The sequence below is a fragment of the Benincasa hispida genome, chromosome 10 (assembly GCF_027475165.1).
Source record: "Benincasa hispida cultivar pf3 chromosome 10, pf3_genome.v1.1, whole genome shotgun sequence".
In the NCBI taxonomy this organism is placed as follows: Eukaryota; Viridiplantae; Streptophyta; class Magnoliopsida; order Cucurbitales; family Cucurbitaceae; genus Benincasa; species Benincasa hispida.
Genome location: NC_143487.1, coordinates 13,310,930 through 13,383,018, shown reverse-complemented (window position 1 = coordinate 13,383,018; position 72,089 = coordinate 13,310,930). Strand labels below are relative to the sequence as shown.

The 72,089-nt window shown below is 33.0% G+C and overlaps 3 protein-coding genes and 1 non-coding gene across 14 annotated transcripts; 3 read left to right on the top strand and 1 right to left on the bottom strand.

Moving 5' to 3' along the window:
* Positions 1-7,016: 7,016 nt before the first annotated feature.
* Positions 7,017-10,277, top strand: LOC120088731 (Ankyrin repeat family protein). Of its 3 annotated transcripts, none has more exons than XM_039046163.2 (4): positions 7,045-7,483; positions 7,626-8,188; positions 8,264-8,673; positions 9,165-10,277. In XM_039046163.2, the coding sequence occupies exons 2-4, from the start codon at positions 7,837-7,839 to the stop codon at positions 10,044-10,046; spliced, it is 1,644 nt and encodes a 547-aa protein (XP_038902091.1). In that variant the 5' UTR covers positions 7,045-7,483; positions 7,626-7,836; the 3' UTR covers positions 10,047-10,277. The 3 variants fall into 3 exon arrangements, with proteins under 3 accessions (XP_038902092.1, XP_038902091.1, XP_090162353.1); XM_090306227.1 differs by having other exon boundaries at positions 8,251-8,673; XM_039046164.2 differs by having other exon boundaries at positions 7,017-8,188; positions 8,251-8,673.
* Positions 10,278-41,105: 30,828 nt separating this feature from the next.
* On the top strand, positions 41,106-41,558 carry LOC150033115 (uncharacterized). The gene has a single exon (XM_090306286.1). It carries the CDS (start codon positions 41,106-41,108, stop codon positions 41,556-41,558), a length of 453 nt encoding a protein of 150 aa, XP_090162412.1.
* Positions 41,559-62,706: 21,148 nt separating this feature from the next.
* Positions 62,707-69,916, bottom strand: LOC120088452 (NOT2 / NOT3 / NOT5 family). 9 transcript variants are annotated; one of them, XM_039045763.2, is made up of 15 exons: positions 69,562-69,914; positions 67,747-67,892; positions 67,078-67,186; positions 66,834-67,006; positions 66,473-66,521; positions 66,140-66,358; positions 65,301-65,510; positions 65,103-65,198; positions 64,644-64,729; positions 64,370-64,555; positions 63,659-64,078; positions 63,513-63,565; positions 63,384-63,425; positions 63,134-63,278; positions 62,707-63,044 (listed from the first exon to the last, which is right to left on the bottom strand). In XM_039045763.2, exons 2-15 carry the CDS (start codon positions 67,762-67,764, stop codon positions 62,985-62,987), a joined length of 1,866 nt encoding a protein of 621 aa, XP_038901691.1. In that variant the 5' UTR covers positions 67,765-67,892; positions 69,562-69,914; the 3' UTR covers positions 62,707-62,984. The 9 variants fall into 9 exon arrangements, with proteins under 9 accessions (XP_038901691.1, XP_090162050.1, XP_090162049.1 ...); XM_090305924.1 differs by having other exon boundaries at positions 67,117-67,186; positions 69,562-69,897; XM_090305923.1 differs by lacking the exon at positions 69,562-69,914 and adding an exon at positions 68,145-68,452.
* Positions 67,078-67,158, top strand: LOC120089579 (small nucleolar RNA snoR35). Its single transcript, XR_005485254.1, has one exon. It is a non-coding gene; the product is annotated as a small nucleolar RNA snoR35 (small nucleolar RNA).
* Positions 69,917-72,089: the final 2,173 nt, after the last annotated feature.

Sequence of the window (72,089 nt, the reverse complement as noted above, 5' to 3'; positions counted from 1 at the left end):
AAATATAATAACTGCATAAGGAAGACAGATATAAGATATTAAAAACGATTATATATATAAAATTAATGCCACTACCATATTCCCTCAAGAGAGCTTTGGTTGAATGGCAATTCTGTTCGTTTTGGTCGTTTATTTGGTTAAATCTGATAATACATATAAATATATTTTATATATTGTTGGTCGTTGGAACTTGGAATTTGTTAGTTTATGTTTCTCTCTCTTATTCTATTGGATTGGATAAAACCACATGCATTTATCAGTTTATGTCGGATTCTACATGCGGTTGCGAAACGAATTAACATAACTACACTCTGTTTTGTGAAAAATGTGGGCTCATACCAACCCGTTTAAATTATACAAAATACTCCGAAATTTTGACGTTTGTTTCAATTATTTCTCTAAATTTTACTAAGTTTCATTTTTATTATTATACTTTAAAAATTTGTTTTTAAAAAATTTATTGTAAGATAGCTAACGCGTAAAGTGTGAAACACGTAACATCATTTACAATACTAATGTCAATTGATGTAATAGTCGATGTGTAAAAAATTATTTTAACAACATTTTAAAGATTAAATAAATGGTAATAATTATTTTATTCTTCTATATCCATGGAACTATCTTGCATCTTTCCCAAGTAGTTAGTCAAGTTGTGTGATTTGAGGTTTTTCTTTATTGTTCTCAGTGACTCGAGACTTGTTTTGAGAGGACTCAAGCAGGTTCATCTCCTTGGGAGTTTTTTTCTTGAGTTGTTTGTATTTATTTATCTGTTTATTTTTTTGTTTGGTTTGTTGTTTGTTCTTATTCTTCTCATAATTTCTTTGGTTGTGTCTGTGTTTTAATTGTGGTCTGGACCTCAAGATGTGATGTCATCTTCGTTTTATTACAATTTTATGTCTTTGCAACCTTTCATCTTTTAGTATAATGAACCTTTCATCTTTCCCAAGTAGTTAGTCAAGTTGTGTGATTTGAGGTTTTTCTTTATAACAAATTTTAAAGCTTTCAAGGTAAATATCAATTTAAAACCCTAAATGATGAGGTTATATCAATTTGAAATCTAAATTAATAATTGTATCAATTTAAACCCTAAAATTTCTTAAATATTTAAATTTACACTATTTCCAAATTTTGCTTGACTAATATCGTGCCAAACTTATTATTTGAGTAAATTAAATTACAAAATTTTCACAAGCCAATTAATTTAGACATTTCATCATGATTAGCTTTGCAAATCATCTATGCATTGATTCTCAAACATGTGTAGATTTATTCAAATGTTGGTTTTACAATAAGGATGATATTATAGTAAATGCATGAACGATTTTCATTGAAAATTTTGACTAAGAATCTAAATTAATTCATTTACGGAAGTTTAGGGCTTTAATTGATACAATTAGGATTTAGAGAACAAACTTGAAATTTAACCTAATTTTAAAAAAAGTTGATTTGGGTTTATAACATGACATGCTACATTTCTAAATATTTTTATCTTAATATAATTCTGCATTTTAAATTTTAAAATTCAAATTTTAGATACAAAGAAAATATAAAAATATTGTTTTCAGAATTTTTTACTGTTTGAATCAGAATCTGAAAACAGCTTTCAAAAACATAATTTGAATTGTTTGTGAAACATATATTCATTGAATCTAAAAACATAAAATAGAATCTAAATTACGAACCAAACAAGCTCTAAAGATATAAATTGATATTTTCCCAGTTTTTATAATCTAAATTTTCTTTTTATTGTTATAATTATAACCTTTAAATATTGGATGCACCAAAAGAAAAAAGAAAAAACAAATAATTGGGGATTATTGCTAGTGATAGTGGGTGAGTTTTTGTTATGGTTGATTTATTTATTGTAATTACGCACAAAGGTAATTTGTTTGTTAGTGAAGCCCAATCACGGTCAAGCGCGTGGCCCCACATGCTGGACCCATCCATTCCTTCTGGTCACCAATTCACAACGCGGGCCCCACCCCACAATCGACTTGATTTGTTCAAAAGTTTTGTTACCTATCTCGTTGACTTACGCGCCATCTTATTCTCGTTTTTCTCACGCGCCAATATACCTCAGTTCTTCCGCAAATTGCCCTCTCTTTTTTCAAAACGAAGATTAGACTTTAATTGCCATTCATGATTCATATTTCATGTAATGAACAATTTTTAAAAATATTTAAAAAAATTTGTTGTTTTTTTCAAGAATGACCTGAATTTCAAATGATAAATATCATTTAGTTTAATTTTTAAAAATAATGAAAGATGACGCTCTATCACTATAAAAGTACACTTATAACGTATTAATTATCTATACTACTTTTTGTGCATCATTAATAAGAGTCTCATAGTAGCAAATTATACAAACATGAAAAGAGCAATAGCAAAAATATGTACATAAATAACGAGCTTACATTTAATTTTAGCCATCAAATAGATTTATTAGAGGCATATTTAAAATGATAAAATTTTGAATATTTAATAAATATGAGAAAATGCGATTATTCTTCACGAGTGACAGTAGATATTTTATTTTTTCTTAAACAAGATATATTTATTTTTATTATAAGTATTTTTTTTAATAATAAAATCTATCTTTGACTTCTTCAAAAGCATGGAGAAATTAAACTAAAACAATATATATGTATATTTTTTTTATTGATAAAAATTTACCGGAAGAATATAACTATAACATGCATTCATATAAAATCATTGATGATTGAGAGTGACCACTAATAGTTTTTTAAAAAAAATTAGTAAAAAATCATCTCTAAAACTATAAAAGTTGTCAGAATCATATTTTCAAAAGTTCACTTCGATTGAACATCACTTCTACTTGTGAATTTGTTATAATTAAACCGTCTAATATTACAAATTACACGAACTATCGATAAACTGCAAGTGTTGTTCATTTAATTAAAATATAAAGAGATTTGAGGAAAAGTGTATTGAAAAGAAAAGTAATAACAAAAGTCCATTATTTTGACATGTAAAAAACAAATTAATAACACTATACAAGTTTAAATTACTATTAACATGTTCATCATATTAAAAGGAATAACAACTTTCAAATAAAGATGTTCTAAACATGTTTACTAAATTTATACCTAAGAAACACAATTATTTTTTTAAATAATTAATTTATAAATTTTTTTTTTGATTGTTTCATTGTCGTCAACTTAAGCATATTTCGATGCTATTTTCTCAATTAAATTATCAGAGTCTTCAATCTTGAATTTTAGGTTTTTAAAAAGGAAATTATTTCAAATGGTAAAACCGTTGAAAACATTTACAAGATATAGCAAAATTTTCGAATTATCAATGATAGATACTGATAGATTTCTATTAGTGTCTATCAATATCACTGATAGACACTGATAGCGTCTATCATTGATAGTTCTAAAATTTTGTCATATTTTGTAAATATTTTTTTTGTTTATTTTTATATATTTAAAAGCAATCATTCTTAAAAACTAAATTAAAAAAATCACATTGATATTTGAAAAAAAAAATCCCCCATAAATATAATAAATTGGATTATCAAATTGGAAGACAAATTTAAAAAATAAAAAAATAATAATACATTTATTTATGAAACAACATATTATTAAATTGACTATTGGGGGGTTGTTGATAACCTTGTTTTGTCAAAAGCTGACGTGCAAACTCTATCATTATCCTCGTTTACTTCCTTTTTCAAGCCCTTCAACTTCAAAGAATGCTTTAATTTTATAAACTTTATCTAATGGTCCTGAATTTTTTAATATTTCTCAATTGGTCCATTTCACACTTTATTTTTGCAGATTTACATTAAGTTACAAGGTTTAATAGCTATAATTAAACATATTAAAAAGGATATAAACTATAGAATATTGATTCACTAAAATTACTTCTATTTAAATGTTTGTAACTATTATGATCGATAGAAAGAAATATGTAAAATATCGTAGTATATTAGTCTCAATTAGTAAATATAAAAAATGAAAATGTATGTGAATATAGAAAAAATATGCTAATACATGAATTACTTTAATTCTATTTTTAACACATTTGAATAGATAGAATTGACTTAACTTACTTATTATGTTAAAGTCAAAATTTATAGACATAATATTTAATTTATCTTCAATATAAATTAATACACATATGTCAATTATTAATTTGGTATTTTATTACATGATATTGAGATCTACCTACCATTTTGTTTTGTATTTTACTTGATTTATTATTATTATTTTTACCATGAGATAATTAATGAATATGACAACTAGTTCACATCCTCAATTCATATTCATTCGTAATATTATTTTTAGTGAAAGAGACAAACAAAATTATGTCAAATCAAAAGGATCAATACAAGAAATTAGAAAAGTGGTAAAATAAAAAAGGTGACTTCATTTCACTAAAGGTAAATTTTGTTACGTCAAGATAAACATGCTTTAAACTCATCTAAAAGATCATCTTTTATTATTATTATATTTCTTTTCTCTATAAATTAAAATATATTAAAAAGATAATAATATTTTAAATCCATAAGATTATAACATTTGTCAATTACCACTAAACTAAGACCTGTCATAATTTTTTACGGTTTAAATATGAATATAAAAAGAAAGTGTAATTTTATGTTAGAAACAATCCATAATTATCTTTTCTGAATAGTCATATACCTTTTAATAATATTGGTGATTTTGAGATGAAAGGATCAACAATGATATTGCAATCTATCATAAAATAAATAAATAATGATATTGCAACCAATTGGATATATAAGTATAATTCTAAAGCCAATTACCTTGAATATCTAATTTTCTATTAATTTTTTAATCTTAAGAATATTGATTTTTAAGATATGATTAATTGCCTCTTCTTTGGCGACATGAACTTGTTTTAATTAATTGAATAGAATTGTAGATATAATGTAAGGATAACTTTATAATTAATCATTTAAAACTTTATGGGAGATTAGATAATTGTTTGGTAATCATTTGATTTTTTGTTTTTGAAAATCAGGTTTATAAACATTATTTTCACTTTCAAATTTTTTTCTTTATTATCTATTTTTTACCCATGATTTAAGAATCAAGTCAAATTCTGAATAAAAAAATAGCTTTTAAAAACTTGTTTTTATTTTTGGAATTTAACTAAGAATTTAACTATTATACTTAAAAAATATGTAAATCATTATAAAAAATGAAATAAAGTTAATTTTAGAAAACCAAAATCAAAAAATAAAATAGTTACCCCACAAGATTTTAATAAATATTTGTTAATTCACTTTCTTTTTACCTATCCTTTTTTAGGCAATTTTTTTTTACATATCTTAAACAAGTTTTTTCCCTGCTTCACATATCAAATCAAATCAATTTTCAAATAAATCTATTTTGGTAGTCAAGTTTGTTGTATAAAACATCCTCCTTTTCACACTCTCTAAAGCCAACGTTCCACAATTTTTTTTTAATAATATTGACAAATTAATTTTTTTTTGTAATGTACATAAATACAATATCTAGTTTTTGGTATTACTGCTAACTTTCTTTTATTAAACTTACATATTTAAAAAGTTTATAATCCTAAACTAATGACATAAAACTATGTACGCTCGATCAATAGTTCAGAGGTTTGATCTCAGTCTACATATTTTTTAATTCAAAAGAACAATAATAATAAATCGATAAAATAGAAAAATCAATATAGAATTCAAATTTAATAATAATATTTTGACTTATTACTAGTAATTTTTTTATTTTGATTAATTTCATACCACCATAATCATTTAAATCGAGTATAATTACATATGCAATGTCATATTTAACAATGATAGAAGAGAGGATAGCTTTTGCATGTTGACGATATCTCATAACAAAAAAATAAAAGAGTATTTTTTACGATAAAAAAAAAATTAATTTATATAATTTTTATAAGATACATGTATCTTTTATATCATGTTTTAATTTTCACACATATTTTTAGCTCTATGGAGAGTGTTTCACTCCTACAAGCTATTTCCATTTGTTCATGGCCAAATTGGTTTGTTTGAAGGGAAATGATCCTTTTTTCTCCCATAAGCACTCTTTCACCATAAAAATTTTGTCAGCCAAAGCTAAGTAAACAATGATTGAATTACTCTTTATTTTCCTAACTAATTCATATCTATGTTGGTCAATCTTAACAATATGAGAATCGGTATAAAAAATCTTGTTTATGAGAACTCCTAATTCTCAACTCGATTTAACCCTAAGAATTGGGTTAGACATGAATTGTCTTGAGATCAAATATCTTGAGACAAAAATAGGTTCTTTGTCTCAAGATTTGAACATTCCACAAAAAAAGACGATTAATCCTACTTGAATGTTCTTTCAACACATGAACTACAATATTCAAGAAGCTCTCTAGCTAAACTTGAAGGAAAAAGATCAAAGACTTAGTTCAATTCATCGCTAAAACTCTACTAAAGCAACCTAAAGCAAGATTTTAATTAGTCTCCCAATAAAAACTGTAATACAATTTAGTAAAATGACAAAATTATCCCTACTTAAGTGACATAAAAAAGGATAAACTTGAAAAATTACTAAAATTATATTAAAATTATTAGATAAAATTTAAATAATAATTTGATGCTTAGACGATTCATATCATAATTAATAGTTTGATATCTGGATGGTTCATATCACCATATTAAATGAAATTATCGAGCTATGATCACATGTCATGATGATTTAGCATATTGGTTGCAAAAAAAAAGTTTGAAAAATAAGGAGTCAATTTCTTTTCTATTTTTCTTCAAAATAGAATAGGTACATGACACAAAGATTAAATACTATGACACATGAGAAATGTCTTGATTATTTGAAAATGGCAAGGTTGGTTATCATCACAAATGTTAAGGTTTATTAACTATTTTTCTCCAAAATAAATAAATATAGCATTGCGCGTGGAAAAAAGCGCGTTTAGTGGCGCGTGGTTCTGTTAATTCTGTTAATTTTTTTTTTTTTTTTATTTTAATTTATTTTTAAGATGCCATTAACGCAACCTCAAGTTTTTGCACTCTTCTTCTGATGTTTCGTTTCCTCCATTTCAGTTTCATCCTTTAATTTCTTCCCTCATTTTTACATTTTCTTTTTCGTTATATCAATTTTTAATCTCATAGCCTTTTCTCTTCTTCTTCTTCATTATCACCACCTTTTCAAAATGCCTTTTCTTTTCGATTTTGTTCTTAAAAGTTATCTCTGATTCACATTTTTATTTTAAAAAAAGAAAAAGAAAAGTTGTTTCTGATTTGTTGCTTACATGTGCGCTGTCTTCCTCTTCTTCTCCATCGGCTCATAATATATACGAACTTCCCCTTTTGATTTCTTCGTCTTCTTCTTTTTGCCATTAATGGGGAAATAAAGCTTTGGCCTTTTTTTCTGTATAAATAAACATGTGAGTTCATCATCCTAGAGTTTTTTTTGGGGATTCCTCTGTTTTTCATCACTCATAGGTACTGGGATTTCCTATCTTTTTGTCTTTTTGGTTATTTTGATTCCAAGAATTTGGTTTCTTGGTTTTTCTATTCTTTATTTTTTGAGGGGTAAAAGGGAGAATGGGATTTGGTTTAATTTGATTGGGCATTTTTGTGTTAGGATTCATAAGTGAGAATTGGAATGGGATTCAAGGAACCAAAGAACAGAGTTTTTCTTCTTCTTCTTCTTCTTTGGCCCGTTTGTTTCAATAAAAAAGTGACAATTGTGGACGAAAAATGAGATTTTTCGATCTGGGTTCTTCAGAAAGCGAAGAAAAAAGTCTAATTTGGTGATTGGAATTGGAAAGAAGGGAGAAAAATCGCCGATTTTAATGTCGGAATCAAACAGCGCGCCGTCGCAGGCGGCGGAGACAAGTTTGCCGAGGAAGAAGATGACGAAGCAATTGACTGGAAAAAGGGATGACACTCCATTGCATTCCGCCGCGAGGGCCGGAAATCTAACGGCGGCGATGGAAATTCTGACGAACACCAAAGAGATGGAATTAAAAGAATTATTGGCAAAGCAGAATCATTCCGGCGAAACGGCTTTATACGTGGCGGCGGAGTACGGATACGTGGATTTGGTAAGAGAAATGTTGAAATACTACGATCTGGCTGATGCTGAAATCAAAGCAAGAAACGGATTTGATGCTTTTCACATTGCAACAAAACAAGGCGATTTGGGTATGTTTAATTTCATCTCAAATTTCTTCGTCTTCCATTGAAATTAAACTTAATCAAAGCAGTTCCTTATTGCAGAGATATTGAAAGTTCTAATGGAGGCTCATCCGGAATTATCCATGACTGTTGACATATCGAACACGACAGCATTGCACACGGCGGCAACGCAAGGCCATATCGAGATCGTAAACTTTCTATTGGAAGCAGGTAGCGGATTAGCCACCATTGCTAGAAGCAATGGCAAGACTGCTCTGCATTCTGCAGCTAGAAATGGGCATTTGCAAGTGGTTAGAGCGCTCATCACGAAGGAGCCGATCGTGGCGACAAGAACGGACAAGAAAGGGCAGACGGCATTGCAAATGGCGGCGAAAGGGCAGAACCTTGAGGTTGTGGAAGAGCTGATCAAGGCGGATCCATCCTCTATGAATATGGTTGACAATAAAGGCAACACTACCCTGCATATAGCTGCAAGAAAGGGCAGAGCTGAGGTATTTCAATGAATTTCCAATCTTATTTTGCCATCATTTTTTAGGTTTATCAGAGAAATTTCGGGTCGAATTCGGATTGAAGTTTCATGTTTGTGAACATTGTGAAGTGATAATTGAGATTCATAACTCATCCTGCAAGAGAAATGTTAAGAAATTGTCAACAAGAAAAACATAGAAAATGTAAATAGTAGAGAAGTGTTACTACTAGTCTATGGATAAAGAGAGAGATCGGTTTTATAATTAGAGAGAAATACAGATAATACAGATTTAGAGACACCAATAGAATTAGAGAATTTATATAGTGCAAAACACCAATAACATAAATACGCTAGATGACAGAGTTCGAAAACTAATGCATCTAACAAAATTTTTAGTAGCAATGGTTCAATGCTATTGCTCGGTTCTTCAAAGAAACATAAAGCATATGACCTTTTTCATTGCCTTGTATAAGATGAGTTTGAGAACATTAATTTTGGTTATACTTTGTGCAGATTGTTAAAATGCTTCTAAGGCACAATGAAACGAACATGAAGGCGGTGAATCGGTCAGGGGAGACAGCTCTCGACACGGCGGAGAAAACGGGGAACCCGGATATAGCTCTGATTCTAAAAGAACATGGTGTGCCAAGTGCAAAAACAATCAAACCAGAAGTGAAAAATCCAGCACGGGAATTGAAGCAAACAGTAAGCGACATAAAACACGAAGTACATTACCAATTAGAACACACTCGACAAACCCGAAGACGAGTCCAAGGCATAGCGAAACGCCTAAACAAAATGCATGCCGAGGGCCTAAACAATGCCATAAATTCAACAACTGTGGTTGCTGTTCTAATAGCCACTGTGGCATTTGCAGCCATTTTCACAGTCCCTGGTCAGTATGTTGATGATCCAGAAGACATACCGCAAGGTTTCTCGCTTGGCGAAGCGAATATCGCCCCGAGAGCTCCATTTATAATCTTTTTCATCTTTGATTCAATAGCCCTTTTCATATCTCTAGCTGTCGTGGTAGTTCAAACTTCAGTTGTGGTTATAGAAAGCCAAGCCAAGAAGCAAATGATGGCCATTATAAACAAGCTAATGTGGCTTGCTTGTGTGCTTGTTTCGGTCGCGTTCTTGGCGCTTTCGTTCGTTGTTGTCGGAGAGCGAGAGAAGTGGCTCGCCATCGGCGTAACGCTCATAGGAACGACCATAATGGCCACGACGTTGGGGACAATGTGCTACTGGGTAATCAAACATAGAATTGAAGCATCAAATCTCAGGAGTATAAGGAAATCTTCAATGGGGAGAAGCAGATCAAAATCTTGTTCCCTTTCAGTCATGTCTGATTCTGAGATTCTTAACAATGAGTTCAAGAAAATGTATGCAATTTGAAACTAATCTTTTTTCCTTTTTTTTTTCCCTTTTAATAACCCTCGAGAGAGTTTTTGGCTATTGGCAGACAAATTTTCCTTACACTTTTTCATGGAGATGATGATGATTGTACCATCTTCATCTTCTGCAACTACTCACTAAAATTTCTCACCGACTTATATAAAAGACTTGATTTGTACATATATTATTTTCTTCATTCTCTCTAATGACACATTTGCTCCTTAATTATTACATTACCATCTCTATTTTTATTTATGAATGGCTTCAAACAATTATGGTTCTCTATTTTATTGATCATTATACAAAGTGAATTATCCAAATACAAAATTTAGGGAGAAATAGCTCTTCCTAAGCTCGAGGCATTACAATAAATATAGTATCAAAAAAAATTTAAAAAAATGTTTAGATTGGAATTTAAATTCTGAATCTGCTACCAAATACATATAAGAAAACATAAAGTTGAAGATCAAATTTGCTGGGAATAAACTTTATCCTTTGGACTTCTAGTTGCTCTGTTTTTTCTTCACTCTATTGTATTATTTTGCTTAATATCAAATGAATGCTACAACCCTTCCTTTATACAAGTTTGCCCTAATTCTTACAATAGTAACGATACAAAAAGGAATAAGAATATAACAAGTGGCACACTATAATTGATGAGTGGTAAACAAATTTTAACTACCTTGGTGAGTCATCCCTTCTTCCTCCATCTTGGTTTTTCCTTTTCTATTTTTCATTTCTTCTCTAACATCCCCCTTCAAACTAGAGAGTACTTCAAGTACTCCTAGTTTGGCTCGTAATGTATAGAAGTGTGTGTTGTTGAGTAGCTTGGTGAGACAATCAGCAAGTTGATCGGTCGACGGTACATAGCGAATATTGATGTGTCCTTTGAGAACATGGTCTCGGATGAAGTGAAGATCAATTTCGATATTTTAGTTCGAGAATGAAATACTGGATTTGCAGCTAAGGCTCCTGCTCCTAGGTTGTCACACCATATAGTAGGTCTAGTATTGGACTTTAATCCCATCTCACCTAGTAGTTGTTGAAGCCAGAGGACTTCGGAGGTGGCATGAGCAAGTGCTCTATACTCGGATTCAGTGCTCGACTTTGCTACCATGGCTTGCTTCCTCAAGGACTAGGACACGATGTTATTTCCCACAAAAGTACAGTAGGCTGCTACTGACTTTCTGTCATCTAGGTTGGATGCTCAGTCGGCATTCGAGTAGGCAGAGATGTGGAGGTTCGGGCTCAGTTGGAAGTATATTCCATAGTGTTTTGTGCCACTGATATACCGAAGCACCCTTTGTGCCGCTTGCCAATGAACATCTGTTGGGGATTGAAGGAACTGACTGAGTTGATTGACAACATACGTGATGTCTGGCCTTGTGTGCATTAAATATTGAAGGGCTCCTATGGTGCTTCGATATATAAACGGTTCAGACAGAGGTTGGCCAGCAACTTTATATAGTTTGCAACCTTGAACTGCTGACGAGAGTACTGGTTTCACATCAGACATATTAAGCTTTTGTAGTAAATCATCAACATACTTTGACTGATTTATCAGAAGGCCAGATTCAAGATAGTGTACTTGAATTCCCAGAAAATATCGAAGTTGGTCGAGGTCTGTAAGTGCAAAATTTATGTCCAGTGTTTGTACGAGACATTCAGTAAGTTTAGTATTATTACCTGTGACTATGACATCATCCACATAGACAAGAAGATATATTAACGAGCCTTCCTTGTGGTAGATAAATATAGAAGTGTCGGATCTTGACTGATAGAATCCCCACTGTTTGAGAACAAAGCTGAGGGCTGTATTCCAGGCTCGTGGTGCTTGTTTCAAACCATATATTGCCTTGTTCAGCTTGCAGACATGCTGTGGATACTGAGTGCTTACATAGCCCGGTGGTTGGCTCATATACACTTCCTCAGTTAGTCGTCCATTTAAGAATGCATTATTGAAATCAAATTGCCTCAACATCCACCCGTGTGTTATAGCAGCATTGATGACTACCCGGATCATTGATGACTTCACCACAGGGCTGAATGTTTCAAAGAAATCGACTTTATGATGTTGATGAAAGCCCTTTGCTACAAGTCGGGCCTTATACCTTTGTATTGTTCCATCCATGTTCCTCTTGAGGCAAAATATCCATTTGTTCCCAACAACATTCTGAGATGGAGATGGAGGAATGAACGTCCATGTTTTATTTCTCATCAGTTCCATGTATTCTTCATCCATCGCCTTTTTCCATTGAGGGGTTGCAAGTTCTATGTTGACTTTGGTGGGCTCTATTTGAGACCAATCAGTTGCTTTGCTTGTGAACCAGGCCTTTGGTTTAAAGATGCCAGCTTTTGCTCGAGTGATCATAGGATGAGTCGGAGCAGGTGGGGGGCAGGTGGTGATGGTTGGTTGGGATGAGTCTGCAGAGGGTGAGGTAGAGTGAGAATGTAATGTCTGAGGCAGAGCTGGGCTGATATGGTCTTCAGAGAATGTTTGAGGCAGGGTCTCAGATGGGTGTTGGTGTGATGCATACTATTGTGAGGGTGTCTATTTTGTGAAGGGTTATGTTTGGTCTAGTTGGTAGGCTGGTTGTGCTTGAGGGAGAGTTGGTGATTGAGGTAGGGTATTGAGGATTGGTTGAAGGCTCGAGACTATTGATTCATTGAGGTGTGTAGGTATAGGTGGGGTTGTCGCCTAGACGATTGTGTTGGACCATAGATGGTCGTGTTGGACCATAGATGGTCTATGATCAATGGACTCACTACGAACGTCTTGTCTTTGGTCCGCACAATCGGTCTACACAATGAGGATTGGGCGATCGTCTTATTTTTTGCCTGTGCGATTGTTCTATGCGATGAGTTCTGAATGATCGTATTGTCTTTTGGCTGGGCGATCGTTCTAAATGATGGAGACTGAAAAATCATATTGCCTGGCATCTGGGCGATCGTTCTACACGATGGGACCTGAACAATCGTATTGTCTTGCATCTGGGCGATTGTTCTACACGATGGGACCTGGACGATCACATTGTCTATCATTTGGGCGATCGTTCTCTGCGATCATGTTGTCTCAGCAATCGTTCTCTGCGATCATGTTGTCTCAGCGATCTTTGTATCTCTTGTAGGGTCTGTTGTCTGGACAATCGGACTAAACGATGGTTGTTTAGCGATCGTTGGCCCGGTCATCTGGACGATCGTGGTGCACGATTGATTTGCAAACGGAAACTCTTTTTCATCAAACTTCACATGTCTGCTTGTATAGATCCTGCTTGATAGACTGAGGCATCTGCATCCTTTGTGGAGTGAGTTGGGACCAATATACACGCATTTCTTCGAGTGTAATTGGAATTTTTTACTGTGATAAGGCCATAGATATGGGTAGCAGGCACACCCGAAGGTCATGAGATTAAGAAAATCAAGGTTAGAACCAAATAAGACGGCAACATGTGATTTACCTTGCAAGACTGACATGCCATTAATGAGTTAGGCAGCAGTGGAGAATGCCTCCCACCAAAAGTTTAAGGGCATGGATGCCTGTGCAAGCAGCGTGAGCCTTGTTTCTATGATGTGTTGATGCTTGTGCTCAACCTTGCCATTTTGTGCTGAGGTATACAGATAGGACTTTCGAATTGAAATTCCTTTGGATTGGCAGAGATGGTGTATTTTTTCATATTCTTTCCCATTATTTGACTGTAATTTCTTTATTCCGGTGTTGAATTGAGTTCGTATTAGTTGTAGGAAGTGTTGAAATGTTACCAGTGTTTCACTTTTCTGTTTAAGAGGATATAGCCATACATATCTGCTGTGATCGTCTAAGAAGGAAATATAATATCGCTATCTATTAGTAGATTCAATAGAAGTAGGCCCCTATACATCAGTATGTATTAATTCAAGTATGTTAGAAGCTCGAGACTGAGAATGAGGAAACGGTAAGGCAGATAACTTTCCCAATTGACAAGATTGACAAAACTCATTTCCTTCATTTGATTTAACATGCAGTTTACATTCTCTAATCACATATCCTAAGGTTTTTAAGGATGGTTGTCCTAGTCTCCTATGCCAAACAACTCTTGATTCAACTACATTAATCCTCACCACTGATAGAATTAAGGCAGTTGACTTGTTATTTTTGTACTGAGCTGATCCTCAACCTTTTGTAGTCTCATGTATCACTCCATCCCCTTGAAGTCTATATAGCCCTCGGTTAAGCTCCCCTTTCAGCAATGTTTTGCCCGTACCCTTGTCCTTAATGACACAAAAATCAGTGTGAAATTCAACAACCATAGCATTATCATGGGCTAACTTTGATATACTAATGAGATTCTTGGCTATGTTAGGCACACACAAGACATCATGCAAGATAAATTCATTCCTTCCATCAGACAAACAAGATTGACCAGTGTGAGATATATGTAGTCGTTCACCATTACCTACAGTTACCAATTCATTACCTCCATATTCGGTTGGATTATTGATATTGTTGTAGTCTAGAGTGACATGGTTGGTAGCCCCACTGTCTATGTACCAATTTGGATCAGTTGCTGTTTCTGGTGTGGCCATGAAGAGGTTGGAGGGCTGAGCTGCCGTGAACAAGGCAGTAGTGTTACTGTTGGGGCTGACTGACCCTTGGTTTCCTCTACCTTGTCCAGTCGTGTGTGAATATTCTTTGTCATATCAATGATAACCCACTAGGGCTGAGTGACCGTACTGCCCACACACTTGACATGTTGGTCTGTTTGAGTTATCGTTGCAGCCTCTTCCTCGACCACGATCATCTCCTTGTCCATTAAATGAATTGTGACTGTTGTTACTGCCTTTGGAGCTATTTCTCTGCTGTCGACTTCCATTATATGAGGGATTGAAGTGTGGTTTACCACCATTTGGATTCCTGCTGAATGCTACATTGACATAGGGTTGTTGTGCAAAAGAACTATGTGTTTTGTTAGAGTTTTGATGCTCCAATCGTTTTTCATAAGACAGTAACTCAGATTGCATATCTAGCCATGATATACCTGGTTTACCTTGGATGCCTATTACCACACGGTTGTATTCTTCATCTAGACTGAGAAGGACTAATGAGATGAGGGCTCTTGTCGACACAGGGCTGCCGGCTTGTGCTAGATTGTCGGAGTGAAGCTTCATCAGTTTGAGGTACTCACTCATCTTTTGGCCTCCTTTTCTTGTCTGTTGAAAAAGTTGTCTTAAATAATCTTCTTCTGCTCTTGATTGAACTCCGAAAAGCTCCTAAATAGCCTGCCACAATTCCTTGGTAGTTTCATATCCCATGAGTTGAACAACCACATTCGATGCCATCGAGTTGTACAGCTATCCCAACAAGAGTTGGTCGACTGCAAGCCATGCTTCATACTGTGGGTTGAGTGATCGTTACTATGATGAACTCACTCTGTCATTGCTGGCCACTTGAGAACTTGAAGTCGCTTCAAAGGTGGTCGAAATAAACAGTGGTGGGCAGGGTATCTGACCGAAGAGATGAACTTCGAGCTTGTAGCTCATGAGGATCGGCAACGTAAGGGTCTTCCACAGCATGAAGTTCCCTCGTTCAAGCTTTGTGGTGGTGAGTCGATTCAGCAGTTGATTAAGGGGCGGTGTGGTGAATTTGACAGGTCCTGTGGAGGTGTTGTTTTCGGTAAAGATGGCGTTGGCCATTTTTGGCTTTGATACCAAGTCGAAGATTGAATTTGCTAGGAATAAACTTTGTCCTTTGGACTTCCAGTTGCTCTGTTTTTTCTTCACTCTATTGTATTATTTTGCTTAATATCAAATGAATGCTACAACCCTTCCTTTATACAAATTTGCCCTAATTCTTACAATAGTAATGATACAAAAAGGAATAAGAATATTACAAGTGGCACACTATAATTGGTGAGTGGTAAACAAATTTTAACTACCTTGGTGAGTCATCCCTTCTTCCTCCACCTTGGTTTTTCCTTTTCCATTTCTCATTTCTTCTCTAACACATAAAATATTTTCATTGAATGCCTTTTCAGATTGCCTACCGATTATGCCCTAATTTTCTCTAAAACTTGTAAAATTTATATCAAACCATTTTTTCTTTTTCCAATTATAAAAAAATAAGGTATAGAGATATAAAACTTCGATCTCAAGAGAAGGACGAATAAGTATATTAGTTACTCAGCTCTCGATCAATCATAAATAAATATGTAAATCTGACACCATAAGGCAGGATTTGTATGCCTTTATTTTATACACCTAGAAATGTGTATTACTGCTCTTATAATTAAAATGAAATGAATTTGAATTCATTGTTTTGTGTTTGATCTTATTTGCAGAATTCTGTATCAAGATATTATGGATTCCAAGGTTGATTTTCTTTTATTTAATTTCTTGCAGCAATTGAAATCATATGAGGTTTTCAAGGTAAATTTAATTTCTTAAATTCTTAATCATGTTTTTCATATTTGGTTATCATTGTTTTGTTTCTTTTGCTAATTGTGTTCTTTTTTCGTGCAATAGGTTTTTTATAAAATTATAATAATTTGAAGAAATTCGAAAAAAATTAATTAATTTTCAATTGTCTATTTCCAGAAATCAATTTTTAATTTGTTGAAAAAGTTCTAAAAAGGGAAATTTGAAATAATGTTCAAATCACACTGCTATGACTTTGTCTATGACATTTTTATTCAGATTACTTTTTTTTTTTTTTTTTTTTTTTTTTTTTTTAAATATCAATTTATACTCAAAATAAATATGCGTGAAACATATAATTTTACCAATTCAATTTTAAATTTTTTATAAGTAAATCAATTTGGACTATGATCTCAATTAGTATTTCCTTTGAAAATCGTTAATACATCAATCTTAACGGTCCATTTTGTTAATCTAACAATTGAAAATTCTACACATGTGTAAGAATCAAGGTTTAAAATACTATATTGACGAAAATATCGAGATCTTGATTTTAAGAAAATTTTGATGAAAATAATCAATAAAATATGAGTTTCAATAGATATTTTGAAAAAATTATAAAAAAAAATTTTTAATTAGTAAATAAACATTTTATGATTTTCAAATAAGTTAATATAATAATATGTTTATTATTTATATTAGTGTCATTTTTATGATTATTTTATGTGTTTTGTGAGTTTTTTACGATATAATGAAAATAACGATTCATCCCTCATGTCCATGTCGAACACGTGAAAACGTATAAATTATCCATGGAAATATTGCCATTTCGACGGAAATTTAATACTATGGCAAGAATAAACAGTTTTCAAAGATAATTTTAATAAGTTGTCTAAATTGATTCACTTATGACAATTTAAAAGTTTAATTGAAATAATTATAAGTCTCACATGATAAATTTCAAACAAAGTTTGAATGATAATATAAATGGACATACTAAAATTTAGGGTTTAATTTGACACAATTATTAATTTATAATTTCAATTGACACATTCCAACAAAAGTTCTAATTGATTATAATAATAGAAAAAAAAATCTAATGGACAAGGAACACTACAAGAAATTGCACTTCTCTCGACATCCAAAATTACCGAAAAATGGTGGAAAACGCATCGGGAGATCCTTTTCCGACGACGAATGGATCGTCAGGAGTTTGGTCGGGAAGAATCTGTCAGAAGTGGAACTCCTGATGCAAGAAAGGGTCCATCGGGAGTTGTTCACGAACTCCCGATGCATAGAAGAGCCCATTGCAACGGTTAGTATATGTTGTCGAGAGTTCTAGGAACTCCCGACGGGCTCTTCTATGATGACCCACTAGTGCGTCGGGAGTTCTAAAACTTCCGACAGGCTGTACCATTCGTCGAGATTTAGGAAAACTCCCGACAGCCCAATTATGCGTGGGGAGTTCCTTCGCTGGTTGAATATTGACTTTTATTTTTTTTAATTTGTAATTTGTAATTATTTTAAATTTGATCTGAATAACTTGTAAAGCATCACTAATCAACTCAAACAGATTCATATAATAAATAAAACAAACAAAACGAAGTCCATACTATAATAAATAAAAAGAAAAGCTACAGATAGTTTATAAAAGAAATTTGTCTTCAGAAATACATGAGAGAAATAAGATGAAAACAACGTCAAGAAATATGTCTTCAAACAGAAAAGAAAAAAACGTCTGGAACATAACATCTTCAACAATCGTCTAACCTCATCTCCAAACAGCATCCTATAACAAAACAAAAACATTTAAATGTCATAAACTTTCAGAAACAAACAAAACACTCAAAGTTCAACTTCAAAACGAGTATCAGGAAACTCAACCCACCCTCCACAACATATTCAAACATTTATAAACATCCATAAATACACAAAAACTCCAAGTTCAATGACAAAACGAGTATAACCAAATTCTACCCACCCCTCACGACATTCCCGACGCTCATAAACATAAAAAACACACAAGAACCTACAAGTTCAACTCAAAAACGATTATAATCGAACTCTACCCACCTCCACAATATTCAAACTTCATAAACACCAACGAACATACAAAAAACTCAAACTTTCCCCCAAAACAATCTAAACCAAACTTTGACCCACCCCCCGCAACATGTTCAAATATTCATAAACATTCATAAACACACAAAAACTCCAAGTTTAATGACAAAACGAGTATAAGTATAACCTAATTCTACCCACCCCTATGACATTCTCGATCCTCATAAACATTAAAAAAAAGACATAAAAACCTATAAATTCAACTCCCTACCCACCCCCACAACATTCAAACTTCATAAACAAGAACGAACACACAAAGAACTCAAACTTTTCCCCCAAAACAATCTAAACCAAACTCGACCCACCCCTCACAACATGTTCAAACATTCATAAACATCCATAAACACATAAAAACTATAAGTTCAATGATAAAACGAGTATAACCAACTTTACCCACCTCTCATGTCATTTCTGACGCTAATAGATAAACATACAATAATGACAAAAAAACACATCAAAATCCAATTGTTTGGCTACATGATAGCCAATAATTCTTTATCATAAAGCTACTAGTAAGACATAACTACTTTGCTACCATAGCTGCAGGATAGCAACATATTAGACAACTAAATAATAAAGTAATCATACCTAATTCGATGGCCCTCCTCTTTGTGATCATATCATATCTTCAAATCATTTTTTTAGTTATTCCATTTGTCTTGCATTATCCTCTCTCATTTGTTTTTTTAACGTTTTTAAGTTCTTTAATCCTCGACTGAGATTGTTCGAAATTGGCTCACCTCTCTATTCGTTTCTTGAGTAGATGACAAACTCGATGAGTTGCTATCCCTTCTTGACTTAGGTTTAGGGCCCCAACCTAGGCCTTTTGAATATCTAGATCGTCTACCCAAAACCGTCTCACAAGTTTCATCCCCTGTTAGTGGTTAGGAACCTTCTAGAGTGGGGTTGGATTGTAATTCTAATATTTGATTCTAGACATATTAATTAAATATGTAAGTACGAGCGACTGAAGTTAGAAATGAAAAACAAGATGAAAGTAAAACAAAAATGATTACATGTGCATTTTCAGCTACCTGATTCATGAACTTTCCACCTTTAGAGTGTGTTTCCCTAAATAGGTCAACACGTCTTATTTCTCGACCTTCATTTTCCTGCAGCTCTGATTGAATTTACAGGATTAACTTTGATTCGCCTACGTGGATCAACGATAATTTCTCTCTATTCTTCGTGTTCTTCTTCGACGTTTCCTATATTCGAACGAAAAAAATAAAAAGATATTCTATAATAGTAAATGAGATAAATGATACATACCCTAAATTATTCTAACCTAAACGCTTCACTCTCGAAGCGGTCACACAAAAAATACCAATCTTCTGATCTATTCTTAAGCCAGCTAGGCAAGTTGGCACGTGTTTGCTCAGGATTACCACATTTACTATAATGTCTGTGCAAATCTACTCTGAATTCTTTGAAGGAGTTTTGCATTTGATGTTCTATAAAATGATTAAGTGGTTGACTCGATAAATCAAGCATGAAATGAAGCTATAAAAGAATAAATGAAGAATTAGCTTATACGATGTTCATGACTATTAGCCTACAATTGACTCTAAAAGAACAGACTTATAACTTACCAACAATTGACTCTTAGACAATTCTATAAACTCGTTTGGAATCTCAGCAAAAGTACGAAATCGTACTGGAAATGCAGATCTGACGGCGAGACCAATCGCATTACTAAATTGTACCAAATGTTGAGAAATCAGCTTCGTCTCCTCCTCATTTATCACGATTGGAATTCTCTCATGTTTTTGGACGTATTTTTCCAATTCGATGTTCCGCAAATGCTTGCATTTCTTTGGATGCTGAGCTACTATCCGAGGAATAAAAAGTTTAAAACAGTTTAGGATGTATTTTAGTAAACTGAATATATTTCAAAATATACTAACCTGAAGTGTCACCCACAGAAGATCCCGTGTTGCCTTAGATATATCTCTTGCTCTTAGAATTCTTCATTAGCCTCCTGTTTCCTATTAGAGGTTGACATTGTATCTATACAAACACAAAAAAGACAAAACATTATAAAATTAATATGAAATACGTGTTAATAGAGAAAGAGAATTGAGTAGATACATGATTACTCATCATCGTCATCTAAATCAAATTATTCATCAGCACTTGAACTGTTATTGGGAGATAATTGTTTTTCATCATCGTTTATGAAGTCATCATTGCCATGTCGAATAATTGGTCTTTCCACGATTATAAGATCAACGTCAACTCTGCATAAAGTAACCTCCTCAATGGTTTCATCTACTCGGACTCCACCGACAATTTCTAGTAAATCTAATTGTTCATTTTCAACATCATCCACTTCTAGTACATCCCATATTCGCTTATTTTGGACTACTTGAACAACTTTCCAATTGCTACCATATTTTATGTCATTAATGTAAAAGACTTGTTGTGCTTGGATAGAAAAGATGAAACACTCATTGACATACCAAAAGTGTGATGTATTGATCGATTTGTATCCTAAATCCACATGTGTCTTATTACTTTTGTTGTTATCTGTGTCAAACTATCTATACTTGAACAAAAAAACACGTCTTTTGTTTGCATATTGGAAATCTAATACTTTGTCTACAACACCGTAGAAATTGTTACCCACATTTTCGTTCCCATTGATCTCTCCGACCACTACGACTCCATTATTTTGTGTAGCTCGACGATTATCACGCTCTACATTGTGAAATCATTCCCCATTAACAATTCTCATTAACAATGCATCCATTATAAGAGCACACCTTAGACGAAGGTCCCATTGCAAGTGAAAAGAAATCATTGGAGATATCTTTTCTCTCGCGCCGTTGTAGAACCTGATAACTAATTACACATTAAAAATGACTACAAAAAAATGAATCATCTCTCAACTTCCAATACTATGTATACATGAGATCTGAACCAATCTGAAAATTTGTGTTGATGTCTTATATATAAGTCAAAGGCGCTTTGAGCTTCACTACGAATTAACCTCAAGTGTTGCTTAGAAAATTGATCATTTGAAAGTTATATCATATATTTTATCCTAGCACTTAAAAGTTTATAAAGTTTGAAATGTACTTGCGATAAACTATTATTTCTTTACGTTTTTCCTCCGTTGATAGTGTTCGTAAAGTTGACGCCCCTAATGGTCGTACCCTCTGCCTAAATAATTCAAATTCACCAAATATCTCATGATCGAGAATGTTATCATCATTTCGTTCATCTCTATTGAATCTCGTTTCAATCCTACTTAGATATTGTGAGCAGAAGTTCAATGATTCATTCATTACATATGCTTCTGCTATAGAACCCTCAGGACGTACTTTATTCCGTACAAATTGTTTTAATGTTCGTATTTCAATAGGATACATCCAACTATAACTTACCAGACCCACCATTTTGATTTCATTTGGTAGATGAACAGCAAGGTGTACCATTACATCGAATGAGGTAGGTGGGAATATTTTCTCCAACTTACAAAGTATGACTATATATATTGTTTTTGCACATAAGTCGCGAAAGAATGTACACAATTCAACAATAGCAGTGGATACGTTCTTCGGCAGGTATGCTCAAAATACCAATAGGGAGTAGTCTATGAAGCAACACATGATAGTCACGTGTTTGCAGCCCCAATATTTTTCCATCTTTATCATTCACACATCGTGATATGTTAGACACAAATCCATCGGGAAATTTCACTGATTTCAAATACTTACAAAAAAAATCCGTTCAATATTAGTTAATGTGTACATTACATATGGTTTTACAAATCTGTTATCGACCTGTATCAAGTATAAGTCCTTTCTTATCTTCAAATCATGTAAGTCCAATTGAGCGTTCGTTGTATCCTTTGTCATTCCTTCACTATTTAACAATGTGCCTAACAAATTGTCGCATATGTTTTTTTTCAATATGCATTACATCCAATCTATGTCGTAACAATAGTCTAGACCAATATGGAAGTCGGAAAAGAAAAATACTTTTCTTGGTCCTAAATTTTTTTTTTTTTTTTTTTTTTTATCTTGCTTTGATGGCTGTTTGCTAAGTACAAAAAAGTTCAATATATTTATTTGTTGTAAGATCTGTTCTCCATTTATTACGACTGGAGGAAGTCTACGTTCAACTTTTCTATCATGTTGCCTACTTCGGTGCCAACTATGATTCTTTAGAAGATAACGTCCATGTCCCATAAATGATATTTTCACTCTTATCTCGAAGGACGAATTATCTTCTTTGCATATAAGACATGCTTGATAACCTTTTTACTCCACCCAGATAGGTCACTGTATGCGAGGAAGTCATTAGTAGTCCATAATAAGGTGGCATATAGTTGAAAAAACTCACCAGTAACAGAATCATAAGTTCGTGTACCAATTGTCCATAACTCTTCCAACTCTTCAATAAACGGCTACAAGTAAACATCAATTTCCTTTCCAGGAGATTTTGGACTAGGTATGAACAAAGACATGAAGAAATTTGTTTCCTTTATACATTTCCAAGGGGGCAAATTATAAGGGATTATCACCACAGGCCATATACTATAAGAAGTACTGATATTTCCAAATGGATTGAACCCATCTGAAGCTAATCCAAAACGAACATTTTGGGGATCTAAAGCAAAATGAGAAAATTCTTGATCAAAATGTTTTCACCCCTCTACATCAGTTGGATGTCACAATACATCTTTCGTTTCAACTCGCTTATTTTTATGCCATCTCATGTCAGAAGCGCCTTCTTTTGATGCAAACAATCGTTTTAATCTCAGTATCAATGGAAAATGGCACAATACCTTATGTGGTATTTTTTTACCCTTGCCATCATCAACTTTGTACTAAAACTTACCACAAACGGAGCATTGTTGTAAATCTGCAAATTCTTTCCTACAATACACAATCATATTTGCATGCATGAATAGACTCATAACCTAGGTCTTAATCACACAATTTTCGCTTAGCTTTATAAAAGAAAGTAGATATAGCGGTGCCAGCTGAAAACACTGCTTTTAACAATTCCAGCAACATGTCAAACGATTTGTTACTCCAGTCATTGAGAACTTTGATACGCATCAACTTCACAAAAAAGTTCAAGGACGAAAATTGCAAACAACTAGGGTATAGTTCATTACGTGCTTTAGTAATTAAATCCTCGAATACGTTCGTGATATCTCTTTCTTGACCATTAGAGGACATTTCATTCTTAATCCCTTCTTCATTTTCATCTTCGTTTTCAATTGGAACTTGTAGATCTTTTATAAGATTCAACATTTAATTTTCTTTGACAAAATTACCCTCTATACTATCTACTTCGACACTATTGTGTATTGAATGAGTTGTATGATTTTCAAAACTTATAGATAAGTTTACTGGCTCTCCATGATATACTCATTATCGTTCCATGATATCTATTTTTTCCCAAATTGAATTCATACAATTCTTGTTGCATGGACATCTTATTCGTCCGAAATCATTAACATGAAACTTTTCCACATCTAAAAACTAGGACACTCCTCCTGATAACTTATTCCTTATTTTATTCCATTCTTTATTCATCTTTAAAAATAAATCATTTTTGACCAACTTGTAATCCAAAACAATAACCTGTATTATAGGACAAAATACAAAACCTTTATTAAGAATGAATTTTGATTAATTTAATAAAAAATTCTAAGTTCGTTCAGAGAATTTAAAATTTTAAATAAACTCTAATAGGTGATTTGACTTGTGTATAGGCAACATTTGTCGAATATAATTTATATCAAACACAACCCATTTTCTCATAGCTATACCACTTGTCAACTACATCACAACATTCAAATCAAATAATAAACTTCATACTCTAGGAAAAATTAACTAAGCATTAATTCAATCACCTCAACACACGTTTCCACCAAAATAATCACATTGTGAACTCCAATAAAACACTTCATATGCCACAAATTCATTAATTATTCCTGCTCTTTAGAATTTCTAAATCTCCCAACTCTCCATCCATGTCCTTTTTCTCATGAAAAATATATACACCCACATTCCCTATGACCCTTGTACTCTAAGTTAAACTTGTTGTGATCAAAACGCATCATAAAATTTTCAATTCAATTTCAAAGTTCAACTATGCACCATAATTTTTCCTCCAACCACTGGCGCTGCCTCTGCCAATAACCTCCCACCATATTCAAACTCCAAAAACAATCAAAGCAAACTTTCAATCATAATATGTATATTCAATAACAATAACAATAACAAAATTAATATGTATATTCAAAACAATAACAAAACAAATATTAGATTTTGATTTTAATTATGCCACAAAAACAATCAAAGCAAACTTTCAATCACAATACGTATATTCAATAAACAAAACGGCAGCTGCGGAGCAAGTCGAACGGGCAGCAGAGCTAGGCTGGTAGAACAGGCGGTGGAGCTAGGCTGGTAGAACAGGTGGTGGAGCTAGGCTGGTAGAACAGGCGGTGGAGCTAGGTTGGTAGAACAGGCGGTGGAGCTCAACAGTGGCGATGAATGGGCAGATTTATCGGCGACGTGAGGCACGCACATGGGCGTTCAACGATCGGTGTGAGGAGGGCAAACGATCGGTGAATGGACGACCAAAAAGAAGGGAACCTGTTATCAGTTTGAAGAATAAGGGTTTGAAGAAGAAGGCATGAGGCGGCTACTATGAACTCCTGATGAGTAAATAGCCCGTTGGGAGTTCTTAGGCAATGGCAATCTCCCGACGACTAGTATATGGCGTAAGGAGTTAGTTCTAACTCCCGATGCTTCTCTTATGTCGTCGGGAGAACCTCATTTTCTCGTAGTGGAGAAAGCTTTACCCGACATGACTTTCTAACATCTTTATTTTCTTGAGCAAATTACACTTTTGGTAGGTTTAGGCTTGTATCTATTCTTTACGTAAATTTAAAATATTTATTTTAAGTCAAATCTTTTAAATTGTTAATGTGATGGTGGATATATTATTTTGTTAAAAAACCATTTTGACGTGAAGTTTAAAATAGTTATATTTATTTTTTATTTAATGGTTTAAATACATATCATAGCCTTTTTGGATATTAAGAAGATAATGAATATCATGTATAATTGTTTTTAGTTTTCTATTAATTATAAACTAATTTAAAATTAAATTAGAGTTTATTGGAATCAAATATTAGAGATAAACAGATTTAAACCAATTTAATATATGTATAATTTTTTTAATCATAAATTTTGGATACCACAGCATAATTTTTTTTTTTTTTAATTTTCTACTCATCATTTACTAATTTAAACATGAATTAGGGTTTATCAAAATCAAATGTGAGAGAGAACCAAATTTAAATCAATTTAATTTATGTGTAATTTCTTTTAAATCATCAATTTCAAATATCAAATATTAGAATCAAAAGTAACCTAATTTAAACGAATTTACAAGTGAATGGTAATTTTCTTAATGGGAATCTACAAATTTAATACTATAAATTATTTTTTAAATGGTTTTAGTGTTAGATTATGTTATATAATCCTATAACCAACCCCATACTCTTATAGTATAGATATATATAGATAAAAAATCGAAACAATCTAAAAATAAATAAATTAAAAAATGAGGAGCTTCGTGAATGTGAATGTAGGAGTTTAATTCAACAAATTTGTAGAGAAAAATTAGATTAAATTATATTTAATTTTGAATCAAAGAAAAATCATTATATGATTAAAGTAAAACTTTCTTTTTTAAAGATTTAAAGCCATAAATAATTATAAAAATTTAGAATTTAATAATGAATTTACAACATAATAATCTAAACTAAATGTAAATTAAAAATTAAAAATAGATCAAATTAAGAAAATGAAATTGAGGGAAGAAAAAGATTGTTTTGATTTTCTAATTCTATTATTTTTCTTAGTTTGCATCTTTAATATCAATCAGAACAATTTTTTCTATTTTCTTAAAAATTATGTGATCTTTCTAATTCTTTTAATATTATATGCACTTAGTTTATTTTTTCTTATTCTATTATTATTATCTTTTAATTTAAATCAAAATATTGTTTTCTATTTGAGAAACCTTACAATCTTATTTTGATGTGCAGATTTGCAATTTTTATTCTTAATTTTAAACTTTATTGCTATCAAATATTATATTTTATGAAGGTGAAAATACTTAAAATATTATTATTTTCCTTAAATATTTGAATCAAGGGTGTGTATTTACAACAAAATTAAAAAAACCAAAAAGAAGAAGTACAATCGTTAAAATAAATCCATTGGTGTGTATTTGTATTTACAAAATTGAAAAGTAAAAATAAATGAAAACTTATAAGACTACTAAAATTGCTTGAACCTCGAGAGCAATGGTCTTCTATTCCCCCTCTTCAATATGTGAGAATCAATGGTAGTCTTTTGTCTTGCCTTGTTCAATATGTGAAAAGCTATAGTGTTCTTTTTCCCACCTCTTTTCTCCACCATCTTCAAAATATGAGAATCAATAGCTTAATCTATGTTAATATAATAATTATGAAGAGAGGGCAAAAAACCTATTGCTGAAAATTGAAGAGTAAAAGAGAATAATCGAGAGAAAGATCTGAGAATTGATAGATTGAAAAAAGATGGGCTTTTATAGAAAAAGAGGGATCATTTAATGTGAAAAGTAAAAAGAAAAAAAAAATCAAAATCTTAAAATCAAAGGTAAATAATTTATTTTGAATCAAATATTTCGAATTGGTTAATATGATGATGAATATTAAAAAAAACCATTTTAACGAAGATTGAAATAGGGGATTTATGGAGGGATTATTTAATGTAAAATGTACAAAAAATAAAAATAAAAATCATAATTTTAAAATTAAAGATGAATAATTTATTTTGAATCAATGGATTGAATAATTTATATGAATATTTAAAAGAAAAAATCCATTTTAACCTAAAGATTAAAATAGGAGATTTAAAGAGGAATGATCTACCGTGAAAAGAAAAAACTAAAATCTTAAAATCAAAGAATAATTTATTTTGAATCAAATCTTTTGAATTGATTTAATGATGGTGTATATTTTTTTTTTTTTAAAAAAATCATTTTAACGTAAATATAAATATGAAAAGTAAAAAAGAAATCAAATTCAAAATCTTAAAATCGAGGATAAATAATTTATTTTGTATAAAATATTTTAAATTGGTTAATGTGATGATTAATATTAAAAAAAAAGTCTTAAAATCAAAGATAAATAATTTATTTTGAATCAATGGATATCTTTTTTGAAAAAAAAATCTATTTTAACATGAAGATTAAAATAGGGGATTTAAAGAGAAATCATTTAGCAAGAAAAAAATATAGTAAAAACTAAAATCTTAACATAATGGTTATGGGATGGTGAATATATTTTTCTTAAAAAAATCATTTAAAAAAAATTAAAACAAGGAAGTTTTTCAATTTAATGATTTAGATGTGAAATTATACTATATAACTCTATAAATAATCACTAAAAAGAGTAAATGGGAAATCGAATGTTTTACTCTATAATCCTTTTTAGATAGTATAGATTAATAAATAAAAATTAGTAGCAGCTCTTCTTATTTATTATTATTATGGTAGAGCTAGTGGTTGAGGTGAAGGGTATTAATGGATATGTTACTTCCATTAATTTGATCAAGTTAACTATATAGTGCGGTTAACCTTGTTAAGTACATATGAGAAATGGTTTGTATTGCCTTCTTAATGTTCTTATCCATTCATTTTGTGTCAATAAAGGTTGAGATATTTGTAGCAAATCTTTTACTCTTAATTCATTTGTACTATTATTTTTTTTTTCTGTTTTTTAAATATCTTTTTCTGTTCTTTGAATATCTTTTTCTGTTTGTATTTATTTTGTATGCGATTCTCTTTGGAATATTGTTTGGACATTGATTGAAAATATTGCATTACTTTTTAGTGAATCAAATCTAGTATTATTGTTGTGCAAATTTATTTGACTATGTTTTAGTTTAATTTCCATCAAAATGTAATATATGTACTTCTCTTGCAAAAGTATTCATAAAGAAATTGGTATTTTTTGCTCGAAAAAGAAATAAATCTTCAGATTATAATTTCTTAAATCAATTAATACTTGTTGATGAAAAATTATATTTTTTAAAGATGAAAGAAAAGAGAAGTAGATAATCTCATATTGGTTAATACAAGGAGATGTCTCCTTATTTATTCCACCTTTCCTTGTGGGTTTGAGATAGTCGGATAGGGTAAGGCGTGCGTGTGTGTGAAATTATTTTTTTATTAAAAAATATTTTATTTATTTTATCTACATCCTTTTGAAGGAAGGAAGGCAGAACGATCGATCGTGATTTCTTTCCTCCTTGCATTTCTTCTCTTTTCCTTCAAGTTTTCCAAGCACAGTCAGTCTAGGGGGTGTGAGAATTTCGATAAGGTTCCACTGCAGTTCCAATACATGGTTTTATTTGGGTTGTTTTATACTGGAAACAGTGACATCTACTACAAATTGCTTGCATTCCAGATAGAGTCGCGAAACGTCTTAAAGAGAGTGAGATTCACGACTCAACCTTCTTCCACGAGTTTATATTTTGTAGATTTCTTTTTCCAGTTCGTTCGTCGGTGCTGATTCCATTGTCTATGTTACTGACATTGTTTGTTGGAGCCTCCACTCCTATTGTTGTCTGTATAGCCGTTTCAACCATACTTATCATTTTGAATTATCAAACAAAAAAAATTCTATTATTAAGAAAAAAAACAGCAATGTTTTTCCCCTTGAAAACAATACCTTTTTTCACTTTTAAAAAAGGGTACTCTTCTTTTCATTAAAAAAGAGGAAATTTAACACACAGAAAAAAAAAAAAAAGTCGATAGATAGAATTTTGAAACATGTTATTTAAAATAATAAAAAAAACAATATGCCATTTTGTTGTAAATGACAGGACCCTTAGAACGACGAACAGTAAACGGTCAAGGCACGACGGTCAAGCAAAGAGCAAAACCTGCAAAACAGAAACTCGTTATAGGCTGAGTCATGGAGCTCGCTCTCTTTAAGACGTTTCGTGGCTCTGCACAAATGTGCAAGCAGGTCTGAAAATTTTCACGTTGTCCTCAGGATAAAACAGCCAAAAAAAACCCGATCGAAAATGCAATGTTACCGACCGGAACACACACCCTTTCTAAACCCACTACTCAAAAAATTAAAATGGAAGAGAAAAGGAAAAATGAAAATGAAAAGTGAAGAAAATGAATTGTGTTGTTCAAACTGTTGAAGGCCATGCCTTTTATAGGCCTTCAGCGTCGAACCGTATGGAGCAATAAAGGCTCTCCGCCTCAGAACGTGTGCAGATGAAACGGAGGAGCAGACCTTTTCTTTTTTTTTTTTTTGGCTTTAAAAAATAAATAATAAAAATAATAATATTTTTATTAAAATTAATAATCACACACACGCTTGCCTCGCCACACCTCACTAGAGGTCCACTGAACCCACATTGGTCTATCTCTTCACTCCGTCCAAAACATGGGTACTCTTTGGGGCACAAACCCGAAACTCAAGATTGGAGTACATAAGGGAGGCTTCCAACACCAAATTTTCTAATGTGGGATTCTCCAACCAAAAGGTTGGTTCCCTCTTGTTTTGAAAGTTAAATTTTCACCCAACAATCCCGCACTTAGAAAAATTTTCACCCAACAATCCCCCACTTGGAAATTTAATAAAAAAGAGAAAGAGAGAAAATATTTTCAGTGAGCAGTTTCAGTCTATACAACACTGTGCATAAGTAAAGGTATCTTACAACTTGAACCTTTACATAGTGTAGATGATTCATAATATACTAGAGTAACCTTTGGTTTTGAACTCTATCTCTAACAGCATCTCACATAGAGAATTATTAGGGTGCAGTATGAAAGCTCGTGCTTTAAGGCCTAGCACGTGTATCCCGGTTTAGTGAATACTTTAGAGAGTTTGCCTAAAAACTCCATAGGAAGCAACCCTCACTTCCACATTCACACAGGTGAGTCTATCAAGAGTACTCCTGTAGCTAGGTACCCCACTTGTCATCAAGTATAGATCTCATTAAGAACTGAGTTCAACCTTTCTTACGCTTCAGAATATCATGCTCAGACTTTAAGTCATAGGAATGGAACTTTGTGTTTGGTTTAGCATGATTCACTATATATCACTCGTGATCAGTTATTACCCGTTGAACCTGTTTCTTGGGATCTCCAGTCTATAGGTTGGGTTTTCCTCACTGTGATTCATCTTTCTATAGACATGAGTTCCATCCTTTCCGAGGTTCTGAAAACATTTTCTTTGGCTAGTCCTTTCGTCAAAGGATCTGCTAAATTTTCATCAGTTCGTAGGTGAACCACTCTAACTGCACCAATAGTGAGAAACTCTCTAATGGTACTGTGCTTACGACATATTTGACGTCTTAGTAACGGTTTTGAACTTTTGCGATTGCTGTAGTACTATCGCAATGGATCAATATGGCTGGTACCGACTTTTCCCATAAAGGAATCTCTGATAGCAGACTTCTAAGCCAGACTGCTTCTTCATTAGTTGTCGCTAGTGCTATCATTTCTGACTCCATCGTAGATTGGGCTAAAATAGTCTATTTCTTGGACTTCCAAGAGACAGCTCCGCCAGCTATATTAAAGATATAGCCACTTATAGCCTTTGAATCATCCGAAAGTGAGTTCCAATCAGCATCACTGAACCCATCTAGGACAACGGGAAACTTTTGATAATGTAATCCTAGGTTTTAGTTTTCTTCAAGTATCTCATTACCCTTTCTATAGCATTCCAATGCTCTTTACTAGGTCTGCTTGTAAACCTACAAAGTAATCCTACAACATAAGCTATGTCAGGCCTAGTGCAGTCAGCAACGTATCTAAGACTGCCTATGACGCTCGCATACTCAGATTGATTAACACTATCACCAGTGTTCTTGAACAACTTGACACTAAGGTCATAAGGAGTACAGGCTGGTTTACACTAAAAGTAATTATATTTCTTTAGAATCTTTTCTATATAGTGAGATTGAACCAAAGAAATTCCCTTTTCAGGCCTATTTACTTTTATGTCTAAGATTACACTAGCTTCTCTTAAGTCTTTCATGTCTAAGTTCGCACTCAATATTGATTTTACATCATTTATGATGTGCAAGTTTGACCCAAAGATCAATAAATCATCTACATATAGACACAAGATAGTGCAGAGGTTATTACCAAACTTATAGTAGATGCATTTGTCACTTTCGTTACCTTGAAACCTTTAGATAGGATAAGGTTGTCAAATTTTTCATGTCATTGCTTAGGAGCTTGTTTTAGTCTATAGAGAGATTTGTCTAATTTACACACCTTATTTTCTTGACCATAGACAAAAATACCCTCAGGTTGTTCCATGTAAATCTCTTCTTCAAGTTCACCGTTTAGGAAAATGGTTTTTACATCCATCTAATGTACTACGAGGTTATAAAGGGCAGCGAGAGAGAACAAGACATGGATAGAGGTAATTCTAGTGACAGGGGAGAAGGTGTCAAAGAAATCTATGTTTCTCTTTATCTAAAGCCCTTTGCTACTAACCTGGCTTTAAATTTGTCGACAGTCCCATCAGGTCTAAGTTTCCTCCTTAAGATCCATTTGCACCTTATTGCCTTACATCTTAGGGGTAGATCTACTAAGTGCCAAGTCCTATTTGACTCAAGTGAGTTCATCTCATCATTTATGGCTTCTTGCCATAGGTTGGCATCTACTGAGGACAGGGAAACTCTCAGATCTTTAGGGTCTTCTTCTACATTGTAGGTCAAGAAATCATTTTCGAAATCTTTGGCGGTTTTAGCTCTTTTGCTTCTTCTAGGTTCTGGGTCAGTTTCCTCTCTAGGGTTAGGATTTCTAACTAAGGTTATACCACTTGATCTAGAGACCCTACTATTCCTTGATTTAAAAGGAAATCTATCTTCAAAGAAGTCGACATCATTTAACTCAATGATCACTTGATTCCCTAGATCATAGAACCTGTAGGTTTAAAGCATAACCTATAAAGACACACCCGTAAGCTCTACTAGCCAACTTTTTCCTTTTTGGGTCTGGAATCCTTACAAAGTCTAGACAACCCTAAGTTCTAAAGTAGGATAAGTTTGTTCTCTTATTCTTGAGAATTTCGTAAGGTGAAGTTTTGTTTTTAAATTTTGGGATTCTATTTAAGACATAACACATGGTAAGAATGATTTCACCCCACCAATAAGACATGGCTCTTGAACTAAGTAAAATAGCAACTACTAGCTCAGCTAAAGTTCTATTTTTCCTTTCGGCTTTTCCGTTCATTTCAGGAGAATAAGGTGCGGTCTTTTCATGTATTATTCCATGTGAGTTAAAGAATTCATTAAAACTGTTCGAGTCGTACTCGGTTCCCCTATCACTACGAAGTCTTTTAATCTTTTTATTAAACTGATTCTCAATTTCAGAAACAAAAAGTTTGAAGGCATCAAAAGCATTACTTTTGTTTTTCAGCAAGTATACAAAAGTAAAAATCAGAGCAGTCGTCAATAAAGGTAATGAAATATCTTTTACTGTTCCTAGTCAAGATGCCATTAAATTCACAAACATCATAATGAATCAAATCTAGAGGCTCAAAATTCCTAAGTACAAATTTATGCGGAGTTTTAGTAATTTTAGGCTGACTACAAAACTCACATTTATCAAAATCATTCGTGGATAACTTAAGTATTATTTCTAGCCTAATCATGTTACTAATTAAATTCTTATTCACATGACAGAGTCTAGTATGCCAAATATTCATAGAACACAGCATATACACAGAAGATTTCATTTTATTAAGGTTTAAATTTAATTTGAACATTCCCTCAGTTGCATAATCTTTCCTTACAAATACATTATTTTTTATAAGGGTATATAGGTCTACCCCTATAGTTTGAGTAAACCCGGATTTGTTGAGGAGAAGTCCGAAACCAAATTCTTTTTTATCTCCGAAGTGTGCAGAACGTCCTTCAACGTGAGGGTCTTCCCAGAAGTAAACTTCAGTTCCACCTCGCCGGTTCCAGCAACTTTCGTGGAGTGGTGATCCCCCAATAGAATATTCTTATCCTTAGTTTCAGTATATGTTTTAAGACTAAGGTCATGACAGACATGGTGCATAGCGCCAGTGTCTATCCACCACCCTTCACAACCACCGATCACATTTACTTCTATGATTATAGCGACTAACAGTTCTTTTGTCATGTTTGCCTGACCAGCAGGATGACGCCTGTTCCTACAGTTCCTAGCCATGTGTCCAGGTTTATTATAATTAAAGCAGAGGAACTGTACCATTTCTCCTAAAAGGGGCTTTTGTTTTTTCTGTTAGTTCTGATTGCTGAAGCCACGGTTCTGACCTTTCCTCTTTGTCCTTTTAGATTTTTTGTCAGGTTTTACCACGGCAGAGGCGGGTTTCCCAAGTACTGCATTCACCTCCTCCCTCTGGTCCTGCTTTCGAGCTTCTTCCTTGATCCTTAGCTGGGTTATAAGATTCTCTAAGAAGAACTCCTTGGTCTTATGCCTCAAAGTGTTCTTAAAGTCCTTCCACAAAGGGGGCAGTTTATCAATAATAACAGCAACTTGGAATTGCTCGTCTAGAGGCATACCTTTAGTAATTATCTCATGGGCTATCTTCTGGAGTTCATGAGATTGGGCCTCCCGGATTTGTCATCCGTTATTTGGAACTTGAGATAATGGCTAACAACATATTTCTTCGACCCGACCTCTTTAGTGTCATACTTCTTTTGCAGGGTATCCCAGACTTTCTTCGCTGTCTTCATTGTACTGTAGTAGTCATACAAATTATCAGTCAAACCATTTAAAATAAAATTCTTATAAAGAAAGTCTTTTTCCTCCTAGTCAGCAGTTTCTTTTATCTGTTGTTCAGTTGGTTCTTCTAAAGGGATGATCGGCTTAACTCTGGTATAAGTTTCAACAACTTTCTAGACGATGAGAAATAACAACATCTTTTGCTTCCAACGCTTGAATTTCGCTCCATCGAACCGGAATGGACGGTTGAGGTCAGATATCATAGTCATTGTTGTTACTGAGGTCCATTGATGATGTGGCGTTAATGTCTTAAATTTTTTGTAAACGGCAGGACTCTTAGAACAACGAACAGTAAACGGTCAAGGCACGGTGGTCAAGCAAAGAGCAAAACTTGCAAAACAGAAACTCGTTATATGCTGAGTCGCAGAGCTCGCTCTTTTTAAGATGTTTCATGGCTTTGCCCAAGTGTGCAAGTAGGTTTGAAAATTGTCACGACGTCCCCAGAATAAAATAACAAAAAAAATCCGATCGAAAATGCACTGTTACCGACCGGAACACACACCCTTTCTAAACCCACGGCTCGAAAAACTAAAATGGAAGAGAAGAGGAAAAATGAAAATGAGAAGTGAAGAAAATGAATTGAAGAAACCCGATCGAAAATACACCGTTACCGACCGGAACACACATCCTTTCTAAACCCACTACTTGAAAAACTAAAATGGAAGAGAAGAAGAAAAATGAAAATGAGAAATGTAGAAAATGAATTGTGAATTGTGTTGTTCGAACTGCTGAAGTCCACGTCTTTTATAGGCCTTCAGCGTCGAACTGTAGGGAGCGAAAAAGGCTCTTCGCCTTAGAACGTGTGCAGACAAAATGGTGGAGCGGATGAGGCGCAACCGGAGCGGACCTTTTTCTTTTTTTCGGTTTAAAAAAATAAAAAAAAAACATATTTTTATTAAAATTAATTATCAAAGCTTGTCTCGCCTAACAGGCTGGATGGACGGCAGCATGCGTGGGACGTCCACCGAACCTACATTGGTCTATCTCCTCATTCCCTCCAAAACATGGGTACCCCTTGGGGCCCAAACCCAAAACTCAAGATTGGAGTACATAATGGAGGCTTCCAACACCAAATTTTTCAATGTGGGATTCTTCTACCAAAAAATTGGTTCCCTCTTGTTTTGAAAGTTAAATTTTCATCCAACAATCCCCCACTTGGAAATTTAATCAAAAAGAGAAAGAGAGAAAAGATTTTCATCAAGCAGTTTTAGTCTATACAACACTGTACATAAGCAAAAGTGTCTTACGACTTGAACCTTTACATATTGTAGATGATTCAGAATATACTAGAGTAACCCTTGGTTTTGAACTCTATCTCTAACAGCATCTCACATAGAGTGTTATTAGGGTGCAGTATGAAAGCTCGTGCTTTAAGGCCTGCACGTGTATCCTGGTTTAGTGAATGCTCTAGAGAGTTTGCCTAAAAACTCCATAGGAAGCGGCTCTCACTTCCACATTCACACAGGTGAGTCTATCAAAGGTACTCCTGTAGCTAGGTACCCCACTTGTCATAAGTATAGATCTCATTAAGAATTGAGTTCAACCTTTCTTACGCTTCAGGATATCATGCTCAGACTTTAAGTCATAGGAATGGAACTCTGTGTTTGGTTTAGCATGATTTACTATATATCACTCGTGATCAGTTATTACCCATTAAACCTGTTTCTTGGCATCTTTAGTCTACAGGGTGGTTTTTCCTCACTATGATTCATCTTTCTATAGGCATGAGTCCCATCCTTTCTGAGGTTTTGAAAACCTTTTCTCTAGTCAGTCATTTCGTCAAAGGATATGCCAAATTTTCATCAGTCCGTATGTGATCCACTCTAACTGCATCAGTCCGTATATAATTTAAACAACCTAAAAATCTTTGTAATTGATTTTTATTGATGATTTCATCAGAAAATTTGTTAGAAAATGTTATCGATCTTTGAAATGGCTTTATTTTTCTTTGAAAAATTTCGTATCCTAAAAACCTTTTTTTTTTTAAATATGTTTATTTTAGGTAAAGAAACAACTAAACCATTTTGTTTAATTATTTTTTAAAATAGTTAAATATTTAAAATGTTGTTCTATGGATTGTGAAAAGATTAAAACATCATCAATATAAACAATAGTGAATTCTTGTTATGGGTTTAAAATGTCATTCATAATATTTTAAAATTCATAAGGGCCATTTTTTAGTCTGAATAGCATTACATTCCATTCATATGTCCAAATAGAACATTGAATGTTGTTTTATACTTGTCTTTTTCAGCAATTTGAATTTGTCAAAATCCAGATTTCATGTTAAATTTTGAGAAGACTAAGACATTTTGTATTCAGTTGATTAAGTTCTTTTTGTTTGGTATGCAACAACATATCCATTATAAAACATAATTTAAAGGTAATATTTTGATCTAAGATTTTTTAGATTATTCCTTTCTCATTTACCGAGAATGGATAGAGTTAGGATAGAAATAGAGTTCCTATTATTATTTCTTCATCTAAGTCCTTAACTAATATAAAGATATTTTTTAAAAAAAATATACTTGACTACAAATATGTGCATTTGAGAGTTTGTAGCGAATCTTTGACCATTGACACCATGTAATTTTTCTTAGGTTTTTTCAAAGCATTTTGTAGGTATTAAACCTTCTCATATACAGTTTTGACCAATTCCTGAATCAATTAAAAATTTAGAAGTTAAATGCTATTCTTTATTTATGAAAAGATTAATAATAGAGTACCAAAACTTTATTGATAAGATTGATAAAAGATTTATGAGAAATTTCATTGGCTTTGTTATTGATTTCAATGTTTTCATGATTTTTAGAAGTGGAAGGTTGATCAATCATTTATTGAGTTTGAAGAGTTCAAATATAGTTTGAGAATTTTCATTTTTAATATTAGATATTTCTTCTTTTATTGTATTTATTTCTCCCTGAAGGTCGAGAATAGTTATTGGTTTTTTTTAGGTTTGAAACAAGAAAATAAATCTTTAAAATTGTAATGTTGGAAACTTTGTTGTTTAAGTTTAAGGTCTTTAAGTTTTTTCAAAATATTCCTTTTTAATTTCTAGACTTTCAATTTGACTAATGACTTCAAAGAATTTCTTGGTCTCTTGAAATGACATTTATAGTTTTATTACATGTACATGTTTCTATTTGATTACCATTAGAGGATAATAAAGTTTCGTAATTAGAATTATCGCAATTTTCTTGGATTTCAAAAATTTGGTCGTAAGAAGATTCTTCATTTATGTCTAACGAAGAGTAAGGGTCTAAAGGTGTTAATAAATTTAATAACTAAAATTTTAAATCTTCTTTTATTTCTAAGTTATTAATGTTCCCTTTCATCGGATAGTTGGGAGCTTGTGTCCTTTTTGTCTATATTTATAACAAGTAATTTATTTTCTTTTCTTAGTAGTTTTATAATTTTTAAATCTTTTTTTTTTTATTTAGAATTTTGTTTGTTTTGGTTATTTTGAAAATATCCTTGAGTCCTGTACGATTTTCTGTAAAATTTTCTTCTAAATTTCTTGGGTTATTTTCTCATAACCATATTCAGTACAAAAAGATCCAAGTTCCTACCTTTGCTTATGAAATCCATTTTTCATTTTTGCTTTTAATTTAAGGCCTGTGCATAAGGCTAATCCTTCATTGTTGATAAAGTTAATTAGTTCATCGTAGGTTAGATTATCAAAAGAAATTGTACCTTGATAAGTTTGTCTTATTGTTTACTGTACCTTTTCAGCAAATAATTTCTGTAATCCTAAGAGGAATTTTTCTTTCCAATATTGATTATTGCAGTCTGTTTAGGTGTAAGCTTTACTTTAAAAAACATCTTTATATCATCTGAAATCTTGAAGTTTTGGACAAGTAAGGTTGGAAAGTATTTTAAAACTTCGTTCTTGGAATTGAACGAGGTCTCCTATAAAGTTTTTGGTAATGGTGTAAATCAAAGTTGCAACAACATCTTGTGTTTGATTTATACCTTGTTTTGACACTTGAAGATACACAATTATCCCACCATCCTCTTAAATTTTCAGTGACTCCGAAAATTAGCATTTGAGCAATTTGATGGTTTGTATTTTGATGTATCTTATAAGCAACGAATTAGGTCATCTCATGCATTAAGTTTAGAATTGGATGTTTAATCATGTCATCTATATTCCATTCATAGATGTCATTTCCTGTATATTGAACCTGGGTTAATTCGTGTCTTTCGTCATATTGCATGTCAGGGAGAGATGGTCTAGAATAATAATTTCTCAATTTGGGTATCTAGGATTTGGTATCCTTTGAAGGGTAAGGTTTTGAAATTGTTCTTTTAGGTTATTATCAAAATTTTCTTCTAGTCTATGAATATCAGAATGATTTTCACTAGGAGTTTCATTTATGGTATTAACTTTTGATATTGATTTTTATTTGATGTTTTTTATGAATTTAGGTTTAGGTTTTGTAATTGAAGGTTAATTTTGTCTAAAATATTATTTGATTTTTTACTTGAAAAATTAATTAATTTTAAATCTCTATCTAAAATCCCAAAAGGTTTAAATAAATGTTTTGTTTTATTGATTGGTTGAGGTTGTGATTTTATAGGATAATGTTGTAGTTCAAGTTTAGATTCTATTCTTTCCACTTGGTTGGATATTGTATGTATTTTATTAAAATAATTATTCTGTAATTGTTTTTTTAATATCTTTTAATGTTGGTACTTTTGTTTCGCTTTCAGGTACATCAATCATTTTGAAGGGGGAAGCTATTACTTCTTGATCATTGTTATTTTGAAACTTAATTTCTTCTAAAGGAGGATATGTCAAGGTTATGTATCTTTTAGGAGTTGTAGTCTCCCATGTGGGAGAAGAAGTATTTGTGTTAATAGTTTGATATGAAGGAGATGTAATGTTTTTATAATATATCCTGTATTTCATCGAATGGAAGAAATGTATATTTATTTTGAGTTTTTCCATTGTTTTGTAATATTCATCATGAATCTCACTTTGTTCAATTTTGTTAAGGGATTCAAAAAATATATTTCTTAAGAGTTCATTTTTGTCCGACCAAAATTTTTTATCTAGTTCTATTTTATTAATTATAAATGGTTTGGAAATAACATTTAATTGATTAAAATTTTGCATATCAGAATGAGTTGGAGATAAAGTTGGATCCTTAGTGGTATTGTATTATCAAATCACACTCCTTGAAGGTTTACAGAAATACTTGGTTTGGGAGGTTCAGAAGTAGTAGAAAATCTAGGAAGTTCTATTCTTGAATATTGAAATTATATTTCTGCACTTCCATCTTTATTTTCAACAATTTGGGTTAATTTTTGGATTTTCAATCAATGGTATAAAAGGCATCTTCTAAATTCCATTTGGGATTATGAGTAATTTTATTCCAAGATAACATTTTTGGAGTAAAAGTATTTGAGTATTCAGTATTAGCTTCCATTAGAAGGGTTTGATCTCTAAGAGAAGTTCTGAGAGCTTTAGGGGATAAATTTTTATGCATCAATTTGTGATGTATTCGAAATATGCCTATAGTGGATTCAGTTTGTGGTTCCCAATTCATATTGAGAACTTTAATATCAAGCATTAATGATTGAAGTATATGTGGATCACTTAATGAAATTAAAAAGTATATGTAGATAATAAAAATTTAAAGCTTAAAATCTTATTAATATTCTAATTATCTGTTGTGACGTATAATCAATATGCTAAAATTCTACAACACTAGAACACCAAGCTTACCGACGGTCTTACGAGTCTACTGTCGGGAACACAAGGTTTATCAAAGTGCTATTCAATAGAATTAATTAAGAAAACTTGTTTATTATCACAAAGGATATTTAAAATAATATAAGACAAAGGCTAATAAACCGTTAATGTGATACTTGGCTCTGATATCATTTTGCCATGGAAATTAAAATAAACATATATGAAGGTGGATATTTTGTAATGCATGGGCACATTTGAAGGTGACACACGACGATGTGGTGGCAATGAGGAAGATGTGGTAGTGATGCATGGATGACACATGGCGATGTGTAGAAATGAGTGGTGTGATGGGAATTGTGGTATGAGGAAATTGATGTAAATGTGAAAATTAAAATTATTTGTTGAAAATCAAAATAATGATAATGTTGGAATTATTAAAAGGAATAAACAAATAATTATTTTATTTTAATAATGGAAAATATGGGAAATCCAAATTGAGAAGATACTTACTTGAAATTGAAAATTGAAAATTGAAAATGATAACGGTAATTCAAAGAGGAAGAATTTGGAGAAAATGAGAACTTTTATTGAAATTTTACAAGTACAAGTTCTTCCTTTTCTCAAGAAAAAGTACTCAAAAGAAACTCATACAAGACTCACTCCAAAAACTTCTGCTCCCTCTCTATCTACCATGTCTCTTTTATATAGATTTAGGAGACTGCTATTTGCAAGCCACCATTATCCTTTACATCATGGGTTATAGGACATGTCTAAAGTCTAAAATTACACCTGTACGATACTTTGGCACTTTAAAACTTAAAATAACACACGTACAACACTTTGTCTTTATTTGCAATTTGAGAACTTTGTCTTCATTTACAAACCACGTACAACCTTTAAACATCATTGATACTCCTTTTCAATTGGTATCAGAGCAGGTTCTGCTGTCATTTTTTTTTTTTTTTTTGTTCTTTTTACTCTCTCTTATGGAACCAATCAGAGAAGGTAGATCTATGACCAGACTACCCGTGCTAGATGGGATTAACTATTCTTATTGGAAAGTCAGGATGACTGCTTTCCTCAAGTCTATTGATAATAAGACTTGGAAAGCGGTTGTGACCGGATGGACACATGCACAAACTATTGATGAAAGTGGCAAAGTCGTCTACAAACCAGAGAAAAATTGGATCGAATCAGAGGACAAGACCTCCTTAGAAAATTTGCGAGCTCTAAATGCTATCTTTAATGGGGTCGATAAGAACATCTTTTGTCTCATCATTGCTTGTATCTCTTCCAAAAAGGATTGGGAAATCCTAGAAGTTCCCCACGAAAGGACTTATAAAGTAAAAATATCTCGCCTGCAGATCTTAACCTCAAAGTTTGAATCTCTAAAGATGATGGAGGAAGAAACAATAGTTGATTTCAATGTACGCATTCTGGATATTGCTAACGAATCTTTTGCTTAAGGTGAGAAAATGTCAGAAGAAAAATTTATTCGAAAGATTCTTTGATCTTTACCAAAGTGGTTTGACATGTAAGTGACGGCCATTGAAGAAGAAAATGATATTTCCACTATGAAAGTAGATGAACTGTTTGGATCCCTACCACTTTTGAATTGACATTTGATGAAAAGACTAATAAGAAAAGTAAAGGCTTAGCTCTACAGACGACTACAAATAAGGAATTATCTTAGGTTAAAGGGAAAGATAGTGAAGAGTATCTGTCTTGCAAATACTCTTTCCTTATTAACCGAGAAATTTGGAAAAGTTCTAAAATGGTTGAATAAGCGACTTGGTCATTACAACTCACCACATGTCAGAAACAACAGTGGTAACATCAATCCTAGTAATCTAAATTGTTTGGTAGTAAAAGAGAAAATGAAAGGGAAATGAACAAGAGTCAAATTGGTAGGGATCGTAATTTCAGATGTAAAAAATGTGAAGGTTTTAGGCATTTCCAAGCCGAATGTCCCAACTATCTAAGGAGATGGAATAAAGGGTACTCTGGTACACTATCAGATGATGATTCAAGCACAAGTAATGGATCTAATGATGGGATTCAGGCTCTGATTGGTTGCACATCAATTGATGAATCTGGCGTGGCAGTATCTCTAATGTGAAGATGAATGAAGCATGTTGCGAATCCAGTCAGATTGTTTCTCAATTTGGAAACCTATCTCTTGAAGAAGTTTATGAAAAGTGGGAGGAAGATCTACTTGTCTTAGAGTATCAGAAAGATCGAATTCAGAAATTAATTGAGGATAACCACCGTCTTCTGAGCACAATCTCTAAATTGAAGAAGGAGTTGAAGTCCTCTCAACTACAGGTGGAGTCAATGTCCAAGTCTATTAATGAATGTTAAACTCAGGGACTGATGATCTCAACAAGATTCTTACCACAAGGAAGCAAGTTGCTAATAGAAAGGTTGTTAGTTTTAGTAGACATGGGAATTCTGCTCATAAAGTTGATTCTTCCTCTTCAAAAATTATTTTTGTTTTTCCCAAAAGGCACACAAGTTTGGAATTGACCCAAATGACCCTGTGTCAATGGCAAATCCTGTGAACTGTAGGACCTAAGAAATGGGTTGTCACTACTGTGGAAAGGGTGGGCATATTCACCCATTCTATCTATATCTCTATGGAAGAAACACATATAAACCATCTGGACACTCGTTCTTTAGAATGTGATCCATAAGTCATCCAAATAGAAGTGTTCGTTCAAATAAACTCGTATGACATATCAAAGAAAAATCTCGAGAAGACATTTCCTGATATGTTGCGTTTACATCTCTTCACACTTCATTTAAGAAAGATTGGTACTTTGACAGTGGGTGCTCTTGACACATAATAGGTGAAAAATATTTTATATCTGAGTTAAAGGCCTATGGATCTGGACACGTAACCTTTGGAGATGGGGCAAAAGGAAAGGTGTTAGGTAAAAGGGATCTGTCAAAACTTGGCCTTCCTATTTTTTGTGACGTTATATTGGTAGAAGGATTAACAAAAAACTTAATCAACATTAGTCAACTATGCAGGATCAATCCATTTTATGATGAATAAGAAAATTGTTGGGAAATGTCATAAAACTCGCAGTTCGTAAATTTCGTGTTAAACATTCTATTTATCAATAAAATATTGTCGAGATTTTATTGAATAAAATTTTTGAGATTGAATTCTATTATGAAAATCTAATAAAAAAATCCACGACTATAATATAAATACTTTAACTTTATGTGGTGACATAAATAGGATCAAGTTATAGTATATAGCCTAAATGGTGTATAAGTATATGGATGAAATTGGGTATCTCATCCTGGTAACACTATTGGATGTGGCTCATTTTGTATGCTAATACAAATGATGTGATCCACAGATCATTCATGTAGAGACATGTGAGTGGGGCATCCTATGCAATGAGTTTGCATAAGACTGGACCTCGAAATAGTCACTTTTCTTTATAACGACTGTATACTGTTAAACTAACTATTTCAAACAAAAATGACCTAGGGTAACTCGATCTTAAGCTAATTATGAACTCCTATTTATTCGGGATTATCCTTTGATCTGCACAGGTGAGAATAGTCCAACAACATTGCTAAGCCTCCCATTTTAGGGATAAGACCGGATAGATAGCTGGGGACATAGCCTTGCAAAATGGAATTCACTCCTACCCGTCATAGGGTTAGCAGATAGGTTGTTCTCTTAAGTGCTGATTCTTGGTCTTGAACAACAGGGCTCTGCCTCTCTTGGTAGAGAGGAACATAATTCATAAGTGGTAGTATGAATCAGTTGTTCGATAGAGGGTCAATGGGAGCTTAAGGAACAAGATGCATTTATAAGAGTAAAATGATAATTTTGACCCAACTGTAAATACGAACAACATGTGAAGGATCGACTTACCGATTATGGTCAAAATGGACAGAAATACATCTACAGTGAGGAGAGTGCAACTATCAAGCTATAGTGGTGTGCTTTGATAGTTAACGAATAGTAATTAATTCGGTTTAAAGAGTTTAACTAATTTATTACAGATCGTTGGAGCTCATGATTTGTAGGTCCATTAAGTCCCTCTATTAACTCATAAATTGGATTAATAAATTGAGTATTGTTGGATGAAATTTGAAATTAGGGTTATGAATTTGAAACGTTCAAATTCATTTTTAGGGTTTCAATTAATTGTATACGATACAATTGAAACGGTTAATTTAATCGAAATTAAACGAAATTGGAGAATCTATTAATATTTAAATTGTGATTTAAATATATTTATATGAAATTGAATCACATTAGTGTAATTAGTGTTTTATTAACTTAATATTAAGATATTAAATTGATAATTTAATTAAAAGTTTTAATTAATACTAAAATTATTTTTATTTAAATCAATTAATTTGAATTAATTTTATAAAACTAAATATTTAAATAAAATAGTTTATTTAAATAGAAAATCATTTTTTAACATTTTGATTAAAAAAATGATTAAATGAGTTTTAGTGGATATTTCCAAATTTAGAAAAATCCACTATCTCATTTGAGTGGTTAATCACCAAAATCTATTTTCAGTTCATTAAATTGGTGAAGCTGGAGCTAGCCTCCATGCAAGTACCATATCCATGCATCATTTGAGCTTATAAATTGAATCTTAAGACTGAGAATTAAGCCATGCATGTTGTGTTTTGAACCAGACCTCTGTTGAAGTAATTACCCTCTTCCCTCTATCAAATTCATCCAAATTCAGCTCAATTTGAGTGTTTCCACCACACAATCCTCCTTGAAATTAGTAGAGAAGATCTTGGTGGTAGTCTACTTAAAGATTCAAGCTCAATTTTTTGGATTGCTTATTGAATTTGTGGAGTTTTCTTCAAAGGTAAAGTGTAACTCAAACCCTCTTATGAACTTCCAATGAGTAGCATGTTTAAAACTCAAATTAAGTGTAGTTAGAGTGTTTATTGATTCTGAATTCTTCCGTTGCATGTTATATAACTCCTTCATAAATAATGAGTTTTTTTTTTTTTATAAATGGAAAATAAATAAAATGCTTGGGGATGGAAATGAGAGAATGTCTACAATACCTGGGTTTAATCATATACATTTTGAATGTTTTTGTAGGTTTATTACAGCCTTTTTCATCTCATCATTTCTACACATGTACCTGCAGTAGCATTCAAATAATGTCCCTTGATTTCACTTGTTTTAGCCTGTGGTTTATAAAATGCTTTCGCACAAAATAAGAAACGGTCTCTCTAACGTATAAATGGTTGGGAATTCACGTTTTCATCATCTTCAGTAAAATCAAGTCCACCGCGTAGACATTCATAAACTGCTCTACCATAATTCTTAGTGGATAATCCCAATTGGTATCAATTGAGCTTCTCCAAAGACAAATGCTTAGTAAAAGAAGATAAAAGCATGACTGTGATGTGGGGTGATCGATCTTCAGACAGTTGTTATCACTATATTCCTGATAGGTCTACAGATGTTTGTCATTCATCTAAAACTAGTGAAGCTGAAATTTGGCATAAACATCTTAGTCACATAAGCCTTCAATCAATCAAAAGGGCCATCACTGAGGAAGCCATTCGTGGGATACCACCTCTGTATCTTGAAGCTGAGTCGTTTTGTGGTGAATGTCAAGTCAGAAAACAAGTCAAAGCCTTAGATAAGGAAAGTTGCTCAGTGTAGTTTGAGGAGAGTATTATAATTATTGCATTTCAACTTTATGGGTCCCATGCAAGTCGAGAGTTTGGGTGGAATGCGGTATATTTTGGTCTGTGTGGATGACTTCTTTCGACTTACATGGATAATATTTATTAGAGAAAAATCAAACACCTTCAAAGTATGTCAGGCATTATGTCTACAAATTTAACGCGAACAGGAGAAGAATATTATATGGATTAGAAGTGACCATGGGAAGGAATTTGAGAATTCTCACTTTGCTGATTTTTATGCCTCTGAAGGGATTTTACATGAGTTTTCAACTCCTATTACTCCTCAGCAAAATGCAGTTGTTGAAAGGAAGAACCGTACGCTATAAAAAATGGCCCATGCCATGCTGCATGCCAAGATGGTTCCTCTACACTTCTGAGCAGAAGCCTTGAATACAATATGCCACATTCATAATAGGGTTTCTCTTTGTCCAGGCACTGATGTCACTATCTATAAACTCTGGAAAGGAAGAAAACCAAATGTGAAGTACTTCCATATTTTCAGTAGCATTTGTTATATTCTGTCTAATCGTGAGGGAAGAAGGAAATAGGACTTATGTAATGGAATTATGTACCTAGTATCTCAAAAGATGGTGAGTCCAGCAAGTGTGGAGCTGAATATTGTAAACCAAGCCCATTTATTAGAATATAGAAGGCTCATCCTCCTAGCAGTATCATCGGAAATCTGAACTTTGGAATTACAACTCATAAGAAAGACAGTGTTGACTACTTGAAGATGATTGGTAACGTATGCTTTACATCTCTAATGGAACCTAAAAATGTGAATGAAGCCCTAAAAGATGAGTTCTGGATCAGTGCCATGTAAGAAAAACTCAAATAGTTTTCCAAAAATCAGGTATGGACTCTTGTTCCTTGTCCTAAGAATGTTAACGTCTTTGACACAAAGGGGGTGTTCAAGAATAAATCTAACAAACATGGAGTTGTTACTAGAAATAAATCGAGGTTGGTCGCCCAAGGTTACACCCAAATCAAAGGAGTAGATTTTGATGAGACATTCGCTCTTGTGGCACGTCTTGAACTATTCATTTGCTACTAGGAATTTCAGGTCTTCTAAGATTCAAATTGTTCAAAATGGATGTTAAAAGTACATTTCTGAATGGGCATCTGAATGAAGAAGTTTTTGTGGAACAACCCAAAGGATTTATTGATCCATCTTATCCACAACATATGTACCGACTTCAGAAGGCTTTCTATGGTCTTAAACAAGCTCCACGGGCCTGGTATGATAGATTAGCAGATTTTCTAACTAAGATTATGTTAGAATTGATGTCCTAAATCTAGTGTATCTCGTGGTTTGTAGTTTTGTTAACATAAATTATTTATCTAATAAAATTAGAAGTATTTTATTTTACATTTAGACAACATTAATTCAATTCAATAAACTAAGATCCAAAGTTATATCACTTGAACAATATGTGGTTGACATACATGTGGTTCATGTTCAAGTAAAATCTAAAAGGTCAACGGTAAATGGATGACGGTTGGGTGTCTTATCTTGGTAACATTGCGGATGTAAGTATTACAAACAATATGAACCATATTGTTCATGTAAAGACATGTTAGCGGAGGTATCTTATATAAAGGAGTTTATACATAGACCGGACCACGAAATAATTAGTTTCTCTTTATAACACCGTTACTCGAAGAAACTAATATTTAACTAGGATGACCATAGAAGACTTGACCTTAATCCTGAGTGAGTTGTGAACTCCTGTTTATGAAGGCGGTCCTTTGATTTATATGGGTGAAAGTGGCCATGATAGTCGACTCAATAAGCCTTCCATTTTGGGGATTTGTTTGATTAAGGAACTGGAAACACAGTTACACAAGATGAAATTCATTCCTTCCTATTTTTTGGAAAAGTAGATAAATTGTTCCCTTAATAGTTGGTTTTGGGTCTTGAACAATGAGACATTGAACTCTCACTGGCCCGAGAGGTGTTAGTTTATAATTGGACTGTAAACTGTTTGTTCATTAGAGGAATCAGAGGTACGTAAGGAGTTAGATGTAACTGTACGGGTAAAACGGTATTTTGATCCAGCTATAGTTATGAGCATTTGTAAAGGGTCATCGCTTTGTTGATTGGTTATATCCATGGATACAGAAATATATCTACAGTCTGAAGAGTGCGGCTATCGATCTTTAGTGGAGTGAAAGGTATACTGCGAAGAGTGCAATTATCGATCTCTAATGGAGTGATAGATAGTTAATGAATATTGATTAATTGGATTAAAGAAGTTTAATCAATTAATCTCATATCAATGAAGCTTCTAATCTGTAGGCTCATAAGGTCCCTTGTTAGCTAACTAAAGGATAGTAATGAGGTAGTAATGAGGAATGATTTAAATTGCTCAAATCAAATGAGGAAATTTTATATTGATGACATTAATATATAATGGTTAATTATAGATATGATTTATAATCCAAATTATTTAAGAGAGATATATTTGAATAAGATTCAAATATTAAATTTATATGAATTAGATTCATAAAAAGATGTACACATATAAATATATGTGATATTTATATGTTAATTAACTTCATATTAAATATGATTTAATATAGTTATTTAATTGATTAATTAATGGTTAATTAATTGATTAAGAAATAATGGAGATTGGAGTTTAGTATAAATATATGATATTTATTATAATTAAATAAATGTATATTAAATAGGATCTAATATATGGTTATTTAATTAATATGCCAATTAATTAAATAAGAGTTATTTAATTAATTAGCACTAAGGGTATAAAGAGAAATTTTGGAGAAAGAGTTAACCCTTCTCCATATAAATATATCCTTACAGCCCATTTAGGGCAAGAAGTTTTTTTTTAGACAAGCCTCTACCTTTTCTCTAACTTCTCTCTAGAAATTCTCTACCATTTTCCTCCTCAAAAGTTCTTAGAGACCACTCTTCCAATTTTTTTTGAAATCCTAGAGAATAACAAGGTAACGTTGTTGGTGCTATCCTTTTTCTTGGAGAAGTTCGAGATCATTGATAATGGTGGAAGAGGAAAGCTAGAAGAATCAACAAAGGTGAGTTTTGATTTCTTCTCTTCTTCCTCTTTTCTGGCATGTTCACTGTTTTGTTTGAATGTTTATCCTACAAATGCATGTTTTATTTTACTGTTTTTGTTTACATAAAAATCGAATGTCTAAATGCAAGGCGTTCACCTACTTCTAGGGGAATTTGATTCCTTCATAATGGTTATACTCAAGAGGGAATACATAAGACTTTATTTATCAAAAAGGTTGCTAAAAAATTCATTATTGCCTAGATTTATGTTGACAACATCATTTTTGGTGGAATGCCCCAGAGCATGGTAGACAACTTTGTTGATCAAATGAAAGGTGAATTTGAGATGAGTATGGTGGGAGAGCTTACATACTTCCTTGGGTTACAAATTAAGCAAATGGAAGAAGGTATTTACCTATCTCAAGAGAAGTATGCTAAAAATATGGTAAAAAAATTCGGTTTGGATAAAGCTCAAGCCAAACATACCCTAGCTGCTACTCATGCCAAATTTACACAAGATTTCGATGTTGATCATGTCAATGAGAATCTCTATAGGAGTATAATTGGAAGCTTATTATATCTTACCGCGAGTCAGCCTGATATAGCTTTTGTTGTGGGGGTTTGTGCACAATATCAATCCAACTCTAGAACTAGCCATATAACCAATGTGAAAAAAAATTCTTAAATATATGCATGGGACAGATGGTTATGGTCTTCTATATACCTTCAATACAAATCTTATTCTAGTAGGCTATTGTGATGCTAACTGGGTGGGGTGCACAGAAGACAAAAAAAGCACGTCAGAGGACTGTTTCTTTTTGGGAAATAATCTTATATCATGGTTTAGTAAGAAGCAGAACTTTGTACCCTTATCTACTGCCGAGGCTAAATATATTGTTGTAGGGAATAGTTGTGCTCAATTACTGTGGATGAAACAGATGTTTGTTGAGTACAACATTTTTCAAGATGTCATGACATTATACTGTTATAATATGAGTACCATCAACATATGAAAAAATCTGGTTCAACATAGTCGCACCAAGCATATCAACATCATACATCATTTTATCTGGGAACTGGTTGAAAATAAAGTTATCTCTCTTTAACATGTTTGAACGAATAACAAGATTGTTGACATTTTTAGAAAAGCCCTTAATACCGTTACTTTTGAATCCTTGAGGGCTACTCTTGGTTTGTGTAAATTGAATATGTAGCACTTAACGTCAGTTATGAAATATTGGAGAACGTGGGTCGTCAGTTTGACTTCTCAGCCCATGATGGATGTCCTCTTTATCACGATTTTTAAATAGCTCGATTTTTCTCATTTAAATTGGATGGAGGTTTCTCATCTTCCTCATATTGTTCCTCTCGTCTGTTCTTCTGGTATACTTGGGTTGAATTCTGATTGCCTTTGCTTTATCATTTCTCATTTGTGCTTTCTTGCTCCATCATGGTCAACATAAAAAGCAGTGCTCATAATGCTCGAGCTCCCCTATTGAACCCTCACAAGTCGACAAAATGATCTCATGGTGGTTTTTCGGATGCTTCGTTATTTAGGGTTAATGCTTATGGGGTTCGCATGAGAGATCCTTCTTCTTCCTTCCCCAAACGAGCGCGTGCAACTTCTTCACATTCCTCTACTCCAACTGATCTACATGTTGATCAAGGTAATGTTTCTGATGCTCTTGATCATATTGAGAATCATGTGCATGTGGCTGATTCCAATGAAAATGTTGACATTGGGCCACTTGCTATTGTGCCATATGTTGGTGGTTTGGATTCGCTTGCATCTGTTCATATTGATAATCCTCTATATATGACTGTGTCTTTCGTGAATTTTGTTGAGCATGATGTCTCCCAAACTTCTATGCATCTATTGTTAGAGTTAGCATGCAATGAGTAGAAGCAGTCATAATCAATAAGCACTGTATCTACATCAATTTGAGTAAACAAGCATGCATGAACACATTTCAAAAATAAGGTTTTAGTATTATACTTTTGAAGAATCCTCCTCCAGCTGTAATTTCGATTGAATTCTTCATTCCAATGCTTGAAAACTACCACTTGATCTTCCCTACTATTCTTTAGGACCTTAGATTTGAAGGTAGATTCCAATATGAGGGTGAATCAAAGGTATTAGAGAATTTTTCTGGTTTTTTCAAGTATGAAGAAGAACCATTCTTCATCTTCAAATTTCAGCATGCAGCCTTTATTTCTCAGCAAAATGAATTACATTTTTAATCAAAATCAACATGCAACTCTTTTGCACCAAGATTTGACACCACAACTAGAATATTTTGGGTCGAATATAGGTGTTCAGTGTGGGAAAAACCCAATAAAACATGTTTTTCCATTTTAAATTGATTTTACACTGAAATCAATCTAATTTGAAATCACAATTTTCAAAATTAAAAATGAAACTTTATTCTAACATAATTCAATAGTTAGTTTTATATATAATTAATTTTAAATAAAATTAATTCCAATAGTTAATGGTAAAAGAAATTAATTCTAAATTAATTAAACACCAATTCTTCAAACATGAATCTCTATTTATGTAATTAATATTTAAATCATATTTAAATATTTTTCTAATTCTCCGATTTCGTTTAATTCGATAATTAAACATATAATTATATCGTATAAAATTAAGGATTCCCTTAATTCGAATTTGAACGTTTCAAATTTTCTCATCACGCTATTATAAGGTTTAGTCCGTTTGTGAGCTAGTAGGGAGACCTAATGGACCTACATATCGTGAGCTCTAACAATCCAAGATATTGGCTAAACTCTTTAAATCAAATTAATCAACATTCATTAACTACCAAGTCACTCCACTAAAGCCCAATAGCTGCATTCTCCTCGCTATAAATATATTTCTATCCACTTGATTTAACCATGATCTGTAAGTCAATCTTTTACAGGTTGTTCGTATTAACAGTTGGGTCAAAATTATCATTTTACCCCTATAATACATCTTGCTCCTTAAGTCTTGAGCCACTAATGAACAATTGGTTTATGGTTCTACCAATATACTGAGTCCTTCTCAGTCATAGAGAGGGTGAGACTCTTTGTTCAAACCTAGAAGTCAATAATTAAGGGAACAACCTATCTACTAACCCTGAAGCGGGTATGAGCGAATTCCATCTTGCAAGACTATGTCCCCAACTATCTACCCGGTCTTACCCTCAAAATGGGAGGCTTATTGAGTGATGCTGTTGAGCCACTCTCATCCATGCAGATTAAAAGATAATCCCAAATAAACAAGATTTCATAATCAGCTCAAGATTGAGATCAAGTTACCTTAGGCCATTAGATTGAATTAGTCAGTTTTAACAGTAAACAGTAGTTATAAAGAAAAAGTTACTATTTCGTGGTCTAGTCTTATGAAAACATCTTTTGCATAGAATGCCTCTCACTCGCATATCTCCACATGAACAATTTTAGGATATCATTTGTATCAAATACAAAGCGGGTCGCATCTATAGTATCCCAAAGATAAGGCACCCAACCCTACCCTATCCTTATATCGTTTTGGCTATAAACTAAAACCTGATCCTCTCTTATGTCTCCACATAAGGTCTAAGTATTCATACTATAGTCAGGAGTTCGTTAGTTTATTGGATTTAGGCTTTACAAGTGCCATTTATATATTCAATAACTTATCGAATAAACCTCAATAATATCTTTATTGCATATAGAATATGTTTAATTTTATAAACTACGAGTTTTAGGACATACAACCCAACATGTATCTCCTGAGCAAAATATTACCGCTGATTTTTCTGGGTTTTCACCTTCCGTTGTTTTTTATTGTGGTTTGTCTGGCCCTTTAGATCCTTGTGTGCCTATTATGGTCGCATAAATATATCCTCACAATATGAATGTTGTTGAGGATTCTACTGTTTTATTACCCCCGATCATTCAAGACTCTAGTGGTTGTGTGAATGATGTTGATTCTGTTGTGAACAATATGAGTGCCCCGATTACAGATACTCATAATCCTTCTATAAATGGCCTAGTTGTGAATCCTTCTACCGCTGAAGTTGCTGCCCATGTGAATCCCAATGTTGATACTGGCTTGATCTTAAATGACATTAACAAGATTGACTCATACTCATCTGATGATAATGTTGTGCTTGCTCAATTAGACAAGCGTAAAAGGAGAAAGATAGGTTCTGTGTATTAGCACCCTATGAAGGAAACTGATGAATATCCTTGTGTGGAAACGTGGGAATCGGTCCAAATTTTATTTTTCACATAATCATGAAATTTTACAGAACATAACAAAATTATGCATTATAAGATAAATTACAGCATGCTTAAAACATAATAGTTAGGGAAGAATGAGGATTACCTTTGAAGCCAAATGGTTTTCACGAATTCCCTTAATCTAGATCTGGAACTCAAAAATTAAGATCCTAAATCAAGGCACCACCACTTGAGAACCTTCTGTATTCTCTTGGGATTAAGAATTTGGCGGGAGTGGTGGGCTATGCACTTTTTGGAATGGGGGAGAGGATGAGAGGGAGAAGATAACTTTTTCTTCTCTGTATCTTTCTTAGAGAAAAGCCATAGGAAACTCTCGGTAAAAATAGAGGAAGAAGAAAAAAAAATGAAAACATCAATCACAACTTCCCCCTTCTGCACGATTGATTTGAGAGAATTAAAGAAAGGGAGTTGTAACTCCCTCCCTTTAATTAAATTAAAAATAAAATAAAATAAATTTAATTAATTAATATATATATATAATAACTAACTTATTATATATGTGTGTGATATGTTATATCAAATATAAAATATAACCTATAGTTTTTATATCGTATCAAACATAATATAAGTTATAGCTTTAATTCTCTCAATTACTTATGATTTTTAATATAAATCACATTTATACTAAATTCAATTATATAAATCTCATCCATATAATTAATATTTTAATTATATTCAAATATTTAATTCCTCTCAAATAAACTTTATATTATAATGTATCAAATACGTTATATTAACTATATCACATATAATTAATTTAATTAACTATATCACATATAATTAATTTAATTAACTATATCACATATAATTAATTTAATTAACTATATCACATATAATTAATTTGAACAATTCAAATTAATCTAAAATTAATTCTCAATAATCCCTGTTGAGCTACAGAGGACCTTATGGATCTATAGATTAAAGCTCCAATGGTACTTGGATAATTAATTAAACTCTTTAATTAAGTTACCCAACATACGATCACTCCACTAAAGACAGACAGTTGCGCTCTTTGCACTATAGATATATTTCTATGTCCATTAGATATAACCAGTCAACAGTGCGATGACCCTTGCTCATAAGTACAATTGGGCCAAAATTACTGTTTTGCCCTTTTAGTTACATCTAACTTTTTAAGTATCATTGATCCCTCTAATAAACAATAAGTCATAGTCCAACTATGACCAAGTCCCTCTCGGGCCAAGAGAGAGTGTAGCACAATGTTCAAGCCCCGAAATTAGCCCTTAAAGGAGTAATTTATCTACTTACCCCGATATTAAGGAAGGAGTGCATTCTGTCTTGTGTGGATGTGTTCCCAGCTCCCCAATCAGACGAATCCCCAAAATGGTAGGCATATTGAGTTGGCATTCTGGCCACTCTCACCCATACAAATCAAAGGACCGCCTTTATAGGTAGGAGTTCACAACTCACTCAAAATTGAGGTCATGTCATCTATGGTCATCCTCATGAAATGTAAGTCTCTATTATTAACGGCGTTATATAATGAGACTAGTCATTTTGTGGTCCGGTTCTATACAAACTATTTGTATAGGATACATCTGCTCATATGTCTCCACATGAATGATCAAGATCAGATCACTTGTAGCACTTCACTTATAACATCTACAAAGTAGGTTGTATCGCTAGTGTCACCAGGATAAGGTACCCAACCTTATCCATCTACTATAGATTGTTTAAGTTATCATTTAAACATGATCCACCCGTATGTCTCTACATACATGTTCAAATTACATAAAATAACCTAGGATCTTAGTTTATTGGATTAAGTGTATGTTCATAAAATAACAATTATTTTATTAATAACAATTTGTTTATACAATATTTACAAACTACGAGAATAACAAAGAGATTTAGGACACCAATCTCAACACCCTGGTCCTTCTACTCGGACTCCCTCTAGATAGTCGCATTTCCCTGAAGATTCTGGTTCTTCTGACTCAGTTGTATCTTCCCTTTTAATCTTTGATGAAGAAGATATTACAGTGGCTTCAACGAGGGTTAACAGTATTGGTCGCCGTAAGATCCCTCAGAATATTCCTTCTGTTCCCATCGATGGGGTATCCTTTCATTGTGAGGAAAATGTGTGCAATTGGAAATATGTTGTTCGACAAAGAATTGCTTATGAACAGAATGTCTCTGATAAAACTCGATCTTGTCTAGCTATAATGGAGCTCAATGATCAAGTTGGCTTGCTGAAGATTGTCATTCAACTTGGTCCTTTCTATCCTCGTCTTATTCGTGAGTTTTTTTGTTAATCTTCCATCTTCGTTTGATAATCAAAGCAGTGATGAGTACATGAAGGTATATGTATGAGGTGTTTTCTTTACTGTTTCTCCTGCCATTATCGATGCTTTTCTTAATCGCGAAGGTGGTGCTACTCTTGGTAAACCTCTCCCATCTATCGAGGATCTGGTGTCTGAATTGACTGGAGGAACTTGCTCTACTTGGCCGCAAGTTGGTCAACTACCCATTGCTACCTTGAGTGTGAAGTATGTTATTCTCTATAAGAACGGTATTGCCAATTGGTGCTCTTCTACTCATAGCTTTGGAATGTCCCCTTCCCTTGCTAGCTTGTTGTATCAAATTGAGACTAGCTCACAGTTTAATTTTGAAGTGTTTGTTCACAACCAGTTGTTGCGCCACGTTGATTCCTATGCTATTAAGCTCCCTATCTGCTTTCCTTGTCTCTTATGTGCTATCATGTTGTCTCAGTGTTCCTCTATTCTGTCCATTAATGAAGCTCCTAGTCCTGAAGCTCATTGTATAAATCTCAGTTACAAGCTCTATCAAGGGTCACATGTGTCTGACATTATTCACAACATTCAACCTCCCAAGGCTGATGACATGTCATTACCTACTGATCTTCATGTTCCCAGGGTGGTTTTCTGATTCTGTGTGATCTTGGAAATTGCATTCTTCAAGTTATTTCTTCTTAATCGAGAACCTTGAGTGGAATTATTCGTTCTCTTACTAATCTTCGTGCCACAGTGGACTCTTTGGTGCATTTTTTGAGCTTGTCTTTACCCACAGCTGATGGTGCCTCTACTTCTCGAGGGCCTACTTCATAATTTTCTTTTTCTGTTAACCAAGGGGGAGTTGGTTTTGGCTTGTATGGTGTCTCCCTTGTGGTTCTTTGTCAGTGGTGTATGGTGTCCTGGGTTTGTGTTTGGTTGTTTTTTATGTTTAATGGGTTTGGGTTGTTGCTAGTTTCTTTTGGTTTGTAGGTGGTTGGTTGCTGCTTCTGCAGTTTTTTTTTTTTTTTTTTTTTTTTTTTTTTTTTTTTTTTTTTTTTTTTTTTTTTTGCCAATAAAAGAAAATGTTTCTGCCTAAGGGGGAGCTTGTTATTGCAGTTGGCTGGCTTGTAAATTTTCTTTTATTAGAATGTCGTTCTTCTTCTTTATGACTTCAGTTTTCGGTGTCTTAGTGATCTTTTGGAATGATTTTATGCTTATACCTTTTTTGTTATGGCGCTAGTTTCCTTTTCCGTTTATTCTCTTTTTGGGTTGTGGTATAAAAGGAATTGTTTAAAGTTGTTATCATAGGTTTTTCTAATGGAGAGACTATTCTTTTGATGTGTGGCACCAAGTCATGTTTTGGTTGTGAAAGAGAGAAGCGTCTTCATCCTTGTTGATATTGTCTTTGTGACTTTTGATAAGGAGCATTGAGTTTAAGGGGAGCCTAAACTTACAAGATTGAACTTGAAAGAAGCCTGGTGTTCAGGGGGGGCCTAACGTGGGTCAAGATCTTGTGACAAGTAATACGAAGTATAAGGGGAGTCTAGATAGAATACTTGTCTTTGGTTTATTGTAACACATGATAGTGAATCTATCGGATAAGTAGCTTACTTGTAAACCTTTGAACATCATTCATACTCCTTTTTAAGAAGAAAAATGCAAATGAAGAAGCATGAGGGATTAGTATTACAAATTGAAAAATGAGAGAGAAAGAGAAAATGAGAAGAAGCAAGGGAATCTAGAAGAATGAGAGGGGAAAATAGAGAAGAAGAAAAATTGAAGGAGGGGTAATCTAAAGGAAAGGGAGGGAAGGGGAAAACGCAAAAGGAGGAAAATGAAAAAATTAGAGCATTTTATTTTTTTCCCATTTCATTCTCATTTTTCTAAAACAAAATATTTACTTTTAGTGGCACGGAAATTTGTCACTAAAGACTATTAGCTTTTTGTGGCGTAGGTTAATATGTCACAGAAACTTTTAGGGACGTTGGTTTAGTATTTATCACTAATATTTATTTTCTACAATATATTTTTTGACGTGTTGCTATAAATAAGTATTCAACGACATATTTTAGTTGTGTCACTGAAAAGCAATTTTATTGTAGTGCATGAACAATCAATAAACTACAAGTGTAATTCCAAGTTCCTTAATTTAATTTACTTTTAAAAGGTTTAAAAAGTGTCTTGAAAGAAAGAAAGGGAAAAAAAAAGGGTAAACACTCTCTTTAAATTACTATTTTATCATCATGTTCATGATTTTAAAATATAACAACTTTCAAATAATAATATTTTAAACTTGTCTACTAATTTTATACCTAAAAGGTAGCACATGTTTATTTTTTTAAAAAAAAAAAAGACAAAAAGACAAAAAAGTAGCATATATATATATATACACGTGTGTATTTATGTATGTATGTACATACATTTCTATTTTTTGGTCAATGCATCATGAATAAGATTATTGTCGGACTAAAGCAAAAGAGCACAGCTTAATCATACATGATAAATTCATCCCTCATAAACTTTGCCGTTGGACATCTATTTCTTTTTGTAACCTGACAAGAAATCCTTGAGAAATTGAATTTAATAACCTTGTTGACGAACAAGACCCTTAGATCTAATACTCAAAAACCATAAATCAAAATGATCTCAACCCCTAAAAATGGTTAGATGATGGAATACTTAGACAATCAACAAAATCAGGGATCGGACAAAGCTTGTAGCTCCCATCCATCTTGATCTTCAAATCACTCTACAATCAAGATCGATAAATCAAGTAGCTTAAATGATTCAAAGCATGCAACCTAAACGTCATAGAATTGCAAAGGAAGCATAACTAAAAGATGGCTCAAAGGCTCTTTTTACTACATTTTGCAAGATTTTTTTTTGGAAAATTTGTATAGATGATCTAAAAATTAGACTCAAAATGTCAAATATCCCGAATTTAAAAATAAATAATAAAAATAAAACCAAATGACCCTTTACTGAGATTATATAGACCTCAAAATATAATCTCACACATTGGCATTTAAAGAGTTGACTCTCACAATTTATGATCATTATTAGCCATGATCTAAATGTAAATTAACACTTCTCGTATTTGCCGCTGCACTAAAGCTACTCGCATGAAAGAATTTTGGGAAAACAAAATTTATAGTTAAAATTGAAAAAAAAAATTATAATTAACAAAAAAAAAAACTGTATATATATTTATTTAACCAAACCAACTCAGGGGCAAGTGTCCACCTAACCCCTTCATAAATTCGCAGTTCATAAGTCATGATTGAAGTTCTACCGTTCATATCATAACCATTGTTTGAGCAGAGGTATTTCATTCCTCTCTATTTTTTTTCAATAAAATTCTCAAGTTTCTCTTAAATAAAATGTTAAATATTAAAAATAAATAAAAAATAAAAACATGGAATATAATAGTACAAGAAAAACAAAGTAAATTGGGTAAATAGAAGCCACACATCACTCTTTCTAACAAAACAAAATGATTTATTTCTAAGCTAATATCTAATAAGTTCCATTTTAGAGCATGTGTGGGTAGTACAAAAGGGGAGATAGTATTTCTAAGACCAGTAATGACAATCCCAATTACCTTCCTATGTTGAACTTGTGATCTTATTGACCTGAACTTCCTAAAATTGGATATACACCCAACCTTGGACAAGCATTTGTGTTAACATACCATGAACTAGACCCGAAGTAGAATCAACAACCACATTTGTTATGCTGCTATTAAATCTAGGATCTCCTATTTCATATTGTCGGAAAAAACCTCTCACTCTTATCATAGGAATAAGTAGAAAATAACAGAGAAATTTTTTTTAAAAAAAAAAAACAATAAAATTGGAAACACAAGAATTTACGTGGAAAACTCCCAACTCGGAGAAAAACCACGGCCTACCAAAAAGACATCTACTGTGTGAAAAATTGTTACAATCACATAGAACAATTCTCTCCCCCGATCTCAATTACAATAGCACTCTCCACCTTTTCTCCCAGTCTAAAAAATACAAAAGGAATTTAATTAGAGTTAGCACACTAAACTTAAAGTATTTCTAACTGTGACGACTTGAAACTAGAGGCATAAGCTCCTTTTATAAGCTTGGATGTCATCTTCATTCTTCAATTTAATCGATGTGAGGCAAACTGCACTTCTAATATTTTGCCAAAATCCAACAAATTCTACGGCTTCTACTACATCCATTGTCTTTATTGACAATCATAATTCTCATCTCAATTATAACCTACTCCACCATAAAAGATAGACCACTTGGAATACCACTTTGCAAGATTTTCCTTTTTTTATCACATGTTGATACCATACTAATATTTATGATGCAACTTCCACCTACTTGGCTCACTTGAAAGTCTTTCAGCCATCAACGTAACTTCCACCACACACCTTGCATAACTGCCAAGTCAATGCTTGTGCGCAAAACTGTGGAACCGCCAACATCACATCCTTTATTATGGTAAAGTGGACATATCACGAGTTGATTTTTGTCCTCTTCAGAGAAAGTCATTGTCTCCCATGACATGAAAGATACCGTTAGCATCCGATCCAAAGCCATTTGACGAACCTGCTCTGTTTTTCATGTGCCTAAACTACCTGCATTCCCAACAACCTATCTTCTACTTGAAGATTCTCTTCTTGAAACCTTTGCTAGAATCATTTCGAAATTGCACTAGAATACCATCACCGCTTAACTTACACTTGTGTAACCCAACTTGTATCAATACATTCTTGATTTGCACTTGCCACAAGTCGAAGTTGATCCTTCCATCAAATTTCTCCACACCAAACTTTATAGGACTCATAAAGCTTGACACGCATCTGCTTCACTCTTAGCAATCAACAAATAGTGAACAACTTACACTATTCACAAATACCGCAGTCTGTTTCAAGAATTCTTTTCTAACGTAGAAGGTCAGACAATGCTACAACCATAAAGCATACTTAGAAATTCCAAAAACTATGAAACCCGATACTCTTGATACCACTTGTAGGGAAAACGTCCCACTTCTATCACAGGAATAAGCAGAAAATAACAAAAAAATTAAAAGAACGCAATAAAATTAGAAACACGTGAGTTTACGTTGAAAACTCCCAACTCGGAGAAAGACTATGATTTATCATAAAAAATTTCACTATGTGAAAAATTGTTACAATCACACAGAACAATTTTCTCCCCTGATCCCAATTACAATAACACTCTCAATACTTTTGACTGTTTTTCCCACTCTCAAACTAGAGAATATAAAATAAATTTAATTAGAGTTAGCACACTAAACTTAAAGTGTTTCTAAGTGAGACGACTTGAAATTAGAGACAAAGACTCCTTTTATAAGCTTGGAATCCATCCCATTCTTCAATTTAATTGATGTGAGATAAACTACACTTTTAATATTTGATCAAAACCCAACATATATCCCCCTTGAATGTAATGAGAGCTTCTGAAAGACGACTACAAAAAATTAGAAAACAGTAAAAATGGAGTGGGTAACAAACACAACTACAAGGGTTGGTAAATGAAAAGATTATAATTCCACCTTTATTGCTTTTGAATCTCTTGAAAGATGTCTTCCACAGTTAAAGGTAAATTTAATGCCTGGAAAATTCAATAGTAAGTCAAATTAAAAGTAACATTATGATTTGATATCCAATTTGTAAAACTACTCTCAATCATTCCTTCATCAATAAAGCTATTGAAAAATCCATTCCTTCTATAATAATAATTACAAAAATCTTTCAAAAATAAATTGTAGAGTATAATTTCATTTGTTAGGCGGAGTGATCAAATATCTAAAATATGTTATTGTACAATAGCTAAAATTAGTAGATACTTGAATTTGGAAAAAGAAAAAAAAAATGTCAAATAAAACATTATGGGTTGGTCTAATTGTCTATAAGACCATGAAGATTTAATATCTTTATAATTTTTTTAGTACCTAAATGTTTTAGGCCCTGACGTACGAGCTTAAACGAGATATGATCTATTAGATACAAAATTGAAAAATTTAAGAATATAATCTATGATGAGAGGTTTAGACTACTGACCTCTTTAGTGAAGTATAAACATCTTAATCAACTATTAAGAATAAGATATTATTTTCTTTGGTATAATTAAGAATAAAATAAATAAGAAATTCAATGGTTTGACATTCAATCTTTGTTTATTAACTAATAGATGAATAGAAAGACTAAAGTATGACTTTTTGCAAAGAGAAAAAGGATGAGATTGTGGCGAACCGAATTAGCAACGTCGTCTCAATTGGGTCTCCTGAAATTTCTTACGTATCGAGTTCCACACCTCAAAAGGGATCGATCAAATCTAGAGAGAGAACTTTTCTAAATTATTAAATGACAAAGATCAAATGGGACGAACTCGTCAATCAACAATCTTGAAATCGCATACCAAAATTTAAAAATTTCTAGGACTACGAGAGTATCATATTCTATTTTCACTAAAAATATTTTTTTAAAAGACATTCTCATGTGACAAATAATGAGTATGGAATTTTTTTGTACTATAATAGTACTAGAAAGACCTTAGTATAAATTAAAATACCATTAAGAATAAAAGTAATTTTTTAAAAAAGTAATAAGAAGAAAAGAAAAGATAAACAAACCTAACAAACAATCTATTTCATTAAAATAAGAGTTGTTTGATAACCTTCCCACCTCATATGATCTATACCATGTAAAATAAGGGTCCGTTTCATACTTCATATAAACTACGAAAGAAGTTTGTTTCACAACGTTGGTTTCTATGTTTTAAGGTTTGCAATATGGGTTCAATTCTAAGGAAGGCAATTTCTATTTTAATGTATTAATATTTCTTATTTTTATACTTATATATTAGTTTGATTTTTTTTAATTTTAAAATATCCAATATAAAATTCATGTATTAGTTTAATTTAAAAATTAAAAATTTCCAATAAATAAATAAATAAATAAATATATATATAATTTTTTATATTTAATTATCAATTATATATTTTTTTTTAACTAACACCGATTTACTCTCACTTTAATATTTTAAAACTAAAACCAAGACATTTACGAGAGCAGTACAAAATAAATCAAATGACAAAGAACAAGCCAACCAGATTTGGATAACATTTAAAAGAAAACAATTTTATTACTGTTTTTAAATTTACATTGAAACCTTTTTTTTTTTTTTTTTTTTTTTTGCAATAAATAATGTGAACTTTAGACAATTATATTTCATTTATTTTTATATTATATTATATTCAAACTATTGAAACAAGAAACAATAAATAGTTATAATCAAACAAGTTATCATTTTTGTTTTCTTTTTGAAGGAACAGAAATAAAATAGTAATCAAACATATTTCTATTAAGAAATGGGAAATGTTATCAACGAACCCTAAAGGACGAAAGCATCAAGTAGATTACATTTTTTGTTTCTTGAGAAAAAGAAAACGGCTCATTGCGGTTTCTGTTTCTTTAAAAGAAAAAATTGGCTCATTACAATAACAAGGGCTTACAAGATTGATTGCAATTACCAAATTAACAAAACACTAATTCTAAGAATAAAAATTCCACAACCTTTATACATTCATAAAAGGAGAGGGTAAAAAAATGAAACTCAATGTTGCGCTAGAACTGGTCTCTTTTCTACCATCTCGTAGTGGAGAACGAAGTTATCCTGAAGCCAATGGACGTAACATTAGCAATAAGAATGGGACAACAATTGTATGGGAAATTTCAAAGAGAAATATTGACAAGTTCACAAACCTTGCGGACAGTTTCAAAAGTGTGGGGATCGAAACAGAGATATGATCCTCTTTCATACGTGCTAGTCTTCACAAGTGGTTCCATGTTCGAGACCCGAATGAACCAGAACCGATGTTCTTTGTGATAAAACCAGCCTCTATTATAACTAACAAAAATAAAATAAAAATATTGGCAACAGTCCTTGGGGATAATTCTGCCCAATTTTAAGACTTTGGCGACAGTAAGTCAATAATAGGAGGAGCTAGCTTACAGTTCATTCGCAGCATACAACTGAGCTTCATCTTTTGGCATGCTGCACAAAACAAGACACAGCAGAATTATATATAACGAAACGGAAGTTGCGGAAAGAGGAGTGTAAAATTATTTAAATTTACCATACCTGAAAAATATATAAAACAGTGTCTCCAGAGTAAATTTTGAGAAGTACCCTTGCTGCAGTTACCAAAAAATTAATAAGTTGAACTGAAACTGTAGGAAGTTTCACGCATGAACTATGAGAGGGATATGAAAGGTGAAGAGCCTCACATGTAGTGAAGGTGGTGGTTTAATAAGATAGCATTGCGGTACATTGAAATCTGGATCACCCTTGGCAGGTTCGTCAGACCATGGGGAGCCAAAAGTTTTGTGAAGGTTATCTGCTGAATTCAAATTTAATCCTAACGTGGTCAAATCAATTCCGAGTGCAAGGGATGCAAGATCGGGATCGCTCAACCTTATAACACTTAACAAACCAAGTAAACCAAACGGATCAGGAGAAGATTGAGCCGCCTGCAGAGATTTCATGCCCTGATCTCTAAATGACTGGCTAGCACCAGAAATGTGTTGCAATCGAAACTGAGATTGACCGTGATGCTGCTGATATTGCTGAAGTTGGTCATAACCCATTCCAGAAGCTGAATTAGGAGAGCTTAGTGGTCTTAAACCAATACCAGGAGGACCACTAGACTGAACATGAACAAAGAAACATCGATATTGAAAACTATCAATGACGAAGACATTTAAGACATATAGGCTACTGATCTACAAAACATTTAATCCGGTCGAAATTTTGTAATACATGAGAATGATCGATGTCGAAAGGTTGAAACTTGAAACTACATTTCGGTTAAGAAAAAACAATGAAAATATTTGGAAAAAAAAGCAACAGTTTGATTCCATATGTCTGCAAAGTAAAACCTTAAATACAAGGCGTAAAAAAATCTATTTCCTTTAGACTAGAGCAATAGAATCGCACACCTGCTGGTGATAGGATGCAGCATGTGAAGATGGGAATATATCTGATCCGTGTAAATGGAGGAGATCCTGATTATTTGCAGGTGGAAAGGAGACTGTGCCGTTACTGACGGCTGAAGAATGCTGTTGCTGCTGCTGGGGTCGATGTGAATAGGTGCCCCCTAGGTTAAATCCAGCGGACCTTCCAATCTGAAGATCAAAACAAGGGAAAAGTTGATAAGCAACCGATCGCCACATGATGATAGTTAGCAAAAGATTGAGTAAAACGTGTTCCCACAGAGAACTGCTGAGACTGCATCATAGGCACAGAATTTTCATGTTGATCTTTCTGATGAATGTCCATACCATAATCAGCATTGCCACCTGCACAAGATCTAGAACTATAATCAATGATAGAAAGTGTCCTGTTTTATATTCAAAGTAAGCAAGAGGTTAACTTGTGCTATGCTATAAATATACAATCCAAAGAGAAAACGGAAACAATTCTAATTCTCTATGAAGATGCGCCTGAGCTCAATAATTGCAATGACCTACCGGAAAAAACGAAATCTCAAATTCTACTCCATCTATCCAGCAATTATTCAAGGTCAACTAGGATATTTCCAAATAATAGTTCTCCAACATTATTGTATTTTAATCTTTAAAAAAAAAAGAGGGTAGAGTACAGCAAACAGAGTTTTGGCTTATGATTTACATGGATGAAACCTACTAGGTCATGCAAAGAAGGGATTTGCACCTTTAAATCTAGGTAATGCTGGAAAGTCTTCATTCTGAATGCTGAACTCTTGGTTTTGTTGAACAATAGGACTCAGGCCCTGCTTTCTCAGCGAACCTGAAACAATTGCATGACACTCTCTATAGGTCAAAAATGGCACAGAGGAGAAAAGAAAAGAAGAGGAGGGGGGGAGGGGTCCAACAATATCTAGCTACTAACTTAATTGTCCTTGAGGCCCTCCTGCCGAACTTGGACGACTTGTTAACTGAGGAAAATCATTAATATCAAAAGGAGAATTGTCATTGGTGTTCACATCATTCAACATCCCCAAAGAATTCAAACTATTCACACTCTGCATGTGGTTCTGGGAAAGGGGACCTCCAGCACTAGGATAAGAATTACTCAACATAGAAATGACCTGTTGAGATCCTGAAGCAAGAACATGTCATCAACGACAAAATAACACAACATTTTCAACTAAAATATAGATGTAACAACATAGTAATAAATGCATTTCCATTTTCCGGTCAATATAGCCTCAGAAATAAGATAGTTGTAGGAAAATTTGTAAAAAAAGCATATCTATGGAAGCATAATGTGCACACATCACAAGATAACAAATTAAATCATAAATAGCAAATGCATCACACATAAATAACAGTGTAGAATAGAATAGTACTAAACAATCACATAAAATGAGTAAACAGTTTCCAAGGCTGTACACTATTCTTTCAAACAGAACAAAATGATTCATTTTAATAATGCTAACATCTAATATGATCTTTTCATCTTTTAGCAAAAGGTGTATAAGAGGGAGGATATGACATTGTCCCACTAGCTAATGTCTAGTTTGAATTAAATTATTAATAAAAAGAAATAGTCAAATTTCAATATAGCAGCTAGCTACATTTGCAAAGAAGACCACCATTATTGTAAGACGCATCTAGATATACCCATGTAGTGGTTAGAGAATCAAGTACAAAATAAAAATATGACTATAAGATTATGGACAGTGTACACAAAATGCAAACATTCGTCACAAATTCAAGGGATCATACCTTGTGGTAGCACACCACTCATTAGACGGTTTTGTCCTTGCATAGTTAAGCTTCCAGATCCACTATTTGCACTAAGGTTTAGACGAGAAGCAAGACCAGGTAATGACAATCCCCCACCTGTCGTTATACTCCTTCCTATGTTGCCTCCACTGACCATATTTCCCATTGAACTAGTGATCCGAGGACCTGCATTTCCCAAAATTGGGGATACACCCAATCCTGGAACAGCATTTCGATTACCAATAGCAGCAGAAGTAGACAGAATCCCAGGAATAGAACCGCCAACTGCATTTGAGCTACTACTAAATCCAGGGTTTCCAACAACACTAATACCTCCTCTATTGGTGACTCCTGAATGCCCATGGGAGCTGCCGTGAGACAACTACAGAAGAGAAAAAAAATGTTAAACTAGAGTGGAAGCACACAATTACAAGGGTTAGTGAGAGGATAAGATTTCTGTTCCACCTTCATTGCTTCTAGATCTCTTAAAAGACATTATTTTATTGACTTCAATAATCAAAAATCCTATAACGAGCGCCAATTATGAACATTATGATCTGGTATCTGATTTGTAAACGAAGTGATCATATCTAAATTACGTTACCATGGGGAATACTGATACCAAGCATCCGAGTCAATAAACATCGCATTCAATGATGGATAAATAGCATGAGTCCCTGACTATGAAAGATACCTGAGAAAGAGCAACAGGAAGGTTGTTTGATGCAAAACGCCCACTGGAAAGTGTTCCAGTGGGTTGCTGCACCCCACCAGATGGAACATTATTTATCGTTGAATTTCTTGAAGTTAATGCACCTGACATGTTCTGAATACTGAAGCTTCCATGAACGTTATGCAACCCTCCTCCTGGAAATTAAGACTTCCAAGTTCCATAAATTTGAAAGAAAACTACAGAAACTCTAGGAACATACACCCACCGGAGTGATGAAAAACAGGGGAGGCTGCACCAGACTGACCAGAAAATGAGGTAGCAAAAGATCGCCCAGTACCATCTGGAAGATTTGAAGTTGATCCATTAAGAGATGACTGCAAAGAAACAAATCATGTTTTCATGTACAATTTTACACATGAATCACAAAACTTTGCTGTAAAATTATAATACATCAACATAAAAGGGAGAAGAAGATAAGCATTTGTCACAAAATGAATTCAGGTGTAGTCACCAACTTCTGCAGAAATGCACACAACAAAGGCACATGATTATGTAGTTGATTATTATGAAAATAAGATCAAATCAACCTTTATCAACTAGAAATTCAGTGAGAATGAGGGCAAGGATTGGAATTGAATTTCTACGATTGAAAGAACTACATTTTTATATAACAACAAAAAAAATGAGCCAATTAAAATTCAAATCTTGACTAGACATTAGACAATCAAATAAAAATGAAATAAACTAGTTTAAGATTTCTTAATTTTTGAAAATTTCAAGTTCCTTGAATTATATTAATAGGTCCATGACTACCGCAGAGAATCAAGTAACACATAACAGTATCAATTATAAACTTCAAGAAATAATATGCAAATCAACTCAATACACATATTCCAATGCAATCTTAGACAAAAATGTAGATAGCTGACAGTACATTAAGTAAACCCGACATGGCATGAGGTGAGAGTAAAATAAACTACGCAAGTGTCATTCCTTCGTCGAAAAGAGCCTTTCCAGTCCTTGAGGAGCCAAAAGATAGAGAAGCTAATTGAAAAGCTTTATTGCTAACCAAATTACAGCCTGAAAATAATAGTACAATATAAGAGTAAGCCCAGAAGTATGATAAGAACACCAGAACTAAACCTAACGCGGCTGTAGAGTCTGTATAATATGAAAAACATGGAGCACAAACATATATTTCAAACATATTTTTTTTTTTATAGAAACAACGGCTTTCATTGAGAAAAAAATGAAAGAATACAAGGGCATACAAAAAAACCAAGTCCACAAAAACCCTCTAGAGAAAGGATTTCCAATTAAGTAAAATATTACCTAGGGAATAATTACAAAAATTCTTCCCTCACTAAGGTCTCTCTCCACACCACATAACACTCTGATATTTTTCTCCCCCCAAAGGTCTCACAATAATACGCACACCCCCACAAACCAAAGAAAACGGTCTTTCTCTTTGAGAGGTGGATGGAGGAGGATCTCCCTGATCATCAAACGAACATCCCTCTGACGAGCAAGCGCAAAATCAAACTCCTAAAAGAAGTCATTCCACACAGATCTTGTATATTGACACTCCCACAGAAGGTGATCCGGGTTTTTCCCCACCTTCCAACAAAGGATATAGCACCAAGGGCTCATTAACAAAGACATCTTTCTCAAAAGCCTATCTGTAGTGTTCACACGCCCAAGTAAAACTTGCCAAGAAAAGAACTTGACTTTCTTTGAAATCTTAATCCACCATTTTCAAAGACCGACTCAACAACGATAGAGGGATCCAATAAAAACCTAAAGAAAGACTTATAAGAAAAGCCCTCTATGGGAAGGACTCCACACACGAACATCCTTTCTCCCAAGCTTAGAGTCGAAACCCTCAATCAAGAAAAGAAGAGAAGTCACCTCCTTCGTATCTCTATTGGACAAAGACCAACGAAAAACCAAAGGAGAAAGAAACTAAGTTTCTTGACCAAACTAGAAAACCTGACATCCAGCAATTTTTTAAAGATGACACGTGATATAACCAAGGAAACGCAAAGGAAAGGAGTCTATCCCCCACCAAAAGATCTTCCCAAAAATACGTTTTCTTACCGTCTCCCACAACAAATAAAACAAGATGGGAAAAGGAAGGGAGATGAGATACTTCAAACATGTACATCCAGCACGCTTTTAGAACTGAGTTTCGTTTGGTAATCCCAAAGTCACTGTAGTCTAGGCAGCTTCTAAAAAAGATTATAAAAGTAAGATAAGATCCAAACCTCCATAAGAAATGTAAAGTAACGTGCGACTAACTTCTAGCCATAAGGTAACCTATCAGTATCCATATCGATCCGCCAACAACACAGCTACTCTTGAGAATCTTCCATGGACAAACACGATATTGCCGTCTATACACAGAAATAGCTAACTACATCTACTAAAAAGTATAAAGTACTTGTTCAGGAATGATTCTCCCTCAACTAACCAAACAATATTTAAAAAAAATTTAAAAAAAAAAAATGAACCGAGAATTATCTCAGTGTTTCGGATTTGATTCTTCTAAACCAAACGCAGTTCCAACTACTTCGAACTAACAAAAAAAATCCTTTCAGAGTAGAACCACAAATGAAAAGAACTTGAAAGTATATCCGGAAACCCTTGGAACGGCATTGATAGATGAAGAAGAAGATCGGGAATCTAATTAATGGAAAATCAAAATGAGTAAATCTGGATCAGAAAATAAATGAGAGAGATAGAAAAGAACCTAAATAGCAGATCGGAGAGATGTCCGGTTGAGAAACAAAGATCGTGGTTGTGTGCCCTAATTGAGATGAGCAATGAAGAGAGAGAATGAAAGGGAAGGAAAAGGTGTAAAAATTGAACTGGTATAATATTTAAAGGATGGGGAAAGTCGCATGCGACGGTGATGGCAGCAGCGATACCCAGACTTTGCCTTCGGCTCCTCGCCCTTTCCCTTCGTTTTGTGATCGGAGGATCTTGGGGACCTATGGGCTAAGGGCTTTCTCGTTATTCCCTTGGGCCAGAATTTGGGAGGCACATGCTTTGCTCGACCACTGTTCACCAATACTTTGGTTCCAATACTTGGATAACAAACACGTGATCACCAATAAAGGCCCTTTTACTTTAATTATGTTGAATTTTTCCCTGATTAAGATAGGTCGCTTGTAAACATAAATTTTTGGGCCAAATTAATTATAAATATAGAATTAACCAAAACAAATTATAAATATGGCCAAATTTGAGTACAACCATATAAAAAAAACTAAAAAGCCCATAAAAGCCCATGACCCACGATCCATAATCCTTCTTTCACGATAATACTTTTGTATCCTTCCTCTATAAGCCCATCGTCGATTTCTCTTCTAGCGCGTCAAAACGATCGACGATTTCTCTTCCATCGCCGATTGGGATTTCCAAAAACGATGCCGATTCACATCCGCCAGTAATAAGTTTCTATCCATCTGTCGTTTAGTTTCCTCCTTTTTTTTGTTCGAAAAACCCAATGATCTTCTTTAAAACTCTAAAATCTGTGAATAAAAAAACCTATCAATCATCCATAAAATATCCGTAGATCACCGACAATCTTCTTCCAGTGAATGTATTCCGTTTCCGTTCAAATGTTTTTAGTTGATTGATTATTGTTCATGACTGTTTTTCTTTTCAAAGGTAAGAAAAAACATAGTTCCATGATTTTTTTTTTCTTTCTTATTGTTTAGTTGATTGATTATTATTTGTGTGCTTTAAACTTTAAATGTGTTTTTGTTTGGGTCTATCGGTGATATATTTCTGTCACCAATAAACTTGAAGAATATTGAATTTATTTTTTGTTTTTCATGAGTAAATAAATGCATTGGTTTACTGTCTACAAGTGATAAGTTCAATCACTGGTATATATAATGGATGTTGAACGTATTTTCATGCCATCTAAGTAAATGTACAATTTCACTGTTGTTTATTGTTGTTGTTGTTGTTGATTAGAGTCTATTATTGATAAGTTGCTATCACTGATAGACTTTGAGCATGTTGGATTTATTTTTCATGAAAATGAAGAAAAATTGTAGTTTTCTTTCCGTTTATTTGTTGTTTAGTCGATAGACTATTGCTAGCCTACTTTTAGACTAATATGATGTTGAGTAGGGCCTATCTGTGATAAGTTTCCTGATAAACTTAAGTGGTGAAGTCTTTATTGATAACCTTATCACGGATAGACTTTACCAACACTAATAGACTTGAAGTGTTTAGTTTGTTGATTGAAGTGGTTATTACTATTCTAACAGATTGATAATTGAAAAACAATTATGGAAAGCGAACAACAAAAAAAATGGGCAAAAAATACCATAACTTGAAGAACTATAAAAAAAAAATGAAAAAAAGAGATAGATCATATTAAGGGTTTCGACCATATATATATTTTAAATAGGCACAAAAAATTCCTAAAGAATGTTGGAATTCCATTTTGAAAGTCACAGTTTATGTCAAGATGGAAGTGATAGACCATATTAAGAGTTTAGATTCTACATGTCTATCTTTGTTTAAGGAATGACCATTTAGGCATCTACTAGGTTTTAAAATGTCCAAAGTATCTTTACAACTTCTAGCACATTTGATTAGAAGACAATGTGTCTCTACTAATAACAATGTTCTTCTTTTTAACGTTGAAGATAACATTGTAAAGTTTGAGTTGAGGGATTTTTTTTTATTATTGAATTAAATTGTGATGAATACTCTGTTGAAAATGTTTTAGATAAAACTAAATAAAATGATTCAGAAATTAGACAAGCATTTTTTAGAAATGATACTAGCATCACTAGGGAAAATATGAATAGTACATTTAACTACTTTTCTAATCACTACAATGATGAAAGAAAAATAGTAAAACTTGCCAATCTTTATTTGCTAGAAAACTTGTTGATTCCAAAACAACATCAGAACTGTGTGGATTGGAAGCATGTTAAGATGCTGAATGATAAGGATAAGTTTAGGAATGGGGAAGACTGTCTTATAGTCTTACTGTCGAGTTTCTTAAGAAATCTATTAAGAGTAAAGAAAAACTAGCTGCCTATCTGCAAGGTTTCCCCATAGTTTTAACTTATTGGACATATGAAATACTTCCTAAATTTTTTGGGAGGTTCGCAAAAAGAATAGGAAATGGCTTTCCAAGAATCTTGAATTCGCAAACAACAAAGCAACCAGATTGGCAAGATCCTAACGACAACATCTTCTCGGAACGAAATGTAAGTTTCTAATTTTTTTCATTAGTAATTGTGATAC

Bases quoted from the DNA above. Each gene is read 5' to 3' on its own strand.
- LOC150033115 (XM_090306286.1), top strand. From the start codon at position 41,106: ATGACCAGACTACCCGTGCTAGATGGGATTAACTATTCTTATTGGAAA.
- LOC120088731 (XM_039046163.2), top strand. From the start codon at position 7,837: ATGTCGGAATCAAACAGCGCGCCGTCGCAGGCGGCGGAGACAAGTTTG. The intron at 8,189-8,263 runs GTATGTTTAATT...TCCTTATTGCAG, and splicing joins AACAAAACAAGGCGATTTGG to AGATATTGAAAGTTCTAATG. The intron at 8,674-9,164 runs GTATTTCAATGA...TACTTTGTGCAG, and splicing joins CAAGAAAGGGCAGAGCTGAG to ATTGTTAAAATGCTTCTAAG.
- LOC120088452 (XM_039045762.2), bottom strand. The intron at 65,511-66,139 runs GTATGATCCCTT...TTCTTGCTTCAG, and splicing joins GAGTGGTGTGCTACCACAAG to GATCTCAACAGGTCATTTCT. The intron at 64,079-64,369 runs GTGTGCGATTCT...GTTCATGTTCAG, and splicing joins CTGCATCCTATCACCAGCAG to TCTAGTGGTCCTCCTGGTAT.